Below are 72,089 nucleotides of genomic sequence, written 5' to 3'. Positions count from 1 at the left end.
GTCTTGCCGGTCGGCCAGGTCCGACTAGCTATCTCGTTGGGCGAGGAGCCGCTCAGAAGGACAAGGACCACCACCTTCATCGTGGTTGATGCTCCTTCTGTGTACAACGTTATCTTGGGACGATCGACGCTCAACGAGTTCCGGGCGGTCATCTCTACCTTCTGTCAGAAGATCAAGTTCCCGGTGGAAGATCAAGTAGGGGAGGTGCGGGGAGACCAATTGGCGGCTCGGAGATGCTATGTGGAGATGGTCCGAGCCAAATCCAAGTCCGCTCGGAAAATGCCGCGAGTCGAGGTAAATGCTATTACTGAAAAACCACCTTCTTTGGTTTATGAAGAAAATGAGGAGGTGCAGATTGACTCTTCCTGACCGGAGGCCACCACCTTCATAGCATCCGATCTGGAGGAAAAGCAGAAGGAGAAGTTGATCAAATGCCTATGGCGAAACTGCGACGTCTTCGCTTGGTCGACCCATAAGCTGCCAGGGGTCTCGCCAAGCGTAGCGCAGCATGAACTTCACGTCCGGCCGGACGCTCGACCGGTGAAGCAAAGGAAGAGGGACTGCAGCGCGGAGCAGAATGTAATCATCCGGGCAGAGGTAGAAAAGCTTCTAGAGGCCGGCCACATAAGGGAAGTGCAATTCCCGAGTTGGCTTGCGAATGTGGTTCTGGTCTCCAAGCCGGGCAACAAGTGGAGAGTCTGCATCAATTTTCGGGGCTTGAACAAGGCATGCTCGAAGGACTTCTACCCCCTGCCCCGGATCGATCAACTGGTGGATTCCACGATCGGGTGCGAGCTGATATGCATGCTGGATGCATACCAAGGCTACCATCAAGTGCCGCTCGCCCGAGAAGACCAAGAGAAGGTCAGCTTCGTCATGGCGGACGACACCTACTGCTACAATGTAATGCCATTCGGGCTAAAGAACGCAGGAGCCACCTACTAGCGTCTGATGAACAAGGTCTTCAGGGAGCAGGTCGGACGCAACTTGGAAGTGTACGTGGACGACATACTTATCAAGTCTTTCCGGGCGGCCGATCTCTACGTGGACATGGAGGAGACATTCCAAACATTGAGAAGATATGGCGTCAAACTTAACCCTCAGAAGTGCCTGTTCTGAGCAAAAGACGGGCGCTTCCTGGGTTACATTGTGACATGCCGCCTCCAAGAAATCTCCAAGAGGTACAGCGTCTCACTGGTCGGATAACGGCGCTGTCAAGGTTTATCTCTAAGACCGCCGACCGGAGCCTGCCATTTTTCAAGATTCTCCATAAAGCCACCAAGTTTCAATGGGACGAGGAGTGCGATCGGGCATTCGAGGAATTGAAGACTTACCTGAATTCGTTACCCGTGTTGGTGAAACCAACCGTAGGTGAGCCGCTCCGCATTTATTTATCTTCAACTGAGCATGCTGTGGGCTCAGCATTAGTAAGGCCGAGCGGCGAGGAACAGCCAGTGTACTTTTAAAGCCATATCTTAAAGGATGCTGAGTCTCGCTACACCGGTCTCGAGAAGTTGGCCTTTGCCTTGGTCCTGGACGCTCGGAGGTTGCGCCCTTACTTTTTGGCGCACACCATTATTGTGATGGCGAACAGCCCGTTGGCAAGGGTACTCCTGAACCTTGAAGCATTCGGACGGCTCATCAAGTGGACAACGGAACTTAGCGAATTCGACATCCAATATCAACCCCGCTTGGCGATCGAGGCACAGTCCTTGGTAGATTTTGTGACTGAGGTACAAAAGCCCGAGCCTGAAGCTACATGGAAAATATATGTGGACGGATCGTCCACTCAGCTCGGAAGCGAAATTGGAATCCTACTACTTTCGCCTCAGGGAGAGCGGATACATTTGTCCGTCCGGCTGGACTATCAGACAACAAATAATGAGGCAGAGTATAAAGCCCTCATAGCCGGACTGCAGGCTGCACGACATGTGGGAGCCAGCCGGGTGGTGATTCACTCAGATTCCCAACTAGCCGCTCAATAGCTCATGGGTGCCTTCGAGATAAACAATGCAAGACTTAGGTTGTACGCGGACGCCTTTAAAAAACTCAAGACTAGCTTCACCGAGGTGGTGGTCCAGAAGATACCCCGAGCGGAGAACCAGGCGGCAGATGAATTAGCCAAGCTCGCAAGCTCGATATCGCCGGTCGTCATCCAGCAACCAATCGAGCAAGTATTCTTGGTAGCACACATAGACCGGATGGAAGGCATCGCATTCCCGAGCGATTGGAGAACAACCATCATGGAGTTTCTGCGCTCAGGTGCCACGCCGTCCAATCGGGAAGAAGCTCAGCTACTGAGGAGGAGAGCAGACCGGTTCACGCTCATCGGAGATCAACTTTACAAAAAGGCGTTCTCCCGACCTCTGCTGAAGTGCGTCAGTTTGGAAGACGCCGAGTACATTCTCCAAGAGGTACACCAATGATCTTGCGGAGGTCATCCGGGCGGCCGGTCTTTGGCTAGGAGGATCCTGCTGGCTGGATACTTCTGGCCAACTCTGCATGAGGACGCCGCTCAGACTGTCGCCTCATGCCTTTCTTGTCAGAAGTACCATAGTAGTTCTCATAGGCCGACGGAAGAAATGAAAGCGTCCACAGTGTCCTGCCCATTCGACCAGTGGGGCATGGATATCGTAGGACCTTTCCCTATGGCGACCGGACAACAGAAGTTCCTGTTGGTGGCAGTTGATTACTTCTCCAAGTGGGTGGAGGCTGAGCCATTGACCAAGATAACCGAGCACATGGTCAAGAAATTCATCTGGCAAAACATCATCTGTCGGTTCGACATTCCGCTTCGGCTCGTGTCGGACAACGGACGACAGTTCGTCAGAAATCAGCTCGAGAAATGGTGCAAGGGATATGACATCGAGCAGCACTTCACGTCTGTGGCGTATCCCCAAAGCAATGGTCAAGCCGAAGTAGCCAACCGGGAGATACTCTGAATTCTTCGGGCTCGGCTCGACCACATGGGAGGAAGCTGGGTGGATGAGCTGCCGGGAGTCTTATGGGCCATCCGCACGACCCCTAAGGAGGGAACGGGAGTAACACCGTTCCACCTGGTGTATGGAGGCGAGGCGGTCGTCCCAGTCGAAGTCGGCGTAGAGTCCATCCGGATCCAGAATTACGACGAGGATAATTCCGAGCGAAGGCAACTAGAATTGGACTTGATCGACGAGGAGTGAGCCAAAGCATCCGTCCGGCTGATGACCTACAGGCAGAGAATGAAGCAGAACTACAACCGCCGCGTGATTACCCCGAGCATTCCAGGTGGGCGACTTGGTCTGGAAGAAAGTGAAGCCGATCGGGGACGTAGGCAAGCTGGAGGCTCCCTGGGCGGGACCCTTCAAGGTCGTCAAGAAGCTCCGATCTGGAGCCTACTACTTGGAGGATGAGGATGGACGACGGCTGGATAGGCCATGGAGCGCAAACCACCTCTAACCCTATCGGGCCGGATGAAAGGTGCGTCGATGTAACATATTTTCATGAATATTCTGTTCAGATGTATATTTTGGCTGCAGGAATGAAAGTTATAAGAACAAAGCAAAGGCATGAGCATTGTGCGCCCATCAGATAGCTGTATAAAGGCATGGTGAAGACCCCGTGTCGTTCGGCCGGGCGTATATTATCCGAGCCAAATGCTCGATGGTGAAGACCCCGTGTCGTTCGGCCGGGCGTATATTATCCGAGCCAAATGCTCGATGGTGAAGACCCCATGCCATTCGGCCGGGCGTATAATATTTGAGCCAAATGCTCGATGGTGAAGACCCCGTGTCGTTCGGCCGGACGTATATTATCCGAGCCAAATACTCGATGGTGAAGACCCCGTGCCGTTCGGCCGGGTGTATAATATCCTAGCCAAATGCTCGATGGTGAAGACCCCGTGCCGTTCAACCGGGCGTATATTATCCGAGCTATAAGCTCATTATTGAAGACCGTCGAGCTCCGACGTTAAACCCTAGAGTCGAACCGGCGACTATAAACCCCCCGTCCTGAAGATCGTCGAGCTCCGACGTTAAACCCTAGAGTCGAACCGACGACTATAAACCCCCCGGCCCGAAGACCGTCGAGCGGCGACGTTAAACTCTAGAGTCGAACCGGCGACTATAAACCTCCCGGCCTGAAGACCGTCAAGCGGCGACGTTAAACTCTAAAGTCGAACTGGCGACTATAAACCCCCTGGCCTGAAGACCGTCGAGCGGCGATGTTAAACTCTAGAGTCGGACCGGCGACTATAAACCCCCGGCTTGAAGACCGTCGAGCGGCGACGTTAAACTCTAGAGTCGGACCGACGACTATAAACCCCCGGCTTGAAGACCGTCGAGCGGTGACGTTAAACTCTAGAGTTGAACCGGCGACTATAAACCCCCTGGTCGGAAGACCGTCGAGCTCCGACGTTAAACCCTAGAGTCGAACCGGCGACTATAAACCCTCCAGCTTGAAGACCGTCGAGCAGCGACGTTAAATCTTAGAGTCGAACCAGCGACTATAAACCCTCCGGCTTGAAGACCGTCGAGCTCCGACGTTAAACCCTAGAGTCGAATCGACGACTATAACCCCCCCGGTCGGAAGACCATCGAGCTCCGACGTTAAACCCTAGAGTCGAACCGGTGACTATAAATCCTCTGGCTTGAAGACCATCGAGCTCCGACGTTAAACCCTAGAGTCGAACCGGCGACTATAAACCCTCTGGCTTGAAGACCGTCGAGCTCCGACGTTAAACCCTAGAGTCGAACCGGCGACTATAAACCCCCCGGTCGGAAGACCGTCGAGCTCCGACGTTAAACCCTAGAGTTGAACCGGCGACTATAAACCCTCCGGCTTAAAGACCGTCGAGCTCCGACGTTAAACCCTAGAGTCGAACCGGCGACTATAAACCCCCCGGTCAGAAGACCGTCGAGTATCGACGTTAAATCCTAAAGTCGATCCGGCCGGCGACTATAAACCCCGCAGTCGAGACAGCGCCTCGCAAGAGCACTTCAACGAGTTGCTAGCGGAAATTCCATGTAAAATGGAAAGTCGTTAGACCGGGCGACGAAGTTGAGAAGTTAAGAGAGACCAGGCATAGTAAGAAGTCGTTTGACCGATCGACCGAGGTAAGAAATGCCATACGGGAGAAAGGTTAACTGGATAACGCAGTCACAAGGAGCACCAAAAGAAGGACTAACAGAGCAAAAGTTGGCGTTCCAAGTTACATTCAATTGTTCGCCGACCGGGAGCACACTAATGAATGTTGCCCGGAAAGTATGGGCTCAAACAGTAGCAACAAAAATAAGTTTTTGATATTGATTAATTGTCTAGAAGTGCAAAAAACAAAACAGATAACAGTAACATGCCGAACGGTAGGCAGACAAAGAAGACGAAACAGACAAAGAACAAAGGCGCTCCTCACTCTATGGGCTCGAAGATGGACTCCGGAACAGCTTCCAGCAGGCCGGTCATGTCTTGAGGAGGGATAGAGGTATCCTCAGGGAGATGGCCCTTGGCCTTCAGGTAAACAGTTGTCGCCCGGATGGCCCCTTCGAAGGATAGAACTAGCCGATTGCTAAACTTGTCACCAAATGCGTCCGATCGAAGGTAGTTCTGTTTCATCACCTTGAAGCGGTCAGGTTCTCCGTCCTGGTATTCCTTTAGTGTCGCTCGGGAGGCGTCGAGAGCTCCTTGGAGATCTTTCTTATCTGCCTATAATTTAGCTTCAGTGGCAGATTAGCTCTCTTTCTCAGCAGATAGCAGGTCAGTCAATTCTGTAACGCGTTGCTCTAGTGCTCGGACCTGCACCTTCATCGCGTCCAGATCAACAACGCCCTATTTTTTCTGTTGGTGGCCACAGTGATCTGGTGGTCATGGGACTTGACTTGGACTTCGAGTCCAGCTACCCTGGTTTCCAGGCCGGAAGACTTGTGTCGCTCGGTCGCTAGCAGTTTTTCTATCTGGGTCAGCTCGGACCTAAGCGTAGTATACGAGGGCCCCTCAGTCGGCGCCCCTCCAGAAATTTAGAGTTTCTTCAACTCCTCCTCCAGTTCGGCTAGACGATTGCTGACCGCAATGTTCTCCACCCATTGCTGCGTTCGGATGGGATAATGTCAGGAACCTGGTGAAGTCGTCGTAATAGCGTGTTAAAAAACATACCCCGGTGGCTTGCTGCATATGGCTGTCCGCTAGCTGACCGGGAGTCATCAGGGCAACTCGAGCCCTCGCATCTTCCCACGTCTTGGCAAGCGGCCCTCGGATGGTAACTTGATGCTCGGGAGCAGTAGGTTGATCCGCCGCCAAAAGGAACTCCTCGGTGGGAAGACGGAGGACGAACTTGATCACTTGACGACCGCTCGGATCGGATTGGGAAGAAACGGCTCGGCTGGATGACTCACTGAGCGGCGCAGAAATAATGTCCGAGCGCTTGAGCCGAAGGCGAACCCAGGGCAAAGAACTAACGGGTTGCGCCCCAATTGAAACTGCTGGCTGGTCGAGCTGGGAGGGAGTCCGATTAGACGAGATGGCCTTATGTGCGGCGGGTATCAGGTTGATTGCCTCTAAGGGGGTGTCGACTGGCCCAATCATCGGCTCCACATGCGCAATGGCCGTCCGGCGTCGCTTGCGTATTATTAGTGGGGAATCGCCTGCCGACCGCTCCGCGTCCTCTGACGTAGGCTGTTGACCGGCCAAAGAGATAGCATCCCCAGCCGCTCCAGTTGCAGGGACCTGAGCGGCAGACTCTCGGGCCTCAGTTGGAGTTCCTCCGCTTTCGCCCTCATGCGAGCCGACCGGCTCGATGCCTCGATCGGTCATCTCCTTGGCTGCCACCGCCTCAATTTCGGCAGCCTTCAACTTCAGCCGATCAGCAACCTTGGCGTGCCACATGATGTCAGCTGCATAACAGAAGAAAAAAGGACAAGGAAAGTGCTTACCCATGTTGCTCGGAAGCTTCGTTCGGATCGGGCTCAAGCCGAATATGTATAACACCCCCTCGTGAAGTAGTTTATCGATACTGAACCTCTGGCCGGCCAGTAGATTGGCTGCATGAAGATAATTCGGCTGGCTCTTGTATTTACCGAGGTCAGGCGGGCTCGGCACGGTGGTCTGCCATTGGGTGCGAAAGGATGGCAGTTCGGGAAAGCGAAGGTAAAAATAATTTTCCTTCGAGTGCTTGTTCGAGGTAGGCATCTTATTGAAGAAGACGAGGCCGATCCGCGATTGGAAGAGGAAAGTACCCAACTCGGACTGTTTGGGATAGTAAAAGTAATGGAAAACTTTGGGGACAAAGGGAATGCCGTGCAGCTTGAAAAGGATTACTACGCCGCACAGCAACCTAAAAGAGTTGGGGATAAGTTGGCCGAGCGGGATGCAGAAATAATTACAAACCTCCCGGATAAAAGAATGTAGAGGGAAGCATAAACCGGCCACGAATTGGTCGCGGAAGAAGCAAACAGTGTCGATCGGCGGATTGTGGGGCCGATCGGAAGAGGTGGCTAAAACTAGTCTATGGTCAGGAGGGAGTTCAAATTCGTTAAGGAAGCGTCCCGCGTCAGTCTCGTCAAACCGGCTTACCATGGTCATATACCATAGGCCAGGAGGAGGATCAGAAGGTTGCGAGGTGCTAGTCATCGCCGGAACAGTAGCGAGGAAGGAAGGACCAAGGAAAGAAAAATGAAAGGGTTGACGGAGAGGATCGAAACTATATCGAATGGGTGTGAAGGCCACCAGAAGGGAGAAAACGGAAGAAAGCAAAGATAGGAGAAGGCTTACTGGGAGCGAAGCATGAAGGAGGGGGCGGAAGTTCGTCGGAGCACCGAGACAAGTGAATGTCAGGAAGCTGAACACGGGAGGAAGCACCAAAGGCATGAAGGCAGGAACGATGGAAGAGAAACCTGCGTCGGCGCTTCATAAACTCCGGGCTTGGTCCACCACAACCGTCCGATCCAGGTCATCGAGAGGAGCGATGACATCGGACCGTCGGATTTGAACCGACGCTTGTCCAATCGAAGCTGATGCCCTCGCCGTACGATGTCGGCGGACTTGCCAGGTGGTGATCAGCGATTGGGCGGCATTTAATGAGCGCCATTATTCGCGCGTGGGCAGCTTAATGAGGATTGGCACGAATTCTGAGGAGACCCGACGACTCCGACCGCCCCCAAAACAATAGCGCAACAAGCAGCGAATGGAAATCAAAACTACAAGGCATAGCCATCAACTCACCGATCGGCCGAAGGGGCCTCCTAGAGCCGATCGGAAATACACTTTCAGGAGCGGCAAAGTGAATGTCGCTCGACCAAACTCATAGTCCAGTCAGTCGGACTTAGAGCCTTCTTCGACTAGACTTGAAGGGGAGGCATGTGATCCGGTGATAAGGACGGGGGACCCTCGTGGGGGAAGGTCAACGACACGTGGAGGTCAAAGGTCAGGAGATTCAACCCTGAGACATAACCGACCGGACATTTCTGGCCGATCGATCGGAGGATCATATGGTGGAAGCTTCCACCGTCACATCTGGGATATGCTTGGACGATTGCGGAATGGCGCCAGAGGTACTTTTCTGTCACAGGCTCGTTAAGGTATGTTTGGGAAAGCGTGCACGCATCGAGAAGCGTGCCCGCGCTTCCCCGGGGTCCTATATAAGGACCCCAGACGTCGACGAAGGTATGCGCAAATCTTTACTGTATCCACATTATGCTACCTCTCTCGTTGCTTGACTTGAGCGTCGGAGGGTCGTCACCGGGAAACCCCTCCCGGCTCGGCTTCTTTGCAGGTTCGCCGGAGAAGCTACGCCACCAGTCGAAGACAGCGGAGCGTGCCACATCCCCAGCGTCCGTCGACTCAGCGCTCGGACAGGATCAAATTGGCGCCGTCTGGGGACCTCCTAGAGCCGATCGGAAATACACTTTCAGGAGCGGCAAAGTGAATGTCGCTCGACCAAACTCATAGTCCAGTCAGTCGGACTTCGAGCTTCCTTTGACTAGACTTGAAGGGGAGGCATGTGATCCAGTGATAAGGATGGGGGACCCTCGTGGGCGGAAGGTCAACGACATGTGGAGGTCAAAGGTCAGGAGATTCAACCCTGAGACATAACCGACCGGACATTTCTGGCCGACTGACCGGACGAAGTAGGCCGATCGGCCTGGAATCCCCCGTGGAATAAAAGACAACCCGACTAGGAGTCGGGTTTCCAATGCTCAAGGTAAAATGGTTTCAGGGCAGATCGGGCTGTTCGTTCGGCCGGGGCACAAGACAACAAAGTCAGGCAGGAGCAATCTCATCCGAGCATACAACCGAGGCAGAGTGATATGCCCGCCGAGCGGCTTAATTGCTCGGCCCGGAACAGACAAGAAGCGTAAGAGGACAAAGGAGGCAGGGGATAACATCATCCTCGAGACGTCTGTCGCCGACAAACAGCAGAGTTGTCGGCCGAGCCGTACACAGGATCATACGGTGGAAACTTCCACCGTCATATCCAGGATATGCTCGGACGATTGCGGAATGGCGCCAGAGGTACTTTTCTGTCACAAGCTCGTTAAGGTATGTTTGGAGAAGCATGCCCGCGCTTCCCCGGGGTCCTATATAAGGACCCCAGACGTTGACGAAGGTATGCACAAATCTTTACTGTAGCCATATTACGCTGCCTCTCTCGTTGCCTGACTTGAGCGTCGGAGGGCCGTTGCCGGGAAACCCCTCCCGGCTCGGCTTCTTTGCAGGTTCGCCGGAGAAGCTACGCCACCAGTCGGAGACAGCGGAGCGTGCCACGTCCCCAACGTCTGTCGACTCAGTGCTCGGACAGGATCAGCCACCCTATCCCTCAAACTGCTCTTCTTTTTTGTCAGAACTGCATCATTTTTCCAGATTTCCTTTCTTGTGGTGGATGGCTTGATAGTTGTATAGCTGAAGGCAATATGTTCTTTGGCAAATGTTGCTGTTTCATAGTCTTCAGATTTAGGTTTCTTCAGGAGAGGACCCAAAAGGAGATCCAACATATTCTGGGCAGAATCTCCTGTTTGGGGGACATTTGCTGCTGAAGTTTCAGATTCAGAACTCTTTGCCTCGAACAAATGGCAAGCGGAATGATTCGAAGTTGGCATTTCAGTGCATCTGGATAGGGTTTTGTTGGATTCAGAAACCAGGTGGGGACTGCATGCGCTGGAAACTGAAGAGATTGAAGGATGTGTCTGCAATTGTTCCTTTGAAGTTAAGCATTCAAGTTGTCTCTGCCTATCAGCATTTACATAACTGCAATGGATGGTGAAAGTAATTCAGTAATAAGCAGAAATGCAGTGGTAAAAGAGACTTATAAATGATGTCCTGTTAATTGAAAAAAGGGACCCTGAAAGCATTAGCCCTATAGAAGATAAGAGCAGCCCTGAAAGCATTAGACTATCTCAAGCTTCTGCTCGCCCCTTGAGCTACTGCCAATGCCTCTTTATATTTCTAATGATGGAGCAATCAACGGCCTGTGATGGTGGTGATTGATGGAACGCCAATTAGTAGGAGATCATTATGTTGATGATATTCACAACCAATGGGGATCGACTAAGGAGCGAGATCTCTCTGCCTATGACACTTTGTCATACAGATGCTATGGCTCATCTCACATTTAAAGTGATCCAAAGCATTACATAAAATGCACTGGTTGAACAAATAGGAGGAATATTCTTGTAGGGCAAAAATTAAAAGGACATTTTTAATTATATGAATATCTCCTTGCCTGTAAGAGTCGAAAGAGCAGCACATCATATTTATCCTACCGAAAATGCCCTTATTCTAGTGTTGTTATAGTAGGCATTGAGTGGCAACTACAACATGTAAAAATTAAATGGATTCAACTCAGACAAAAAATCTATATATAAATCATTTTTATATCAAAAATCTCTTTTACGAACTTGGTCAAAATCGCTTCAAGATAATCAAAATCGTAGTAAAATCTAATTAGAAAAGGTTGAAGGATTATTTGGCGAACAACAAAAACCTCATCTACCTTCCCGGTGCTTAACATTGATTCCCTCGCATGCTAGGTACCGGCAAAACCAACAAACAAAGTCACCTCCCTTGAGTGTGAAGTCTTACCACTCGTGCTAGATTCCTTTCCCATTGCACTTATGCATTTGAGACTAATGTGGAGACTCCTGACTTCAACATAAGATTACTTACTAATGATGACATTGCAAAATCACAAGGATAAAATTTATCCTTCACGACAATTTTAAGCGAAGATTTAAGCAATCTAAAGTCCTTTTATGATATAGAAGTTGCTAAAGACATTTATATCTCATAAAAAAAGTATGTGCTTAATATGCTTAAAGAAGTTTATATGCTAGTCAATTTGACGTTAAATGGGATACAAAATGGAAAAGTAGTTGGATCAAATGATATTCCTATGGAGGTATGAAAGTGCCTAGGGAAGTAGGATATTAAATAACTTGTGAAGTTGTTCAATCTAATATTGAAAACAAAAAAAAAAGCCAAATTAGTGGAGGGTAGTCCCTGTTGGTTAGTCCTAGGAAAACGTACTGGTTCCACTGTACAAAAATTTTGTACAAGTGTCGAACCTTTCCTTAAATAACCTATTGTGTTCTTTAGAAGTTAAATTAGGAATCGCAGATGGAACTTAACATCATTGATTCCAAATTTAACTTATTTGTTCTTAATAGTTTAGATTTAAATCGCAAGCGGAACTTAACACTATTGATTCAAATCCACCTATGTTATTAATTCCATTAAATATTAATTTCCAAAATTGGCTTCCAGGACTACATAGCGAGGCACATGACCTTCTTGGATATGGGAGCAACCACCACCGCCTAGACAAAACCTTTTAAGGAAAGCTAATATTTAATTTCCTTAAATAACTCTAGGTTAAACAAAAAGAATAATCGAATCACAAATTCGAAAAAGAAGAAAACACAAACTCGAAAAACTAATTCGAAAAACTAGATCTAATTGCCTCTTGTATTTAGAATTCTTACCAAGAAAATAACTAGTATGATGCGGAAGAAAATTACTAGTTATACCTTCTCTTTGTAAGCTAATAACCTCGAGATCTTCTGCCGTATTCCTCGTCTCGCCTTGGACGTCGTGTGGGCGACGATCCTCCAAGATGAACACCACCCAAAAGCTTCTTCCTCTTCTTCTAAAATCCGGCCACCACCACCACCAAAAAGAAGAGAGCAAAAGAGAAAAGAGAAGGGAGAGGGCGGGCCACACCAAGAGAGTCTCCAAGCAAGAGAATAAGAGATGTGTCTCATGAGGCCTCCTCACCCCCTCTTTTGTATTACTTGCCCAAGGCAAATAAGAAAAAACTTTTTACAAAAAATAAAATCATCCTCTAGTTTTTCCTTTTTATTTTTCCTTTTCTTTCCTCTTGATTGAATCAATCACCAACATTAATTTTGTGATGATTTTTTTATTTTAATTATGGCCGGCCCCTTGCTTGGGCACCAAGCAAGGTGGCCGACCACCTCATCAAGGGAAAAAGGAAAAATAAAATTTTTAATAAAATTTTATAAGCTGTTATAAAATTTTACAAACTCTCTCCTAATTTCCTAAAGTGGGAGTTAAAAAAGGAAAGTTTTAAAAATTAAAACCATGTTTTAAAATTTAAAACTTCTCTTATAAAATTTCCTTTTTTAACATGGTGATAGAAAATTTAAATTTTAAAACTTCTCTTCCTTTTTTCCTTCAACCATGAAGATGGTTAAAAAAGAAAAGTTTTAAAACTTTTAAATTCTCTTTTAAAACATATGACCTAATTAAAAAAAAAAGGAATGTTTTTAAATTTAAAATCTCTCTTTTAAAACTTGTAGTTTTCTACAAAGAGAAGATTTTAAAAAATTCAAAACGCCCCTCTTATTTGAATTAATCTTGGCCGGCCCCTACATGCTTGGTCACCAAGCAATAGGGCCGACCCCTATAGAAGTGGATGTGGCCGGCCCTTGCTCGGTCACCAAGCATTGGGCCGGCCCCCTTCTTGGACACTAAGATGGGCTTTTCTTTGGATGGACTTGAGGCTTTAATGAAGCTATGACAGGGACCTAGAGGAGAAATTGGTTTTGACCTTCCGATGAGCTTGAGTATCCCGTGTTCGCCCCGAACACACAACTCAAGTTCATCGATAATAACTCATTCCACTAGAGAGTTATTACCGCACTACCGCACCAATCCCAAATTACATTATGGGATCCTTCTTATTATGAGTGTGTTAGTCTCCCTGTGTTTAAGATAACGAATGTCCACTAATTAAGTAAGTTACTGACAACTCACTAAATTAATATCTATCTCCGTGAGTAGTACCACTCAACTTCATCGTCATGTCAGACTATGTCCACCTGCAGGGATTAACATGACAATCCTTATGAGCTCCTCTTGGGGACATTCTCAACCTAGATAACTAGGACACAGATTCCTTCTATAATCAACAACACACACTATAAGTAGTATCATTTCCCAACTTATCGGGCCTATTGATTTATCGAGATAAATCTCACCCTTTGATAAGTTAAAGAAATAAATACTAAATATATGTGCTTGTTATTATATTAGGATTAAGAGCACACACTTCCATAATAACCAAGGTCTAGTTCTTTTATAAAGTCGGTATAAAAAGAACTTACCTAAAATGGTCCTACTCAATACACTTAGAGTGTACTAGTGTAATTTATTAGTCAAGATAAACTAATACTTAATTACACTACGACTATTCCAATGGTTTGTTCCTTTCCATCTTAGTCGCGAGCAACTGTTTATAATTTATAAATAGCTGATAACATGATCTTCTGTGTGTGACATTACACACCATGTTATCTACAATATAAATTAATTGAACAAATTACATTTAGCAAATAAATGTAGACATTGACCATTGTGATTCCTTTATTTCAAAAATAAATGTTTACAAAAGCTAGACTTTTAGTATAATACACTCTAACAGTCCCCCTATATAAAAAAGGAAACACACAAAATTATACTAATTATAGAGGCATTAACCTAATGAGTCATATTATAAAACTTTGAGAAAGAGTGCTAGAAAACCGATTAAGGAGAACAAGATGACCAAAAGTCAATTTGGAATCATGCATGAAAGGTCAACAATAAAGTTATGGGAAAAGAGGCAAAGCTTACACATGGTGTTCATTGACCTAAAAAAACTTATGATAAGTCCTGAAGGAAATTATATGGAGAATTAAAAAAAATTATTAGCGTAGTGTATATTAAAATAATTAAGGATATATATGAGAATATAATAATAAAAGTGAAGACTCTTAAAGGATTAACTTAAACGTTTCCTATAAAGATAGGGTTACATCAAGCATCAATTGTAAGTTCATATTTTTTTACACTAGTCATGGATGAACTCACTAGATATATCCAAGGTGCGTTACTATGTTGCATGTTGTTTGCAAATAAGATTGTTTTGGTTAATGAGACATGTGAAAGTATAAATGTTAAGCTCAAATCTACATGTAGAAGTTTTGGTGACCTACTTGTAATCATGCAAGACCAAGGGATGCATATTCTAAATTATAATAGTAAGATTATAGAGGACTAACTAGGGATAACCAAATCTAGTAATTTTCCATAAATTAACATGCTTGATGAGATTAAATGGTTCAACAATATGACTACTATAAATTGCTTGAAAAAAACTTATGCAAATAATAGGATAGGCATGCACAACCAATCAATACCTACAAGAAAAAACATAAAGTCATAAATACCTCTTCTGCAATGCGCACCAAATCGTCAACTGTGATTCCTATTTCATTGTCATTCGCTGGAGGGCAAGCAACTTCATCACATTTTTGCCTTCTAGATTTTCTAACTTTAGTCTTTGCAGCAATCCCATAAGCCACTTTTGTTAGAGTTCCCATATCTTCCTCAGTATTTGTTTTAGTCGTTCCATATTTAGACAAGGAATTATCTTTGGCTACGTTTATTTTACTTGTTTTTGTCTTTCTTTGTGCAGCTTTGTTACTTTCAACAGTTTCAGGTTCACTTAAAGTACGAACGTCATCCGTTGGTTTATTTTTCTGGGTTTTGGCAATTGAGTTTCTTTGAAAACCACCATCCAGCATGTCAAGTTTCTTTGAAAACCCCGTGGGTCATTCGAGATGGCATGGGACGAAAGTTGCCGTAAAGAGGTCGCCGGATCGAAACTTAGTGGCAACGGAGGAATAAATCCCCTATCCCTGTATCCCACCCGGTCCGTCCCATGTTAGCTTGGGTGCTGCGATTTACCTTTCTCACAATGATCGTGGGTCCGATCGGTAGGGGCCCTGAGGGCGAGGATTTCGTCTTTTGCCGCAAAGTTTCTTTTGAACATCCATTTGTTTCACAATAGTTGCCTGTTTCATTCACAGAGTTTGACCTTTCCATCCATGAAGGCAAATGCCTCTTTTTTCCAGGATCAGTGTTGACAACTACTTCAGTCATCCTTTATTCTGTACAGATTTTAGTATTGTATCATAATTTATTTTTATAGTACATAAGAGACATAGAAAACCAGAAAAGGTATTATATGAAATCCACAAATAAAAAATACTGAGATTTCATAATATTATCAAACCCAACTGGGGATCTGTTGTATAATGTAAGCTTGCAGAGATTTTATATTTTCCCAAACCCATTAAAGCTGAATAGATATGCTAGCATATCCAAATTTTCAATGATATAAAGTTTGCAAAAGAAACACAATTCACATGCAGAACATACACTCTTGGTGATCCATGAAATAAAAGAACACTTCTCTATAGATGAGCAGAATAGAATATCACTTTAAATGCACGATGTAAATTGGTGTCAACTATTGTGCAGATAACTTTGAAGCCTGGAGAGAAAAACAAGTGACTATTATAGGTTCCATCACAATCCGCATGAACACCTCTCTCCTGTGTCAGGCCCTATTCCAAAGATTAGTAGTCATCCATGATTTACCTCCTCCATGTTGGTCCTGTGACGAATTGCTGAGGGCGCTGGGGGCGAGTGTAGTCACTTTTGCCATCACAATCCACATGAACAATTGTAAGTGTTGGGATAAATGTGTTGGAGGATGATTTGACTACCCTGTCTCTAACCTCCAATTGAGAATGAAACAGCAAACAAAAACCAAGAAGAGCATCAAGACTAGCACCAGGTAAAAAAAAAGAAATAAAGGTGTCTTTCCACAATTAATTCGTCATAAACTGATCTTAATGTCTTTGGAAATTTTGAGGAACCCCATCTCACAACGTTTTTTTTTCATCTCATTTTTCGAAAACAAAGTCTCTATTCTGTCATCTAATCACAATTCCATCTGGGAGCAGTCTCCGTTACGACTCACATATCCATAACAATAACGAAATTAAATAGAAAATTAACCCGTAGGTTGCCGTGGGTGCTGTCAGCGACTGAATAGGTCGGAACAACTCAAGAACACAAACCCTAATTCTGAAACAATCTCAAAACATGACGATGAATCTACCTGAGTTTGCGCGGCAAGACCTCAAATCGAATTCTCTCCGCAAGAACACAAAAGGCGAATGGGTGAGGAACGTGAGATGCAGATCCCTCGAGTCGAATAGAAGATATTAGAATCGATCCAACAGGATCGTGATAGGGTCGGCCCGATGAATGACTTTGTTGGGTCCGACCCATTTATAGTTTAACTAATGGGTTGTCTGAGTAACACAAGGAATCATGAATGACTGATTGGGTCAATTTTATGATTTTTAAACATATTTGATATGATAACGGATCCAAATAAATCCGATCCTAAAAATGGATTATGTTATTAAAATAATTATTTAAATGTTGAGCTTAATTTGAATTTGAATTCAACTTAATTTATTAAATTAAATGTTATTAAACTCTAATTCAAATTATTTGATTGTTTATAATTTTTATATTTTAAATTTATTTAATTAGTTATTGAATTTAATAATATAAATTTATTTATTATTTTAAAATTTTCTATATATATTTAGCATATTTAGCAAGTTGATATCACTCGGGTTCATATTACTAATAAATAATATATATTGAGATAGAGATAGCCAATAAACAATACATATTGAGATAGAGAGATTGAAAACAAATGTTGTATAGGTAGAGGTAGTTATGTAAATGAACCAAACGGTTCGCGAGTTATTCGGAGCTCAATTCGGTAAAAAGCTCGTTCGAGTTCGTTCGTTTATCTTATCGAGCCGAGCTCGAGCTTAAGGATATTCGGCTCGTGAGCTCGCGAACATGTTCGTTTATAGGCTCGCAAGCCAAAAAAACTAGCCTTAAACCGAGTCAAAAAATGAACTCTAAAACGAGCTCAAAAAACGAGCTCTAAAACGAGTCTTTAAATGAGCTTTAAAATGAGCCAAAAACGAGCTCTAAAACGAGCCAAAAACAAGCTCTAAACGAGCCCGAGCTCGCTTAACGAGTTAGACTCGTTAACTTTGATAATCGAGCTAATAACGAGCCGAGCTCGAGCCTTATGATAAAAGCTCGATTCGAGCTCGAGCCGAGCTCGAGCCCGAATATAACTTAAACGAGCTGAGCTCGAGCCTAATACTGTTCGGCTCAGTTCGACTCGTTTACATTCCTAGGTAGAGGACGAGGAGAGAAACCTCCACTTAAATACTTAAATCATTTCTTTGGATAGACCTCATCCTCTCAGGATGATCTAGTGGCTAGCATATGAGATGTTATCATTATGAGATCTAGGGTTCGAATCTCGACAAAATCGAGATAAATACCTTCCTTATGTGCTAATCACTATTTATCTCGACAAAATCGAGATAAATACCTCTCCGTATTATCCCTGAGATAAGTTAGCAGAGGTACTGGGGACAAGCGTATTCATCTTTTACCACCATAATCAATTTTTATCTCATCCTCACGATACTAGGATTGAGATATAAAATATTACCATATAAAATTTTATGATCAAAATTTAATGCGTCTAAGCATATCTTCTCATATTTTGATTATCCGTACTAATAGTTAATAACCACCCTCCTTATATTGACCTAAAAATAGATTGACAGAAATATTAAGAGCAAGCAAACTTTTACCTCATTCTTTAGCCTTTAATGATACAGAATGATTTTATCCACTGGATCAGTAGTAAAGCGATCTTAGAAGCCTGTATTTACTTTCGAAAGAAGTGCATAGAACATTGAAGCATCTTCTAGAGATACTGAGTGCACTAAATACATTTCAATAAAGAATAATCTTGAAATTTCGAAATAGTCAATAGAATAATCTAAAAACAGGATAAGATCAACAGGAATCCTACCATTCACAGTTAATACAAGGAAAAATATAAGAAAAACTGTAATTTTTTCAACCACATTGACGGCACTATCTAGCTAGATGACGATTAAGTCGACTAGTTGCTTTTTCTTCTGAACTGAATCAATGTTGTTTTATCGCGCTAAATTAAACAGCATCAAACGAGCAATTCCAGCAACGCGACACAGCAAATTTTACAATGCAACATCAATATCCTATGGATCCTGCAAAAATTAGGTCAACCATAAGTGAGTTAAATTTGAACATACCTAGCTCATAGCCAAAAAGATTCCAAACTAGTAACATGAAGAGGGGATAGTAGCAAATGAGCTTTTACTTCGATATGCCCAAAAAAAATTCAAGTAGCAGAATTGAAGCTTGTAGTGTTCGAGTATTTGTATGCTCTTGTCTGTCTTTACAACTATCTGGGGCTGGATACATAGATCTTAGATGTCTAATTGGTCTCTATTCAATATTATATCACTAGTACATTTAGATTAATGAAAGTACTTTTTATTAGACAAACTTGTAATTTCTTAGGTTTCAACTACCCTTCACACTTTCAACTCTAATTGATTCAACTCTCACCTAATTATAAAATTCATGTGTCTGTATCAACTTAACTAATTTTCTCTCATTTAACAGTTTTTATTTTAAAATGAGATTTCATCAAAAATGCTGTAATGGAAAGTGTTCGAGACAAATTTCTAGTGACATGTCTTCTTATTTTGGAGTCATACAGATATTTGCTGAGGCCATATTCATTTTAGAATACAGCACAAAGTAGTTAAAAAAAAAAGAGACTGCAAGCAAACTTAAATAATCCAAATAATGATGAAACGGGAAAAACTTAAAAAACAAAAAGAAAGAGAAAAAGCTACGGAAGCAAAAGACGACGCAAGAGAACAAGGAGAGTTAACCAGTTAGAAAACGAAATGCAACAGAGGTATCGTACAATAATAACTTGATATAATTCCTATAATTTGCAGCTGCCATTTCTGTACTTGCTTTTATTTAAAAATTGAGTTGAAGTTCATGCAAATACCTCATTGAACACCACTCCATCGAGCCCAGTCCACAAATTGCATGCCTCCGTAGATGTTGTTGGCAAATCGGACCCCAACAGTGAAAGCCATAGCCACAGGAGGCACACGTTTGGCAACTGGTGATGCCTCAACAACTCGCTCTAGTCCATTAATAATCTGATAACGAGTATTGGAAGATATTGCCAGAAAGACACCTAAATTGCAAAGAATTTGTCAGGTATAGGATTCCCACAGATTTATTTTCATAGACAGCATATCATAACAGCTGAAGAGGTCAATTTGAATATTTAACTACTGTTAACACAAATTAATTTATTTCAAGATAGAAGAAATAACTCGTACATATGAAATTTATAGATAAATAATGATCTTATTCACAAATTGAAGATCAGTCTAATAGTGTTTTTAGTATGATTATTACAAGGAATAGATAATGAATAGTTTGCATAATAAAAAATATACAAAGAATTTATCTTACTTATTTTACTTGTACAATCTACCTGACCAATCCATCAGACCTAACTGACCTGATTACCATAACCAGCCTAATGTCGTATCTGTCCTAATTGCCTCATTAAAGCTAACTGCTCCAATCTGCCAAACTGTTCCATCTAACTCCACTGTAGCCTAACTGCCTCGACTAGCTCCACTAATCCGTCCAGGCAAAGTAACATACACCACCCAACCCAACTAAACTAACCTGTCAGATTCGACCAGCCCAACTAACCTACCCACCTGATTTGATCACCAGACCTGCCATCCTGACTAATTTCCCAGTTGACTTGCCCAACCCAATCAATTTGTTCGGCCTGAACATCAAATCTGGTCAACACGATCAAAACCTGTTGATTGGAACCTTAAAGTCAAAGAAAAATCAATGTAAAACGTCTTCATCGTATCAACTTCAAGAAACAAATATATAGGAGAACTGACAGGGATTAGTAGTTGATCACATACCCCAAAGAACTGCACTTTTGACCAGAGGTGGAACTGGTATATCTTCATCTGATTTCTTTACACTCCTGGATATTGACAAAAATAGAAGTTAACAGAGAAGATGTAACATTGCCCAAGATTCACTGCATCACCATATCGTCAGTGTAAAAAAAAATTAGGAAACCATTACACACTATACTACATAAAAAATTAATTTGGAAGAGCAAAGAAAAAAGCAAACTCTTCAAAGCTTTACTTGCTGCATATAAAGTAAATAACCCAAAATTAGAAAGTAGAAACACATTAAGGAATTCATCTCAGAACTACGCTTGAGAACTCAGACATAACCTAAGAAATCACATGGAAAGTAAAATATATTCTTTTCAAGATTATATTGAGCAAACATTAGCTAAATTACATAAACTAAAAAATCATGAAGAAAATCTATCAGATCTGATAATAATTTGGAACATTGTGTGGCAGTTGATAAGGCTGAAGATGGCTCAAGAAAGGTAACACTATCGCTATATGTATAACACACCTCTTTCATTCATTTATAAACTATAAAGGTAAGTCTTGTAAACTTATTGTGGAAATTGCACGAATGCAATCCCTAGAATACAATTAACACCTAAGCCATGTCACTATAACTTTACCTCTTTATCAGTCATAGAACGATGTTCCATATTTCACCATATATGAGAATATAAGGATCAAATATGGTCTGTTATTCTTCCCATGATCGGTGTCGATATAATTCTTGATCAATCTTGGTTGCATGATCTCACCGCCAAATGATAGAAGGTTATCGAGTGAGAATATATGACATTTAAGCAAAAGAAAAAAATTATTAAGTTCAATCATACCAAACCTAGTCAAACTGAAAAAGATACCACAAACATTTACTCCTAAAGCAAGAATCTAATCTCATCACTTAGACTCAACTTAAAGAATAAAAAGCTCCATGAGTGATGATTGCCCTAGTGATGCTAGAGATAGCAGTCACAACCACCAACTCATTTAGTCATTTTCTCCTAAGATTAAAGAACATCTTGAATGAACCAAACTAAACTCCAAAAGAGTCATTTGATAACTTGCCTCAAAAGTGATTCAACAGTCAGACCAGCCTTAATACCATTACCTTAGGAGATAGTTGTCAAGATCCTACCTCATCTGATAACCAATCTCAAAATAATAAAAAAAAAAACTGTTAATGAGTCCCAATAGTTGGCTCTTCTATAATTTTCCATTTAAACAAATTTAAGCATCGTTTAACGTGCTATAGATCTTATACTAGCACTATAACTTGATGACTTATTCCATTAAGAAACACCAACATGCTACCGATTCTTAGCTCCAGATCAGTGTCGATTTTATATAAACACACACATACTTAAATACATATATGCAGAATCTAATCTAGGTAATAGAGAATTACGATGTCGATCTCACTTGGATGATGCAAGAACTAAGGTTCATCCCGTGCAAGATACATTCTAGAATTAGAAGAGACTCTTATTAAAAAGGCTAATCTTACTAAGTTACTAGTGCTGTATGCTATAAATGTCTTCTATATTTTTTGTGATGATTTCTACCAAATTTCAATTCAATTATGAATTTATTAAATTCTTGTTCATTGAAGTAAATGAAACAATTAAGAGAGACTCAAAAGGTAAAATCATGTGAACTGTTCCAATCACATCAATACAACATAACACAAAAATGGTACTATTCCAAGTTGATGTTGAAATCGATACCAATATCATAATTTTACACCTTTGTCTATTTTACTAAAGCATGTATATACAATGTTAATACAAAATAGAAAGTTGGGAAGATAAGTATTGAGAGAAGATAGAAAGTAGGTAAGATAGTTTAAATTGTATACAAGGAAGAAAGAAAGTTGTAAAAATAATTTCAATCCTCGTCTAATTGGGAAAAAATTAAAGAAATTAGATTCTTCAAAATGATTTAAAAGGCCATTTTGCCTGTGGTGTTAATCATGTAAAATATTATTTTAAATTTGAACCAAATTCAAACTCTCAAATTTTCACTCAAACTGTAGGTTATTTTTGGCAACTACTACAATTATGGGAAAAAAAGAAATTGGGATTTGATACTCTAGTAGTTCCCTCTATCTTATAGTACAAGATATTTGATTATTTACAAGTAGATCCCTAGTATTTACAATTTGATCCTTGACACACTTCCTTAAGTTGGATTGAAGGTATTATGAACCATGGTTAGCAAATCTACTAACCATGGTTTCTAAAGAGCCCATATGAGCTGCATAAGTAGCTACTTAAGAGAATTTTGAAGGGACAACATAATGTGACCGCATATTGGCATATGATTTCTATGGGCAACCTAGTCCTAAAAAGCCATGGGCCTAGACAATGTGGAAGACATATGTATAGCCGAGTCATGCAATTACCCTCTGGATGTTGGCATTGAGGAGGCTACCCACGAGAGATAGACAGTACCTTAATGATAACTTATGCAGTGGCTTTGCAAATGGTAAATGCTTTAAATATCAATACAAATATTTTTAAATATTTTAAAATTGATCGCATATGCTATTGCATACAAGCTAAACATGATGCAATATGTAGATTGCATATCACTTGCATCCACTTTTTGAAACCTTCTCTTGATGATAAAGAATATGACAATTTCATTGGATTACAATTAATCTCCATGTGTTTATCCTTTCGTGGAACACTATATTAAACTTATGGACATGGTAATTTCGGCGTCACAATACACTCTCATCGGCTTGTTAGGAGCATATCCCAACTCAATTATAATCATTTAAACCAAACAGGCTCATCCGTAGCTAGAATTATAGCATTACACTCCTTTGTATTTGACAACTTATGTCTTGCTCTTTAAAAAAATTAGATTACCACATGGGAGGGCATAGTAGCCCAATGTGGATCTTTTATACTACCTAGTCAACATCAACATAACCCATAATCTAAAGGTGGCATTAATCATAGTATAAAATGTATCTCCCTAAAGCATTTAACTGCCATATAACCACCGTAAAGTTTTTTTTGTTATATCTAAGTAATTTAGCTAAGTGATTATACTCTAAGTAATCATCATAAGGATCCTCAAGAAGCTGATCTTCCAGCACATTAGTCTATTCCAACATATCAAACAAGTATTACGCTAAAAGATATAAACATCTCCGCCTAAGCACCTCCATACCAACAAAATATTTCAGTTCACCTAAGCAGTCAGATCCCTAAACGAAGTGATGAAGTATTCAACCTTGGGATTCCTACAGTCATCACTAGTTACAAGGATATTATGCACATAGATGACAAGAAGCATACAATTCTCAAAAGGAGATATAAAGACAATATTAAGTGATTTTTACACACTTCCTGTTATATGTGAGAAATTCCAAGAAACTAAAATATCAGGAAATTAAATTTATATTTAAGGCGTATTAGAAAATAGTGAATGAGTTTGGGGATAATTTGAATAAATTAATTAGGAGTTGAGTTGTAATTGAACTCGAGTTAGAGATAAGTGTTGAACTAGTCTTAAACTAAATCAATTTTAGGATAAATTAGATTAGAAAGTAATCCATTTTTCTTCTAATAACAGATGGACCTTGTGATTAGAATTAATTAAGTTCAAACCAAGCCTAATTTGGAAGTGTTATGGTTGAACCAGATAACAATTTAGGTTTTATTGTATGCACAGGTTCACTTGGTCTAGGGTTTTATATATTATTTACATACACGAGGAGTTTACCTTTCTCTACTATTTTTCTCAATCATCAACATCTGCTAAGATTGAACCCTAAGCAACATCATCTCCTTTCTCATGTGATCATTGGTGAGCATGAACCCTCAAGTTTTCCTCTCCCGTTCAACCACTGAAATCCCTACCAAGTTCCCTTTTGTTTAGCCAAGGCCGAATTTGTCTCCATTCATATGTGGTGAATTTTCGTTCTTCTTCATCTCCTTTGCTCTTGAGTTCTTCATCGATCAGTCAATCCTATGGTTCCTCATCTATTTGATCACTTTGACATGAATCAAGGGTTGAAGTTGCAATAATAGGCTCTAATGCAGTAGGTAATGCTCCAACAATAACAACAAGAACTTTGCCATTTCAGGATTTTAGATCTTGTCTTTTGTAGGGACTATTTTATCCTATGACAATGATAATTGATGGTTAAGTTTAGTTTGTGTTCGAAAATATTGTCTCAATTCTTATAATTATAATTAAGAATTGGAACAATTATGAGTGTGTGGTAGATGCATTAAAGGAGTAAACATCAATTTAGAAGTTCTTCTTTAAGGTGAGTAAATCTTTGATTTCTTTCCATGCTCCTTTGTGTATGAATAAAAATACAAAATGATCATATATATGTGTGTCCTCGCATGCTTTTATAATTGTTTTCAAAAAAGGAGGTTAAAATAATAATTAAAATAGCAAAATTGAGTTTTAAAATGAAGTCAACTATTGGGGGTAAATAAATGATATTCTTTTCATGCTATACAAATATTGAGGGTGTTCATATGGGAATTAACATGGGAACGATTAATTTAAAATTAAAATGGATACTCTAATTTACTTTTGAATTGTTATGTACCTTTCATGCTACTTGTTGAATTAGATGCTAATACTTGTGTTTTATATTGTATATATCTCATACCTAGAGATGCTAGTACTTGTGTTTTTAATATACTCGTATTAAAAAGTTATTTAAGGTTAGTCATTTAGACTAACCAATAAGATGTGAATCCAAAATAAAACAAATATGATGTAAAGATTAGTGGAGCAATAATGATTTAAAATAAAGAAAAAAAATATTAAAAGTGAAAACTTTAAATGTAGCCTTATACTAGTAGTGACTAGTCGCTCGTGGTCAATATTTATTTGTGACGGTCCTATATTGTTATATATCACTTGTTAGAACTTTAGCTCATATAATACAACATTATTACACCAATAAATCAACTAAGAAGTGAATCACTTAAGCCAGCATCCACATCCTAACTAGTGATAGACAACAAGATAAGGCCCTCGTGCTAATAAATCCTACCCATGATGACTCCTCGTACTACAACCTCATGTGATTGGTTAGTTACTTTGGTATAAGGTTAGAGTTAAAGTTTTCACCTTTGAGTATTTCTTTTCTTCATTTAAAATTAGTATTGTACTGCTTAAAATCTTTACACCACATTTATTCTATTTTGGATTCACATCTTATCAGTTAGTCTAAACGACTAACCTTAAATAACTTTTTAGTATAAGTATATTAACATCTGGTCTCTATGTATAAGATATACAATATAAAACAGAAGTATTAGCATCTAAATCAACAACTAGCATGAAAGGTCTAATAATAGGTAATAATTGGGGAGTAAATCAATGTTCTATTTTAATTCTAAAACCAACCTTTCCCGTGTTAATACTTATAAGAACAACTACATGTGTATAGCATGAAAAGAATATCATTTATTCACCCCTAATGGTCTACTTTATTTTAAACGATATTTTACCAAAGGGCGTTCATAGGTTTCAAAAAGCGCACCACAGTTTGATATTTACCAAAGGGCACATTTCTTTGCCAAAATATCCCTTTCATTAAAAAATATATAAAAAATTGTCTCCTATGTCAGCTACTGCTGAGGCCAGTCACACGACCATGATGGGCAACGGCCTTTAGCTGCATGGCTAGGCTGGTCACGCGACCATGACAGCCTTTAGCGGTGCAGCCAGGCCAGCCAGGCCCACCATGCCAACGGGAGAGAATTTTTTTAAAAAAAATTAATGAAGGGGATATTTTGGGAAAGAAGTATGTCTTTTGATAAATACTATAGTGTGGTGGCTCTTTGGCAATTTTTGAAATCTATGTGCGCCCTTTGATAAAATGCCCTATTTTAAAACTTAATTTTGCTATTTTAAATATTATTTAAATCTTCTTTTTTGAATATAGCTTTATATATATATATATATATATCATATTTTTATTCATGCACAAAGGAACATATAAGAAGATAAAGGGTAGATTTACCCACCTCAAAGAAGAACTTCCAAATTGATGTTGACCACCCCTTTAAAGCATCTATAACACATTCATAATTCAATCTACAAGTATAGATATGTTCTAATTCTCAATATCTTAACAATCAAGAAAACATTTTCTAACACAAAGTTACGTCATCAAACATGAGTTCTCATAGGATAAAACAGTCCCTACACAAAGGTTCCATCAATCAAGAGACAAGATCCAAGATTCCTAAATGGTAAAGCTATTGTTGTTACTAGTGGAGCATCACCTACTGCATCAAGGCCTATTGGTGTTGAAGCTTCAGCGCTTGATTCATTCCTAAATAATCAAATAGATGAGAAACCTCATAATCAGTCGATTGAGGGATAGCTCAAGAGCAAAGGGGACGAAGAAGAAGGAAAACTCATAAAATATGAAAGGAGACAAATTCAGTTATATTATTTAAATTTAAGGGCCTAGTTATAATTATAACTTCAGGCAAAGTTTAGATTTTTTTTGAAGTGCAAAAATAAAATGAGATCCCTTTTTTTCTCCCACACATTCATCACTTCTCTTTCTTCTCACACTGCTAGCAATCTATTTACATCACCGTGGCCCGTGTAAAATCCTTCTCATTGTCACGGCCTTACCACTGTCATCGCCACCGTATCACTCCCTATCCTCACAAAGTTGCTGCCTGGCAACGTCCCTATCCTGCCACACTGCCATTTTGGAGCCATTGTTGTCGCCTTGTGCCACTATCGCCACCCTGCGATGCTACTACCGCCTCATGCCATCTTCTGTTGAAATTTTTCAACAAAAGGAGCCTCAGCCACCATTGTCATTGGTTATTGTCGATACTCTCTTCTTCGACAAATCCTAGGTCCTGAATCTTGTGTAAGCTACTGAATGGATTTCTATCAAATCATCTCAAGTAGGTTTTGCTGCTTGTAACCAAATACGAATTAGATTGGTATGAGGGTACTAGCATGTTAAAATTGATATAAATAGTGGGAAATTTGTGACACATGTTTGCTCTTAATGTCCTAGCAGTTGAAGGAGCCTAGAGTTATCTTGGGGCGAGTCAATGGTATTCAAGTTTTCGATCAAATGAGTTTTCTTGGTTGTTCATTTCATTTATATCTTGTGCATGATTAAATTTATGAAAGCAAACATAATTATAAAGTTGTTACAAATGATCTCATCTCTACTGTTGTTGCTTGAAAATTCTCTCTTATATTGTTTGACCTTTCATATTCATAGTTGTAACTTGAATATCTATTGTGTCAGTTCCCTTTTGAGAACCATAACAAATTAAATTACAAAATTAATTATGTCAACTAATAAAGTAATAGATAAATTATACCATAGAGTTTAGGTTTTGTACTCTAAAGGAGTTACGTGATTATTTAAACTAAAATTAACGACATAATGAATGTAACACTTATATTGTAGAGCTCCAACTCCGTGCTCTGAAAGGGATTGCATTATTACTGATATTAAATTGATGAGATAATAAATACAATACTTATATTATAGAGCTTTGGCTTTGCTCTCTAAAAAAGTTGCATGTTTACTCATAATATAGAATTTCAGTTTCATCCTCTAAAGAATTGTGTGACTACATATAGTATAATGCTTTAGCTTCACACTCTAACGAACTTGTGTGACGACTTATATTGACTTAATAAAATAAATGAATTACTTATAGCATAGAGCATTGGTTTTGTGCTAAAAAAGGGGCCCTCGAGCCTTTTTGTGCATGTGTGAGTGTTAGTCATTTTATATGAGATGATTTTCTCACTTGATGGATTGCAAGTTCCCTTTGTGAGGTGCATATCTGCATAAATTGCAGGTCTTTCACCCTTTCTATATATATTTATGATATATTTCATATAGGGTGGATTGTGAATCATTCACCCTATGCATATAGTTTACATCTTTACTGTATGGATTGCGGATTATTTACCCTGTGTTCATATATGTTTATAATGCACTTCATTCTAGATGAATTGCGAGTCGTTCATCCCTATATATGATGCATCTTTCATACATTTGCCATATATATATATATATATATATAATTCCTTGGGAAATTAAAAAGGAAATAGTTGTAAAGTACAAAAGAGGAAACATGAGAAATGATAAAACCGTCTAAGAGAAAAGATTTAAGAGGAATTTGTGATAAAATATTAACAAGGTTAAAATGGTGGAAAATGATAATCTTAATTATTTGTTATTTGTTGGATTCTTTTATGAAATATTTTACATCATCACTTCTTTCTTATATCCACTTTGCATTTTTATACTCACTTCTGAAGATTTACTGAGATTTGTGCATAGTATTGATGGAGTTTCTCCATAGATATGTATTTAGTTAGTTTTGTTAATTGTTGATACCATGTTGTCAAGCCTCACATGAGCTAGCCTTTAAAAAACTAACAAAGCATGTGTCGACATAATAAGACGAACAAAATACATACTTTTAAAGAAACTCCACCAATACAATGTATAAATATCAACAAATCAAATGGAGGTCAAACATGCAAGTGAGCATAAGAAAGAAGTGCATGATATAAAATATCTAATAAAAGAATCCAACAAATAACAAATAATCAAGATTATCAATTTCCACTAATTTAACCTCGTTAATCTCTTAGAACAAAATTTCTCTTAGATTTTTCTAGGCTCCCGTGATGGGTCCAGGCTCCCGTGATGGGTCCAGACTCATCGCAGGCCTCGCGTGACAGGTCCGAATCCATCGTAGGGCTCCGGGGACGTGTCGCGGCATGTTGATTGCCTTGGCGGCAGAAGCTATGGTGGTGCAGCGATTCGAGGCGGAAGGTGACTTTTTAACCTACTGGTGGGAAAACCTAGCGGTTAAACTAAAAATAATGTTAACATATGTGCTCTTCATATTATTTAATTGACCTAAATATTACTAATAATATAATCTTGTATAAATTTCAATGTAGCAGTAAGATTTAGCTTACCTCAAATAGATGAGACAAAGGTGGCTTGAGTATAATGCTGATGAAAAAAACATATGAATTGTCTAATGTAAGTTTGAAGGAAATGTTTAGAGGGTACATGCATCCATAAGTTTCAGAATCATTCATTGTGCATTCCCCGAAAAGTGAGCTAATGCATCTTTTTGTTGAAGGATCTGCAATGTCAACTGCAGGAGGAAGTCAAGCGAAGCAAATGATCAGAATCCCCTCAGTGTCCAACTAGGGCTCCTATATATGGTTGCTTCCTGCAGTCCTTTTGGTCCTAAGGTATGCTTTATAAGTTCTTGAGGCATCACCTCGCTGCATTGGATGCATTCATAGGAGCATCACCATAGAGCCAATCTGGTGGATGACTCCAATCCTTCTTGTAGGAAGCAGATTTGGAATGCCCTTGGCTCCATGTCAGGGCTAGGAATGGTCATTCAGCTAGAGCGATAAGTACGAAGCCAGTCTACATGTTCTTGAAGCACCACCTTACTGCATTGGATGCGATCTTGGGATTCTTACCATACTACATATCTGAAACTTGACAGGAATGTTTTATTGGTCTGTTCATGTAAGTGAAGAGTGGATTCTGAAAGCTTAGAGAGAAGATAGAGGAAAATATGTTCTTTTTGTAGAATTGAAGATGAGGGCTAGAGGGGAAGTGAATAATGCGTATCAAGAGAAGAAATAAAAACAGTGGAAAATATGTTTTTTTTTCACAGTTTTTCGAGAGATGACAGCGGAAATAAACCCGTGTTGCTGATGTGCTTCCTCGCCTCCTCTCTTAGTGTGTGCCGCATTATGGGATTCCCTAGCATGACCCTTTTCTCCCTTCATAATCTCTCTAGCAGTTTCAGCTCCGCCCATTCATACCTCTCCGTCGATCACCGGTCCTTAGTTCCCTTACCATGTTGTCGTTCCTCCTCGCCCCTTTTCTTACTAGTGTTCCCCTTTACCACCCTTGTTGGTCACTTCCCCGTTAGCTTCTTCTCATTTTTCTTTCCCTTTTTTTCTTCTTATTAATCTTCCCCTCAACCTCAACGTTCTCTCGCTTCCTTTTCTTCTCACTCTGCTCCTCTTCTATGTCCGCTCGAGCATCTACCTCAACTTCCTCTTGATGTTAAAATCCAAGAAAGAGATCAATCCAATCTAAAAGGCCAAACCACTCAGGTGGGAGATCTCTTATTATTTAAGTATATTTTAGGAACCCTTTTTGAGATGTGAGTCTAAAAGTGGAGTTTTATCTTCTCCTCTCACACCCTATTCCTTTTAACAGCAAGGAACTATTTTTTTAGAAAGGCTACTATCAAGAATCATTGTACAGATTACCTAAAAACAACCTAATCCCAAAAACCACAACAAAAAATAAGATGACTACATTTCAAGCCATAAAGGCATAAAGCTTGGAAACATATACTTGAAAGATATAAACGATATAATTTTACCTCTTAGCCGTCATTATTAAGTTGGCAATACCTTGGCCTATAATACCACAAACAAATCCAACTGACCCATACAGAACTCCCTGAAGAGAACATGTAAAATGAGCATATGTGTTAATCTTGTTGATACTATTGAGGATATGCACCCTAAGTGAAATGTAAAAATAAGTCTGCCAATTGCAAACGGTTATTACAGGACATCATACCTTATAAAAATATGTCCCTATGCGTTGTTGAATTGTAAATTTGCAGCCTGGCCTTTCAGCCTCAAAAACACTGCCAGTGGTAAAAGGGGGGGAGGCTATGTAAGCATTAGTCCAGAAAAAATAGTACAAAGTCCAAAGAACAAGATATTATCCACATCTGCAGAATGACAACAATTCCATACAAATTACTGAGTCTTAGATCTATAGGTCAGTCTATGTTACAGCAGCTACAAGAAATATTTCAACAAAACTTGTTTCAGCTTGAGTTTCCATAGCCCGAGACATCTAATCTCTGACATTGCACCAGTAAAGATACTTAAATTACAGAACATGGATCTCAACATTAGATAACAATGATAAAGATTTTTTGGGTTAGATCAGTATCAGCCTTAGCAAATAGATTTGCCTTCCTTGAAAAATTAAGCATCTCACAAAGCTTAGTAGAGTTAAAAACTAAAGATATGAAGAAATTAGCTTAAAATGAATTAGCTTTCACAAGATAATGGATAGAAACTGTAGGATTTAAATCACATCGAGCATGAAAATCATGGAGTCAGTTGAAATGAAACTTGGTTGATCTAGCCAACTTCTCACCAATCCAACTTGAATCCTAATGAAAAATTTTCCATCACTCTCTTGAATCGTGTAGTTTCAATGCAGCTAGAAAATTACCATGAACTTGTGTTGATCAACAAGTGCCTAAAAACTTGCCTTCATTAATAGTAAACAAATAAACTCTGATTCAGAGGTAATTGAGGACTCCACTAAACACATAGGATAAAATATTAAGAATAAGCACACATATGCACCCACCTACACACCTCTAAAGACTTATGTATGTATATTAAAGAATATTCTAATAGATATTGTACACAAACGCACATGCAAATAAAGTTGTATGTATATGTGTGTGTGTATATAAGAATGCTATCCTACTTACCTTATGGTGTGTGTGTGTATATATATAAATAGTCTCTTGCAAAAAGTAGGGTAAGGCTACATACAATGGATCCTTCCCCGGAACCCCGCATGGAGGGAGCTTCATGCACTGGACTGCCCTATATATGTGTTCAGAGGAGGTGACAAAGGTAACTTTTGAATTTCTAAAAATTCGAAGATTAACTGAGACGGCAAAAATTCCTGAACGACAAACTTGGGGAGCAACAGGAAATGATCTTTTTCTTGACGAAGCAATACAGATCTCAGCAAGAGATAGAAGGCTAGTAAAAACAGGAATAAGCCTAGAATTCTCTGAAGGACGTTATGCAAGGTTGGCAGCAAGATCCGGAGCATCAGTACGACTTAAGTTAGATGTGGGAGCAGGAGTAATTGATGCAAATTATCGAGGTGAAATTCAAATCTTACTTATAAATAATTCTGACGGTATGATTTCACTTAAAGCAGGTGATAGTGTGGCACAATTTATTCTGGAAAAAATTATTACTCCTCAAATTGAAGAAGTTGCGACTTTGGCTCCTACCCAAAGAAATACAGGGGCATTTGGCTCAACAAATGATAACAGTAATGAAAAAGAAGTAGCATTCTCTGCTCCAACAAAATCTTTACTCAACAGACTATATAATATGGAAATAATCTTCTATATTCCTGGTATTCCAGACACAAAAGTCCAAGCCATTCTAGACACAGGAGCAACAAAATGTTGTATTTGCAAGAATGCTCTTCCAAAGGAAGCCTTTGAAGAAATAAACTACAAGGTTGTTTTCTCGAGTATAAATTCTCAACAAGAAACAAGGATGAAAGTCAAGGATGGTATGATGATATAAGTACCCATAAATTCCGAATTCCTTTTACTTATCAACTGCACACGAATTTAAAGGATGGAATTCAAATGCTTTTGGGTTGTAATTTTATTAGAGCAGTAGCAGGGGGATTTCGAATTGAAGGATCAGAAATAACATTCTACAGAAGTATTACAATCATTAATACTACACCGGAATTCAACATTTCAACACATGCTATTCCAGAATTGGAGATGGATGAAGAAGAATTTATAACCTTGAATGATGAATTAGCATCTAAGGTATGCTGTGGTTATAATACCAATTTTAAACTACAATTTGCACCTCTCATGCAGAGATTAAAGGATGCTGGATACATTGGAGAAAATCATATTCTACATTGAACAAAAAACAAGGTTATATGTACTCTGGGCATAATTAATCCGGATCTAACTATCCAAGATAAACCCTTGAAGCATATTACCCCTGCAATGGAGTCCAGTTTCAAGGTGCATATTGATGCTTTATTATCACTTAAGGTTATCAGACCTAGCACCAACAGACACAAGACTATGGCTTTATTGTCCAATCTGGAACTACAATGGATCCGATCACTGGTCGAGAAAAGAAAGGCAAAAAAAGGTTAGTATTCAATTATAAGACCCTTAATGATAATACCTACAAAGATCAGTATTCTTTACCAGACATCAATCTAATTTTGAAGAAAATATGCAATAGTCGGATATTTTTTAAGTTTGACTTAAAGTCTGGCTTCCATCAAGTAATGATGAACCCTGATTCAATTCCATGGACAACTTTCTTAGTACCACAAGGCTTATATGAGTGGTTAGTAATGTCATTTGGCCTGAAAAATACACCAGCTATTTTTCAGCATAAAATGGATAATTGCTTCAAGGATTGTGAAGAATTTTTAGTAGTTTACATTGATGACATATTAGTATTCTCATCTTCAGAAGAAGCTCATGTCCAACATTTAATTAAGATGCTCGATATTTGTGCAAAAGAAGGACTGGTATTATCACCTTCTAAAATGAAGATTGCTCAACCAGAAATTGAGTTTCTCGAGCTACTGTAGGAAACAGAAAAATCAAGCTCCAGCAACATATTGTAAAAAAGATCATTGATTTTGATGAACAGAAGCTACAAACTCTAAAAGGTCTTAGATCTTGGCTAGGAATTCTCAATTATGCAAGGCCATATATTAAGAATCTAAGTACTCTTTTGGGACCTCTTTACTCCAAAACATCCCCAAATGGTGATCGAAAATTCAAAACTTCTGACCGGGAAATTGTTAAAAAAACTAAAAGAATTGTTCAGGCACTCCCAGATTTAGAACTTCCCCCTACAGATGCTTATATTATTATAGAAACAGATGGTTCTATGGAAGGATGGGAAGGTATTTGCAAATGGAAAAAATCAAAATTTGATTCAAGAAATACTGAACGAGTTTGTGCTTATGCAAGTGGAAAATTCCCTATAGTCAAAGCAACAATTGATGCAGAGATATATGCATGTATGGAGGCCTTAACTGCAATGAAGATACATTATCTGGATAAAAAGGAAATTATTCTCAGGACGTCTGTCATGCGATTATCAAGTTTTTCAATAAAACCGTGCAAAACAAGCCCTCAAGGATCAGATGGATCTCTTTCATTGATTATATTACAGGAACAGGAGTGGACATCAAATTTGAGCATATTGAAGGAAGCAATAATGAGTTAGCTGATGCTTTGTCCAGGTTAATTCATTATGTAACGTCTGTATCCTTTATTCCTAATGATCAATAGAATTATTTCAGATGATTGAAGATTCGATTGATGAGACTAAAGGGACTTCAATCCTCATCAAGAACCAGCTGGCAAGCACTATCTGCTCAATAATTCCAGCACTCACAAGCGGTCAGGATAGCTGTATAAACTTTAGGAACTGAGCCCCGGGGAGCCGTTCTTTTAGTTTAGGTGGTATTGTAAAAAAACTATGTGCGACCATGGTTTTGAATAAAAAGGAGTGAGGTAGCTGTAAAGAAGAGATATGATAAGATGCGATGAGGCCCCCTAATGTGTACCCAGTCTTATCTTGTCTCTTCCAAATAGCCTCTATATAAACTCCTTAATGATACTAAGCAAGGCAGACGGAAAAACCTGAAGTCTTACTTAGTCTTTAGCCACTCTTGAGTTCACGAACTAGCTTAGCCTATACTCAAGTTGATCCTCGCAAACACCTTGTAAGACAACGATGATGAAGATCATACTTCTGCTAAGGACTTTGTGCCATTTCTTCCAGGGAAAGAGGAGGTGACAAAGGTAACTTTTGAATTTCTAAAAATTCGAAGATTAACTGAGACAGGAAAAACCTGAAGTCTTACTTAATCTTTAGTCACTCTTGAGTTCACGAGCTACCTTAGCCTATACTCAAGTTGATCCTTGCAAACACCTTGTAAAAATCCTGGTATTGTACTGTATCAATCAAATTCAGCAACAAAACGAAACGAGGTTTTTATAGAATACTAGTGGGATACAATACAATACCAGGATTTTTACAAGGTGTTTGCAAGGATCAACTTGAGTATAGGCTAAGGTAGCTCGTGAACTCAAGAGTGGCTAAAGAGTAAGACTTCAGGTTTTTCCCGTCTGCCTTGCTTAGTATTAAGGAGTTTATATAGAGGCTATTTGGAAGAGACAAGATAAGACCAGGTACCAAGGTTGTCAAAATCGAGATTCTACGTTGAAACGGAAGGGAGTTGTAGAATCGTAAACTCGTAGTATCGTAACACGAATCGTAAGTTTCTACCAAAATGTAAATTATATATAAACATATATATACTCATAGAAAATAACATAGATAAGATTATTAACCTCAAAAACACATTAAACATTTGATTAAACTAAACATTTATAAGGTCTTCTACAATCCACACATAAAATAAGTCATAAGTCACAAATTTTAGATAACATATAAGTCTACAACATGAAAAATAATAGTCAAGTTCTAAGCTTCATAAATTCATGAATTCATAATCATCCTCCATGTGTTCTTCATCTCCAGCATCCTCCATGGCATCTCCACCTTCTTCAACTTCATCATCATCATAACTAGGCAGCTCCAAATCATCATGAGGTGCTCCACTACTAGGTCCTTCTTCAACTGGAACCAAATCTTCATTTGAAGCATCCAAATCTAAATTTTCACTATCATCCACAATCCAATCATCATCAGAAGCTAGGTCATCAATGCTATAGTCATTGACTTTCCTCAATTCCTTCTTCTTGGCTAATTTTGAATTAGCCATCACAAAGACTACGTCATTCATCGTTTTTGCCTTCAAACGATTTCTTCTCTTAGTGTGGACCTAAATAATAACAAAATCAATTAACACATACTCATATAATCACATACAACTAGGTAATTTCATTCAAGAATGAAATGCAATACCATCTCAAATGCACTCCAATTCCTCTCACAGCCAGATGAGCTGCATGTCAAGCTCAAAACACGAATAGCAAACTTTTGCAACTCAGGATGTTCATAACCATATGATTCCCACCATTGTGCTGGAGTTTTGGTTTCAATTCCACAAGTGGCTACTGCACTACCAAAGAATTTCTTTCGATATTTGAAGTCTTCCAGTTGAGCATCAATCTTCTTTACTTCTTCCATACTTTCAACCATCCTTTGTAGACAATCATATATTCCTCTTTTCACTTCAAAGTCAGCTTTAAAATTAGGATTGTAATGAAATTGAGGGTTAAGGTAATAGCCCGCAGCATGCAAAGGCCGATGTAGTTGATTATCCCATCTTGCATCTATAATTTCCCATAGAGGCAAGTAACTAAAGAGTGAGAAAAAATTTGAATTAGTTTCCAAGAAATTATAAATTTATACGAGTATTTAATAATTAGTAATAAATTAAGTTACCTTTTCTTAATACCATTAAAGGCAGCTTGTATCTTTTCTTTGGCCCTGTCCATTTCCTCATAAATGAACCCCATGGCAGGCTTCTCATCTGAGTCTACCAAACGAAGGACTTTGATCAAAGGATAAGCACTCCTCAAGCATGTAATAATGCTTTTCCAGAAGTCCTTATCCATTACCACATTTTCAATAACCTTTCCATCTTTAGTCTTTGCAAATTGACTAGATTTCCATTCTTTGGATGTAAACATTCTAATCAATGCTCCCTTATTGTCATTCAAGCAACCCAAAGTCAAGTAAGATGTGGCAAAACGGGTAGTGGCTGGTCTAATCAAATCCTTTTCTTTGGTAAAATGATGCAATAGAGAAATAAGCGCAGTCCTTGAATAGATGTAAGTTGTGATCTTTTTACCTCGTGCAATTGTCTCTTTATGTATTGGTATCTTTTTTTCAAAATCCTCCAACATTAAATCGATGCAATGAGTTGCATAAGGCGTCCAATATAGCCTCTTTCTCTTCCCCATCAACATCTCCCCGGCTGCTTTGTAGTTTGCTGCATTGTCTGTGACAATTTGCACTACATTCTCTTCACCAACTTCTTCAACAATTTCATCCATCAACTTGAAAATCTTGTCAGCTGTTTTAGATATATCAGATGCATCAATTGACTTCAAAAAAATGGTTCCCATAGGACTATTAACCAAGAAGTTTAATATAGTCCTCCTCCTCTTATCTGTCCACCCATCAGTCATAATTGTGCATCCCATTTTCTTCCAAAATGCTTTGTGCTGCTCTATAACTTCTTTGGTGCAATCAACTTGTTGTTTCAAATACTTGACTCTAATCTCATGGTAGGATGGAGGCTTAAAGCCAATACCATGTCTTGCAACCAAGTCTAGCATCTTCTTGAATTCATCACTTTTTGCCACATGAAAAGGTATAGCATTATTGTAGAAAAAAGAGGCAATCCCTTGGCAAGCTTCCTCCCTCAAATTCTTCTTGAAAATGCCATTGATGGTAGTTTGACTACTCACACCCCTTTTCTTGAATAGATCAGCAGGATTCTTTGCAATTTCTCGCCTTTGTCTTTTTGCACCCTCCACCTCCTCATCTTCATATTGGCCAAGAGGACTTGAATCACTTGATCTTCCTTCAATCTCCTTTGCCCTCTTTATTAAATTTTCTTGCAATGAGGATACAATTTTCCACATTTCCTTCCTTACATCATCACTAATAGCCTTGCATGCTCCAACATCCTTTTGTGTTCCTGCCAAATGATGCTTGAGTCTATAAATCCCTCCATTTATCACCTTTTGACAGTATTTGCATTGCACTTTCTTTGGATTTTCATCAACTGCAATTCCATGTTTCCAACCTGGATCAAATCTATTTCCAGGAGCATTCACTGCCAATCTTTTGGAATCTGAAGTTCCACTAGTTGTAGAAGCTACGCTTGGAGTGGCTGCACCACTATTGGAGCTTGCTTCACCAGACCCACCAACACTAGCTTCTCTACTCATTTTCGTGAAATTAAAGAAGAACAAGAACACCACCACGCAGCTTCAGCTTCACCAACAACACTGCAACTCTGCAACAGCAGCTCGCGAACCACAGACGTGGCCAACAGCCTTCAGAGATGCAGACGAGACAGAGACGGCCAAAGAAGTAAAGAACAGAGACCCACAGATGAGATAGATGGAGAAGAGACAGAGGCGGATGGTGGCGTACCTTTAATCGAAGTCAGTCACAGTGCCGGTCGACGCACACCGGACGCACAGGGAGGAGGAGACAGACGCGTACGTGAAGGAGACGATGGTTGCTGAAGAAGAACGAAGCACAGCAGTTGCGGTGACGATGGCTCGCGACGCGACTTAGGAAAGTTAGGGTTTCTTGGACCCGTGTTTGATCGATCGCTGCGATCGACCTTCCGGTTTTGGAAAACCAGCGGACATTTCGCGTAGAATCGCTGGACTCTTACGAGTCTACAATTTCCGCTACGCTTCCACGAGATTCTGCACGATTCCATCCGATTCCGCTTCCGCCTGGGCACGCAACGCGGAAGGCCACCAAAAACGCGTAGAATCGTGCGATTCTACGTTCCTACTCACGATTTTGACAACATTGTCAGGTACACATTAGGGGGCCCCATCGCATCTTATCATATCTCTTCTTTATAGCTGTCTCACTCCTTTTTATTCAAAATCATGGTCGCACATAGTTTTTTTACAATACCACCTAAACTAAAGGAACGGCTCCCCGAGGCTCAGTTCCTAAAGTTTATACAGCTGTCCTGACCGCTTGTGAGTGCTGGAATTATTGAGCAGATAGTGCTTGCTGTTGGTGCAGCGGAGGCCGGCAAGAGGGGGCTGAATTGCCTGAAAAATAAAAACTATACCCTCCTCGTGCTTTCAACTCAAAAATGCAATAGCAATAATAAAATAACTGAAATAAAGAAACAGAAATAAAGCAGAGACTCAGCAGTTAACCTGGTTACAACCAAGAAGGTTGTTAATCCAGGACGATGAAAAGCGCACTAGAAAAAGTCTCCTTTATTGAAGATGGAGAAGTCTTTTACACTCTAACAGCTCAGAACTATTGCTAGGAATGACTACAGAGTTGATTGAACAATTGATATCTAATTCCTAGGTCCAGGGGTCCTTTTATAGGCCCTGGAAACTTTATCTCGTAGGTCTAAGGCGCCTCCAACAAAGGTCCAAGGCGCCTCCAATGAGTTGTTCGGATAGAACTCTATCCGAACCTTAATGGTCATTTTGACCTAGCTCAAGGCGCCTTCAACAAGCAATGAAGGCACCTTCAATGTTGAAGGCGCCTTCAATGCATGTTTAAGGCGCCTTCAAGTTCCTGCTATAAATACCTTCCTGCTTGCATGGTATAAATAGTTTCCAGCCTCTTTTGATTCCTTTTCTTCATCGCTTTGACTTCTGAAGCTCCGTTTGCTTGGGTGATTTCGGTCAACCGAAATAGGGCTCACCCGAACCCAATTTCTAGCCTTCTCCTCGAGCAGCCTTCCTCCCCGGCTTAACGCCCATCGAACACCGTGCACGTTCTTCTCGCCCACCGGTGTACTCTTCCGCAGTTCTCTCGTCCTTCGAACGCACCGAGCCCGTTGGCTCCCTTCCCGTGCCGTTCTTCTCGCTAACTGCGTCTTCCGCTCGACTTCCTACGATCCTAAGCTCCTGCACACTCAGACACAGGGATCAAACACAAAGCAGGACTTAACCAACTTGGTTGATCACATCAAAACAACCACGGGGTCTAACAATCTCCCCCTTTTTGATGTGCATTAACCAAAGTTCAAGTTAGGGTAAAAATAGACAAACAGTAATTTTAAAGAAAATTACTAAACTAGCATGTTAAGCATAAATTTGCAATAAATAAAATTACAACTATTTAATTAAGAGTTAAACAGAATTTTTTAAAAATATTTTTAAAACTCAGAGTTAAAAAAAACTCTCTCCCCCTACACTTGTACCTATCTCTCCCCCTTTAATCACAGCAAAAACGGGGTAATAATAAGAGAATATGAATTTTTTTAAAAAAAATTCTAAGTAAAATGAGTTTTTAGAATTTTCCAAAAAAAAAAGTTCTAAGTAAATTGAATTTTTAGAATTTTCTAGAAAAAAAATTTCTAAGTAAACTGAATTTTTAAAATTTTCAAGAAAATATTTGAGAAACTTTCAAAGCATTATTTAATTCTAGTTTTAATGTTTTTTCATAAAGTTAATTAAACATTTTATTTCGATATTTCAATTTCCTGGTCGTGGCGAGACACTAGGCCTTCTTGGTTATTGGAGCAACAACCACTTCCTTAGACAAAGTCCCATAAAGAAATTTTAACGTTTAATTTTCTTGTTGGAAGCTTTAATAATAAAAGAAATTTATTCTAATAAGGCTTTTGGAACCGAATAGAGGTTCCTTCCTACTAGATTAATCAAAAACTTAGGGGGTATATAATTCTTGGGAATTTTCCTAAGTTGACCTTAATGATGTTTAACATACCAGTTTAATTTTCCATAAATCTTAAGTTTTGACTTTTGAAAAACATTTGTTTTAAAACATGCATCAATCTTCGATTTTTCAATTTCATCTTTCAATTTTGCATTCTCTAATTTCAAATGTTCATTTTCCTTTTATAATTTATCTAACTCTTTAGAAAGGGCTTTAATAAAGCGAAAGGACTGAGTAGGGGTAAGATTACGCACCTGACTTACCTGACTTGGTGATGCTCCCCCTTCACTGCAGCTTTCCTCTTCTAATGTTCCTCCCCCTTCATCTATGCTCATCTCTGAGCTTGACTCTTCTTCCAACTGATGGTTAGCCATTAGCACTAACCTCAAAAATTCTTCGACGTCTGATTCGGAGGATGAGTCTGACCATGTGGCCTTCAGGTTCTTCTGTTTGGAGGAAGATTGTTGCTTCTCCTTTACTTTTTCCTTTTTCTTCAATTTTGGGCAGTAATCTTTGATGTGCCCTTCTTCGTTGCAGTTGTAGCAATGAACCGTCCTTTTATTTCGTTGAAGCCTCTTTGTCTGCGATCTAAATTTATTAGTATTAAAAAAATTATTGAAACGTTTTACCAATAGAGTCGCTTTGGATTCGTCGATCAAGACTTCGGAATCAGAACTGTTTATTCTTGCCTTTAAGGCAATGTTCTGACTAGTCTTCTCTACTCCATTGAGCTCTGCAACTCGAGATTCGTGAAGTTCAAAAGTAGAAAACAAATTTTCTAAAGTACTTACCTCGAAGTCCTTAGAGATGTAGTACGCATCTACTAAGGACGCCCATTCTGGAGTTCTGGGGAAGGCGTTGAGCGCGTACCGGAGCGAGTCTCGGTTCGTTACTTCTTCTCCAAGGTTGCTCAGTTGCGTGATCAGCTCCTTGATCCTCGCTTGGAGTTGCGCTACCTTCACGCCTTGGTTCATCCGGAGGTTCGTAAGTTGAGTCCGGAGGATATCGCGTCTTGCAAGCTTCGCTTCGGATGTACCTTCGTGAAGCTCCAGGAATTTTTCCCAGAGGTCTTTCGCGGAGTCGTAGCTTCCGATCCAACTTACCTCTTGTGGTGGCAGTTACGCTAAACAGATGGAACTCTGCTTTTCCGTTGGTGACGAAATCGGCTTGCTCCTTTTTCGTCCAGGTGTACTCTTCCTTATCTTTTGGAACTGCATAGTCATATTTCATGATTAAACAAATATCAAATTCTGTCTTAAAAAATACCTCCATCCGGCGTTTCCACGTCGCGAAATCTCCGTCGAACTTTGGGGATGAATGCTTGTTCCGGCCATCGTCTTGATCTTTGTGCTTCAGTCGGCGGTTAGTCCTTCTGAGGCGGTTTGGCTCTGATACCAATTGTTGGTGCAGCGGAGGCCGACAAGAGGGGGGTGAATTGTCTGAAAAATAAAAACTATACCCTCCTCGTGCTTTCAACTCAAAAATGCAATAGCAATAATAAAATAACTAAAATAAAGAAACAGAAATAAAGCAGAGACTCAGCAATTAACCTGATTACAACCAAGAAGATTGTTAATCAAGGGCGATGAAAAGCGCACTAGAAAAAATCTCCTTTACTGAACGCGGAGAAGTCTTTTACACTCTAACAGCTCAGAACTATTCATGGTTTTAAATACCGAACCGTTCCGCCCGAAACTCACGGCTTTTACCGTTCCGACAGGGGACCGGCACCGGCACGCGACCGAGACAGCACGAGGGCGTGAAGTTCGGATCGTCATCGCATGCGTCTTCGCGTGCGTCCAGTTGCGGCACAGTGGGCGACAAAAGGAATCGATTGGATTCCTTCTGTCGATCACGAGATCACGGAAAAAACTTATATAAACGACGAAAACTTACCTAGAAGCATCAGCGACGGAGATTGGGTCGAGGCGGCGAGGCAGCGAGGCAGCGAGGCGACGAGGAGGCGAGGCGGCGACGCGGCGAGGCAGTGAGGCGGCGATCACATATCTTCGGCAGGTAACAAAGTAAATTGTCAATTTATAAGTAGAGAAGCTCTGAATCGCGAGCAGAGGAGGAGGAGGAGGAGGAGGAGGAGGAGGAGGATGGCGGTGGAATCGCGATGATCGCGACTTCGCGGAGGAGGAATAGGGTTTCGTTTAATAAAAATTTTAATATAACGGTTTTAATTAAAACCATTATATTAAAATAAAATATTTATTTATATGTTATAATTATTATAACAATGTTATAATAGTGTTATAAAGGAATAGAGTTTCGTTTATAACTTATAACTGTTATAATTATTATAACAGTGTTATATTAAATTTCAAAAAAAAATTATATATATATATATATATATATAATTTCTAATTTCTATTTTCAAATTAATTATGATATAAACGATAATTATATATATAAATTAATATTAATTAAATAAATTGTCAATTAACTAATATAATTATAAGATATAAATTTATTTTATTAATAATAAAAGTATTTAGATTTTAAATTCATATTTGTAATTGATTAAAAATCAAAATAAATTATATACATATGTAATAAATTATTTAAAATATGTATAATTTCTAATTAATTATTATATAAATTATAATTAATTAATATAATTATGACATATAAATTCATATTATTATTATTATTTATTATTAAAACTATAAACAATAAAAAAAAATTAATTAAAAACTTTGAATTTATAATTTATTAAAAAAATTAAATATTAAATTAATTTTATAAATAAAATAGTTTAAAATTTTAAAATAATTTAAAAATCTATAAATAGTTTAAAAATTTTATAAATGATTAAAAATTAAAATAAATTTGAATCTTTTAAATAAATTTAATTTTTCTGTAATATAAATTATAGTATTTAAATAATTTAATTATTTAATATAAAACTTATATAAAATCTATAAATAGTTTAAAAATTTTATAAATGATTAAAAATTAAAATAAATTTGAATCTGTTAAATAAATTTAATTTTTCTGTAATATAAATTATAGTATTTAAATCATTTAATTATTTAATATAAAACTTATATAGAATATTTATAAACAGAATTATATAAAGTAGATTATAACTTAAATAGATGACCAATTTCCTTGTTGGAGTTTTAAAAAATTAACTTAATTTTAGCTATTTTTCAGTATCGAAGTTTATATCCTTTTTATTAATTTTTAATTTTCTAATTAATTCCTTAATATTATCTTAAGTAAATTAACTTAAATTAATCAAATATTAATAATTTGATCATTAATGATCTAAAATTTATTTAGGCCTCACTTGCATTTTATTTTTACTTATTTTATACATATTTTTAGTCTTTTTTTTTTTTTTGTTAATTTTTCATATTTTTTTTATTAAACTGTAATGTATTTTTTCTAAATAAATGATCATGAATTAGTATATTTTTATAAATAAATAAATAATTAAGTGAACTAATAATTAATTTATATAATTATATCTAAATTAATATTTTAAAATTATTTTTTAAAAATACAAATAAAATCTATCAAAAAATCTATTAAAATTTATCTATTAATTATTTAATATCTACATAATTTATTACCTGTATACTTAAATAATTTAATTTGTGATATCCTAGAAAATTTTATGAGGAAAATAAATTGATTATGAATTGAATAAGTAATTTAAAATTTTTATTTATTAACTAATTTATAGTAAATTTTATCTATTAATTGTTCTCTATATATATCAAAATTAATTATTTCATGTTTACTTAAATAATTTAATTTGTGATATATTAAAAAAAATTTATAAGAAAAATTGTTAAATTGTTTATTAATTGATTAAATAATTTAAATTATTTATTTATTAATCATATTTTTAAAAATATATAATTTTAGATGTTTTGAATAAATTTAGTTTTAAAATAATATATAAATATATAAATAGTAATTTTTATTATATATGGTACAAAATATATAAACACTAACTATATAGATATATATTATATAAATTAATTGATAATTAATTAAATTGATAAATAATAATATAATTATCATATTTATTAATTAAAATTTTAATTTTATTAATTTTTATAGTTATGAATATTTACATTTTTATAACGCATAGGTAATGGCACCAAAACAACAATCTTATGATCCAGTTTGGAGACATGCACGTCGATTAGAAAATCGATTTCATTGGCAATGTCTGCATTGCGATATGATTGGACGTGGTGGTGGGATCACACGCCTAAAATAACATCTTGCTGGTGGATATCCAGAGGTCTCTAGATGCCCAAAAGTGCCTCAAGAAATTCGTCGTGCAATGAAAGATGAACTTGATGGCAAAAAAGAATTAAAGCATAAACAACAACAACAACGTGAAATGCTTGATAGGCGAAGCTCTCAAGCACCAGTCTATGATGAATTTGAAGGTCATGGTGAAGATCCAAATGATGAAGAATTTTTAGCAGCTCTTAGTGCCTCTCGAACTCAATATGAATATGAGCGACATATGCAACATAGTAGTATTGGTGCTAGTGGAAGTGGCTCAGCTGGTGCTAGTGGAAGTGGCTCAACTACTGCAGCAACATTGGGGAGGAGTGAAAGTGTTCGTGTTACTTCAACACAAGGTGGTATCGGTCGTTTCTTTCCTTCTATGGGACGAAGGCGTGCAGTTGATATTGCTGATATTGATCCACTAGCATTCCCGGACCAAGCTAGCAAACAGACTAGGATTGATGATGCTTATACAAGGGAGAAGAAGAAATCAATAGGTCAAAGTATTGCTAAATTTTTTCATTTTAATCGAATTCCTCCCAATGTAGCAAATAACACATACTACCGCAGCATGATATCCAACATTCAAAAATCTGGACCTGGTATTCAACCTCCGACTGCATATGAAATTGCTGGTCCGTATTTAGATGAACAAGTGGAGGAAATCAAAACTTGGATCCTATCATGCAAGAAGCAATGGAGCTTATATGGGGTTACATTAATGTGTGATGGTTGGACAGGACCTACACGGATGAGCATTATTAATTTTCTGCTATACTGCAATAGAAAGGTGATTTTTCATAAATCTGTTAATGCAACTGCAGATTATCATGATGCATCTTATATATATCATTTGATGGATAACGTAGTTCAAGAGATAGGTGCAGAACATATAGTGCAGGTAATTACAGACAATGGTGCCAACTTCAAGAGGGCTGGAGAATTACTGGAGCAAAAATATCAAACGTTATTTTGGACACCATGCGCTGCACACTGTGTTGATTTGATGATGGCAGATATTGGTAAACTCGATATAGTAAAGAAGGTAGTGAAAAAAGGTCAATCGTTAACAAAATTCCTTTATAATCATCATTGGGTTCACGGATTAATGAGGAAATTTATTAATGGGGAGATTCTACGACCAGGAGCAACTAGGTTTGCAACTCACTTTCTCCTATTAAAATCATTATTTCAGAAAAAAGTCGGATTGAAAGCCATGTTCACTTCTGAAGATTGGGAAACCTCTCGATACTCTAGTTCTACTGAAGGAAGGGAGGTACAAAAAATTATTATATCTGCTAGATTTTGGGACTATATTTCAGATATTCTTATAGCAGTGGAACCCTTGTACGTCGTTCTACGAAAAGTTGATATGGACAAGAAGCCACAAATGGGCAACGTCTACCGTCTAATTCACGAAGCAAAAGAGGAAATTAAGAGACGTCTACAATCTCCAACCAAGTATCAATATTATATTGATATAATCACTACAAGGTGGGACAACCAAATGGGAAAACATATTCATTTAGCAGGTGCGTATTTTTTATGATAAAGAATTAAGAATTTTTAATATTACTATTAATAATTATATATATGCTTAATTATTTTAGGTTATTATCTCAATCCGGCATATCAATATCGTTATAATCTTGCCACAAATGAAGATCTATTAGTAGCCCTCAGAAATGTAATATCAAGACTCCAAAAAAATAGAGAATTAGCTGCTGAGGCTATTAATGAAAGTCGATTATTTCGAGAAGCATATGGTTCTTTTAGCGATTCTTTTGCAGTGTCATGCAGATATAAAATGGATGCAGGTAAATATAGAAAAAATTATTACTAATTTTTGTCAATAAATATAAATACTATTTTAATTTTATTCTTATTTATCTTACAGCTGAGTGGTGGTTACAATATGGAGGATCAGCCCCAAATTTAAAAAAGATTGCAGTACAAATTCTCTCACAGACAACGTCTTCAAGTGGTTGCGAAAGAAATTGGTCAACTTTCTCCCTCATTCATACAAAAGTACGCAATCGTCTTTCTTATCGTCGCTTGGAGAAGATGGTCTACGTTCATTATAATATGCGTCTTCAACTAAGAGCGATTACAGAAGAACAAGAACTGGAAAAACAAGAATCTAGTGATGTAGACCCATTTGATATTGGATTTGTCCAAACTGAGGATGATCCAATGATGGATTGGTGGAGTGCCGTGGAGGCTGAGAATCCCTTACTTGATGAAACTGGAGATCCACCACGACCATCTCAATTTCTTACTCAAGAGATTGAAAAAATACAAGCTAGAGGAGATGTCAGCGAAGAATATAATGATGAGGCTTTTGACCAAGAATTTCGATTTTCTGGATCACGACCAAGACGTTCTCAATCATCTCAACCTCAAAGTCAACCAAAGTCCGCAGATAAAGACAAAGGTAAAACTCCTGCAATTTTTACTCAAGAAAAAAGAAAAGTCAAAACTCCTGCTTTTAAAGAAAGTGGCCCATTGAGAATTAGTGAAAATCCACTCAATGCAATTGATGAGCAAGAGCATGATGATAGTGATGAAACATCATCAACTTCTGACACTATAGTCCGACGAGAAGTTCGAAATGATGATAGTGATGTCAATAGCAGTGCAAGTACTAATGGAAGCGATGGCAGTGGTGATGCATCTAGTGGCTGTGGCACTTATGTTCCTCCTACTTCGGCACCGGAGCCTTGGACATGTGAAAAAGATTACACACATGCAACCCAAGATAAAGATCATAGAGGTAGAATTATTAAATCTTAGTATCAACGTCGATCTAAGGGTGACAAACAAAAGAAAGCTCATGATTATCATGATATGCGGGAGAGTTTAGCTGAGATTGATTCTGATCGAAGTTCATCGTACTCTCAACCTTCTTATTATAGTTCTGATGCATCATATGGTGATCCATCATATCAGAGCTCAGGGACGTATACTTATCCTTATCCTGTGCCTGTACCTGTACCAGTTCCAATTCCAGTGGTGCCAGTTCAAATTCAACTTTCAGTGGTCAATCGAGACATGCTGATGGACATGTGGAGAAATCAATATCAATATTGCATGTCATGGGATGATTATTTAATCTGGGCATTGGAAAACTATGGAGTTGATTTAACCAGAATGTTGCAAGAACCAATGCTTCAATCTGATTCACGTCATTCCTTTTGGTATTAGTAAGGTATTGTATTATGATGTATCAATTTTAATTTGAGTTGTTCATATATCAATTTTCTTAAAAGAAAAATATATTTATTTGTTTTGCCTTACATTTATATTTAAAATTAAAAACTACCGAAACGGTATCGGCACGGCACGATACGATACCGAAACTGTATCGTTCCGGTCTGGGACCGAAACTCCGGCACGGCTCGAAATTTTAAACCATGGAACTATTGCTAGGAATGACTACAGAGTTGATTGAACAATTGATACCTAATTCCTAGGTCCAGGAGTCCTTTTATAGACCCTAGAAACTCTATCTCGTAGGTCTAAGGCGCCTCCAACAGAGGTCCAAGGCGCCTCCAATGAGTTTTTCGGATAGAACTCTATCCGAACCTCAACGGTCATTTTGACCTAGCTCAAGGCGCCTTCAACAAGCAATGAAGGCGCCTTCAATGGTGAAGGCGCCTTCAATGCATGTTTAAGGCGCCTTCAAGGTTCCTGATATAAATACCTTCCTGCTTGCATGGTATAAATAGTTTTCAGCCTCTTTTAACTCCTTTTCTTCTTCGCTTTAACTTCCGAAACTCCGTTTGCTTGGGTGATTTCGGCCAACCGAAATAGGGCTCACCCGAACCCAATTTCCGGCCTTCTCCTCGAGTAGCCTTCCTCCCCGGCTTAACGTCCATCGAACGCCACGCACGTTCTTCTCGCCCACCGGTGTACTCTTCCGCAGCTCTCTCGTCCTTCGGACACACCGAGCCCGTCGGCTCCCTTCCCGTGTCGTCCTTCTCGCTAGCTGCGTCTTCCGCTCGACTTCCTGTGCTCCTAAGCTCTTACACACTCAGACACATGGATCAAACACAAAGCAGGACCTAACCAACTTGATTGATCAAATCAAAACAACCACGAGGTCTAACACTTGCCAACTGGTTCTTGATGAGGATTGAAGTCCCTTTAGTTTCATCAATCGAATCTTCAATCATCTAAAATAATTCTTCTTGATCGTCAGGAATAAAGCATACAGACGTTACATAATGAATTAACCTGGACAAAGCATCAGCTAACTCATTATTGCTTCCTTCAATATGCTCAAATTTGATGTCCACTCCTGTTCCTGTAATATAATCAATGAAAGAGATCCATCTGACCCTTGAGGGCTTGTTTTGCACGGTTTTGTTGAAAAACTTGATAATCGCATGACAGTCTGTCCTAAGAATAATTTCCTTTTTATCCAGATAATGTATCTTCATTGCAGTTAAGGCCTCCATATATGCATATATCTCTGCATCAATTGTTGCTTTGACTGTAGGGAATTTTCCACTTGTATAGGCACAAACTCGTTCAGTATTTCTTGAATCAAATTTTGATTTTTTCCATTTGCAAATATCTCCCCATCCTTCCATAGAACCATCTGTTTCTATAATAATATAAACATCTGTAGGGGGAAGTTCTAAATATAGGAGTGCCTGAACAATTCTTCTAATTTTTTTTACAATTTCCCAGTCAGAAGTTTTGAATTTTCGATCACCATTTAGGGATATTTTGGAGTAAAGAGGTCCCAAAAGAGTACTTAGATTCTCAATATATGACCTTGCATAATTGAGAATTCCTACCCAAAATCTAAGACCTTTTAGAGTTTATAGCTTCTGTTTGATTTTTCTGTTTCTTATAGTAGCTCCGAGAAGCTCAATTTCTGGTTGAGCAATCTTCATTTTAGAAGGTGATAATACCAGTCTTTCTTTTGCACAAATATCGAGCATCTTAGTTAAATGTTGGACATGAGCTTCTTCTGAAGATGAGAATACTAATATGTCATCAATGTAAACTACTAAAAATTCTTCACAATCCTTGAAGCAATTATCCATTTTACGCTGAAAAATAGCTGGTGCATTTTTCAGGCTAAATGACATTACTAACCACTCATATAAGCCTTGTGGTACTAAGAAAGTTGTCCATGGAATTGAATCAGGGTTCATCATTACTTGATGGAAGCCAGACTTTAAGTCAAACTTAGAAAATATCCGACTATTGCCTATTTTCTTCAAAATTAGATTGATGCCTGGTAAAGAATACTGATCTTTGTAGGTACTATCATTAAGGGTCTTATAATTGAATACTAACCTTTCTTTGCCTTTCTTTTCTTAACCAGTGATCGGATCCATTGTAGTTCCAGATTGGACAATAAAGCTATAGTCTTGTATCTATTGGTGCTAGGTCTAATAACCTTAAGTGATAATAAAGCATCAATATGCACCTTGAAACTGGACTCCATTGCAGTCCATTGCAGGGGTAATATGCTTCAAGGGTTTATCTTGGATAGTTAGATCTGGATTAATTATGTCCAGAGTACATATAACCTTGTTTTTTGTCCAATGTAGAATAGGATTTTCTCTAATGTATCTAGCATCCTTTAATCTCTGCATGAGAGGTGCAAATTGTAGTTTAAAATTGGTATTATAACCACAGCATACCTTAGATGCTAATTCATCATTCAAGGTTATAAATTCTTCTTCATCCATCTCCAATTTTGGAATAGCATGTGTTGAAATGTTGACTTCCGGTGTAGTATTAATGGTTGTAATACTTTTGTAGAATGTATTTCTGATCCTTTAATTCGAAATCCCCCTGCTATTGCTCTAATAAAATTACAACCCAAAAGCATTTGAATTCCATCCTTTAAATTCATGTGCAGTTGATAAGTAAAAGGAATTCAGAATTTATGGGTACTTATAGTAATCATACCATCCTTGACTTTCATCCTTGTTTCTTGTTAAAAATTTATACCCGAGAAAACAACCTTGTAGTTTATTTCTTCAAAGGCTTCCTTTGGAAGAGCATTCTTGCAAATACAACATTTTGTTGCTCCTGTGTCCAGACTGGCTTGAACTTTTGTGTCTGGAATACCACGAATATGGAAGATTATTTCCATATTATATAGTCTGTTGAGTAAAGATTTTGTTGGAGCAGAGAATGCTACTTCTTTTTCATTACTGTTATCATTTGTTGAGCCAAATGCCCCTGTATTTCTTTGGGTAGGAGTCAAAGTCGCAACTTCTTCAATTTGAGGAGTAATAATTTTTTCCAGAATAGATTGTGCCACACTATCACCTGCTTTAAGTGAAATCATACTGTCAGAATTATTTATAAGTAAGATTTGAATTTCACCTAGATAATCTGCATCAATTACTCCTACTCCCACATCTAACTTAAGTCGTACTGATGCTCCGGATCTTGCTGCCACCCTTGCATAATGTCCTTCAGAGAATTCCAGGCTTATTCCTGTTTTTACTAGCCTTCTATCTCTTGCAGGGATCTGTATTGCTTCGTCAAGAAAAAGATTATATCCTACTGCTCCCCAAGTTTGTCGTTCAGGAATTTTTGCCGTCTCAGTTAATCTTCGAATTTTTAGAAATTCAAAAGTTACCTTTGTCACCTCCTCTTTCCCCGGAAGAAATGGCACAAATTCCTTATCAGAAGTATGATCTTCATCATCGTTGTCTTCAATCATAATAGTCTTCCCCTTTTGTTTAATAATACTAGACTGCAAATGTTGTGTGTAGTCCAGTAATTCTCGAATTATTTTTTCCTGCTTTTGATAAGGCGGTATGAGTTGTGTTTCCTTGTAAGGGATTGCTTTCCCTAAGTAATATTTAGGGCATGATGGACAAGCAGTCATTCTGCATTGTAAACAGTGAATATGCATAGTGTCAGTTGTAATTATTTTGCAGAAAGTACAGTAGAGGTACTTGGTTTCAGAAACGGTTTTATTTTCCTCCCATTTATGTGGGCAATTCTTCATAGTATCGCCAACATAGACTTGAGAACGCCATCCACATTCTTTGTCACCTATCATAAAGACATCTTCCCATTGTAAATCTTCTAAGGCATATTTTGCATAATTGATAGGTCCAGCTTCTCCCTCAGAAAGACTACAAATTGTATCTAAATCTGGCTCATTTAAATCGACTGATAATATATCATAATCTGAAGGTAAATCGAGTTGATCCATAACAGTTGCTCTAGCAATATTTCCAGTTTTTCTTTTGCATTCTCTGGCAAAGTGTCCTGGTTCTCCACAAATAAAGCATTTGTGCTCTTGTTCAGCCTTCTTCTTTTTTAAAACACGTACATATGTATCATGTGGTTTTCCTTTGTATGTTTTTGACTTTCTTAGACCATATTTCTTTTGTTTTCCTTCATAGTATCCGGGAATAGGTATTTTGCTACAGAAAGCCAAATCTTTAACACTTCGTTAAATTGCTGCTCTTTTGCATATTTCTGCCAAATATTGATAAATAAAATGTATTCTAGGCATTACACCAATTTGGTTACCTGCATGACGTACCTTAAAAGCAGCTTCCACATCATTTGCGATTAGTGGTGGAAGTTTTCGGAATAATTTATCCGATAATTCTGGACTGATAAACATCCTTCCTGATTTTGCTGCTAAGACTCTATAATCATTCAGAAAATTGAATATGTCCTTCATATTTGAGCAGGTAAGTCTTTCAAGGTCAATATATGCTTGATCTTGTTCAACTGTTGTTCCTTGATAAGGATCTTCTAATAGAATAAATCTCCGAATAGCTGATAACACATTTTGGGTTTCTCCTGCCATCTGAATAAGCTCCTCATATTCTCGTGCATAAATCATTCGCCATTGAATCCACATCTTTTTTTCATTTTCTCCAAGAAGATTTTCAATAAATTGTACCTTTTGCATATTATCAATCTAGGTACGCTCATTAACTAAATTATTAGTAATTGATTCCCAATGAGAAATAACATCATGATACTGACCAATATCTTCAGGGAGTACTAGCATGGCTCCAGTAGTTTGTTGTGCTGAAGGGAGTGTCCATGCTTGGTGGTCTAGTGCCTTCCCTTTGAATTTACCCTTATAAGGCCCATTATCTATAAATTGAGGAGTTGTACCTTGAGCTGGAGGGTAATTAATTTGCCCCATTAATGGCTCATTTGGTTGTCGATAATTAGAGATTGCTGAATCTGATGTGGAGGTAAAGGCCTTTTCTTTTGATAAACTTTGGACTAGCTTCCGAAATATTGGGTATTCTAGCTGTTCCACTATTTGTTCAGTGTGAACATGTGCTGCTTCCTGTCCTTCCGCTGCTTCTGTATTTTGCTGAATATTTAAATTTGCAATATCAGTAGTTAATTGAGAAGTTTCACTTACCCAATTAGTGTCAGAATTTTGTTGATCATCATTTTGTTCTGAGCCTGTTCTATAAAATTCATACCACGTTCCTCCTGGTAGTCCTTGTGGTATCCTGTCAAGAAATTTTTCAATAATCATATTTTCTTGTATAGGATCATACCAGTCATTAGTGTGTGGTGGTTGTAGTTGTGCTTCTATTTGTTCAACATGTTGTACTACTTGTTGCCAATATACTTCTGATTCTGCATCTGAGCTTTCCCAGTACATGGGTTGTTGTGTCAGATCAGATATTTAAGCTGGATAATCTGTTTCCAAATTTTGAAGATCTAGGAAATATGTTTCAGGATCTTCTTCTTCTTCTTCATATTCTTGAATTTCCGATTCAGGGGGTGGTTCTGGAAGTTCATCAATATCCCATTCAGGATCATCTTCCCAGGGAGTGCTATCCCAAATACTTAGAAACGTATATTCCTTTAGTTGTTCCTCTGTTAATATTTCTTCATTAATAGTTGGGGTTGGTGTATATTTGACCATAAAATCATACCTTCCACTAGGCTCTCCTAGTGTATCCCATATTTCAGGATAATCAAAGAAGCAAGGTGCCACAAATTCTTCTTCATTTATGTCTTCAATATCTTTTTTATTAACTCTACTGAGCCTAGGATTTTCGGTGGATTGATATCCTGTAAAAGCTAGTGAGATTGATCCATCCAACAGGGTAGTTGTGCGTACAACCTGTGGATTTCTGATTTGTGATACTAGGGGTGGTTGCAATATCCACCTCATTCCTTGTAATTCTACTGTAGTTCTTGGAGTTGCTGGAACTGCATTCATTCCTGTACTAACCAAGTAATCTGCAACATTTTGAATATTATAACGAAATCCTGCATGACTTGTATTGGTCAGTCTGCCTATTAGTCCTCTTGTAATTAATAGATTGCTTTCCGCAGAATTCCAGTTTTCATAACCATGTATTTGAATGGCAAGCTCAATATGATGAAAGAAATCTTCGATGTTGATTAATAAGTTTGGTGCAATATAAACTAATTGACTACCTTCAAAGAGGTCAGGTTCCATTGTGTTGATAATTGATCTATCATCACTCCATCTCGTATCTCGCAGGACTATTAAAGCATTAGTGCTTGCATTCCTGCGATGAAGGGCATGTATGCGAATCATAACTAATCCTAAATGGATTAGTTGCATACCTTCTTGTCTGAGTATTGCATAACTTTCTGGGTTGATTAAAGATAAGTTTTGTTGCCCTTCAGTCACTAAAATTCTTGTTTCAGAGTAATGCTGATAAACTCTATGTCTTGGTTCTGACCAATGAGTACTGTAAAGTGTTTTTGCAGGTACTAGTGATGTCCTTCTTTGTTGGGATAATTCTAGTTCCACCTCAAGATTGAGCTAGCTTTCCAGAGTTCTGGTATTATTTCTTCTTCCTGAACCGAAATCCTAGGCTCAGTAGAGTTAATAAAAAAGATATTGAAGACATAAATGAAGAAGAATTTGTGGCACCTTGCTTCTCTGATTATCCTGAAATATGGGATACACTAGGAGAGCCTATTGGAATGTATGATTTTATGGTCAAATATACACCAACCCCAACTATTAATGAAGGAATATTAACAGAGGAACAACTAAAGGAATATACGTTTCCAAGTATTTGGGATAGCACTCCCTGGAAAGATGATCCTGAATGGGATATTGATGAACTTCCAGAACCACCCCCTGAATCGGAAATTCAAGAATATGAAGAAGAAGAAGATCCTGAAACATATTTCCTAGGTCTTCAAAATTTGGAAACATATTATCCAGCTCAAATATCTGATCTGACACAACAACCAATGTACTGGAAAGCTCAGATGCAGAATCAGAAGCATATTGGCAACAAGTAGTACAGCATGTTGAACAAATAGAAGCACAACTACAACCACCACACACTAATGGTTGGTATGATCCTATACAAGAAAATATGATTATTTAAGAATTTCTTGACAGGATACCACAAGGACTACCAGGAGGAACGTGGTATGAATTTTATGGAATGGGCTCAGAACAAAACGATGATCAACAAAATTATGACACTAATTGGGTAAGTGAAACTTCTCAATTAACTACTGATATTGCAAATTTAAATATTCAGCAAAATACAGAAGCAGCGGAAGGACAGGAAGCAGCACATGTTCACACTGAACAAATAGTGGAACAGCTAGAATACCCAATATTTCGGAAGCTAGTCCAAAGTTCATCAAAAGAAAAGGTCTTTACCTCCACATCAGATTCAGCAATCTCTAATTATCGACAACCAAATGAGCCATTAATGAGGCAAATTAATTACCCTCCAGCTCAAGGTACAACTCCTCAATTTACAGATAATGGGCCTTATAAGGGTAAATTCAAAGGGAAGGCACTAGACCACCAAGCATGGACACTCCCTTCAGCACAACAAACTACTGGAGCCATGCTAGTACTCCCTGAAGATATTGGTCAGTATCATGATGTTATTTCTCATTGGGAATCAATTACTAATAATTTAGTTAATGAGCGTACCTAGATTGATAATATGCAAAAGGTACAATTTATTGAAAATCTTCTTGGAGAAAATGAAAAAAAAAGATGTGGATTCAATGGCGAATGATTTATGCACGAGAATATGAGGAGCTTATTCAGATGGCAGGAGAAACCCAAAATGTGTTATCAGCTATTCGGAGATTTATTCTATTAGAAGATCCTTATCAAGGAACAACAGTTGAACAAGATCAAGCATATATTGACCTTGAAAGACTTACCTGCTCAAATATGAAGGACATATTCAATTTTCTGAATGATTATAAAGTCTTAGCAGCAAAATCAGGAAGGATGTTTATCAATCCAGAATTATCAGATAAATTATTCCGAAAACTTCCACCACTAATCGCAAATGATGTGGAAGTTGCTTTTAAGGTACGTCATGCAGGTAACCAAATTGGTGTAATGCCTAGAATACATTTTATTTATCAATATTTAGCAGAAATATGCAAAAGAGCAGCAATTCAACGAAGTGTTAAAGATTTGATTTTCTGTAGCAAAATACCTATTCCCGGATACTATGAAGGAAAACAAAAGAAATATGGCCTAAGAAAGTCAAAAACATACAAAGGAAAACCACATGATACACAAAAAGAAGATGGTTGAACAACAACACAAATGCAAATGCTTCATTTGTGGAGAACCAGGACACTTTGCCAGAGAATGCAAAAGAAAAACTGGAAATATTGCTAGAGCAACTGTTATGGATCAACTCGATTTACCTTCAGATTATGATATATTATCAGTCGATTTAAATGAGCCAGATTTAGATACAATTTGTAGTCTTTCTGAGGGAGAAGCTGGACCTATCAATTATGCAAAATATGCCTTAGAAGATTTACAATGGGAAGATGTCTTTATGATAGGTGACAAAGAATGTGGATGGCGTTCTCAAGTCTATGTTGGCGATACTATGAAGAATTGCCCACATAAATGGGAGGAAAATAAAACCGTTTCTGAAACCAAGTACCTCTACTGTACTTTCTGCAAAATAATTACAACTGACACTATGCATATTCACTGTTTACAATGCAGAATGACTGCTTGTCCATCATGCCCTAAATATTACTTAGGGAAAGCAATCCCTTACAAGGAAACACAACTCATACCGCCTTATCAAAAGCAGGAAAAAATAATTCGAGAATTACTGGACTACACACAACATTTGCAGTCTAGTATTATTAAACAAAAGGGGAAGACTATTATGATTGAAGACAACGATGATGAAGATCATACTTCTGATAAGGAATTTGTGCCATTTCTTCCGGGGAAAGAGGAGGTGACAAAGGTAACTTTTGAATTTCTAAAAATTCGAAGATTAACTGAGACGGCAAAAATTCCTGAACGACAAACTTGGGGAGCAGTAGGATATAATCTTTTTCTTGACGAAGCAATACAGATCCCTGCAAGAGATAGAAGGCTAGTAAAAACAGGAATAAGCCTGGAATTCTCTGAAGGACATTATGCAAGGGTGGCAGCAAGATCCGGAGCATCAGTACGACATTGTAATGTTAATTAACATTACAATATGGCATTATTTATTAAGAATATTCTAAGAGATATTGTACACACAGATAAAGATTTATATATATATGAGTATGTGTTAATTAACATTACAATGTAGAATTATTTAGTAAGAATATTATAATAGATATTGCATACACTCACGAAAAATGTGATAATGCTTACGCCAAACGCCCCTCATCGTCGGCCTTGTGATGAGATGAAGGGAGGTAAATTAGGTACTGAGCGGCCCCCTAAGTGGAAGGGTTATTTGCCGCAGCCGTGACTTGAACCTTTACCCATTGATGCAAATCTACCGCTTAGGTACCAACTCAGCTACACCCTGGGGCAATAGATATTGCATATGCATATGTGTCTTTGTTAATTGTTATAATATAGCGTTATTTGTTAAGAATATCCTAATAGATAATGTATGTAAAATGGCAATATAATTCTTTTAGATAAATCTAATATTATGTTATCAATTGGAATGCTAATATAATTTTATTATTTCAAATTTTTATATTATAATTTGGAATTTATCTATTGATAATATGCATCATGTTAAGATTTTTTTAACATCTTTTATAATCTCACATAAATAATTCTAAGTTATTTTCTTTCTTTTATTTCCTATCCATCCCAATTTCACCATTCCAACCGATCCAAAACAACTGCTACAGACTTTTAATTATCCAATCTTGATAATGATGATTTTATACCAATTTTAACAATCATGCTATAGAAGATTCAAGTTATAAGCTACCATGACTGATACATAATAGGAAACGTGCCAATAGGATTTATCCAAATTATCAAAAGTTACAGATTGAGCAACTAGTGTAGTTCTTGAATGACTAGGGAAGGTAGCAATAAATTAAACAACATTATAGTGTAATAAACAGATTCCGCTCTTTTTCGGTAGATTGTATTGACCTCTATCACATTGTCTCAATCAATATTCAGATAAGTATGCTCTTGTGCATAGCAAGAAAACAGAGAAGCAATATGCATAAGTCAAACTAACGTCATTTAATAAGTGAAAGCCATGACATTGATGTGGCGTGCGGAGAGCAGAAAGGTTAGCATGAAGTAGGGAAAATATAAATTCAAGAATCTGGATAAAACAGAAGGAGTGTAACGGATGGAAAGAATGAAGTATGAGCAGACAATTGGATACTTACCTGCTAGGCAATGCTTCAGAGGCACGCATAAGGTTTCCCCAAAAACCCACTGCTGCCACAGATGGCCGTCCAATCCTTACATAGGGTGCCAATAATCCCACTAGAGCAATGTCAACGACTATCCCAACCAAGAGGTCCGCAGCATACAACTCAAACTCGGCCCAAAAATCTTTCCCCCTCTTTTGAACTTCCGCAAAAGTTGCACAACAAGAATCAATAATTACCTGCAGTGATTCAGTGATAAGAAACTGACATTCTAAAAGAAACTTCTCAAACTGATCCTCCATTCTAACATAGAAAAGGTCGAAATTATAGAACTCAACAGACCTCGGTTGCCACTTTAAAAAGAAATGATGGGTCAGCAAGCATCCGATAACGAAGCAAGGAGCAACTCCTAATGGAAGCACCAAGCGGCCACCACGCAGCCTTCATTAACAAAAGAAAGAAGCAAAGATGAGATCTTTGATCCGAAGCAACTATCTTTAGCTGAAATCCACACTAGAATACCTCCAATTCAAAGTATCTGAAGAGAAGAACCCTCCGTATTCCTGTAAGCTTCGCCGCCTCCAACATATCAGGAGGTAGGCTGACGCCACGAGCCTCTGTTTCCCTAATTACCTCATCAAACTTCATAATTGGTCCAAATTCCTTCTCTTCACTATCATCAGCATCCCCTTCTTCGCCGCCACCTCCTCCGCTAGTTCGTCGTCCATCGTCGCCGCCGGCTCCATTACCATGATCAAGGGCCGAAAAGAAACTCCACTCCCTCATCTGATGGAAAAGACTACGTCCAGGAGCCATGAAAGGGGACACAAAGAGGGATTTTGGGATGGAAGAACTAAGACCGAGTGGACTGGGATTGGTGTTGGATTGGATCCTCATACCCTTGATCTCGAACGAACCGGAACGGGCAGCATTGAGGGAAGAAGATTCGTGGTAGAAAGCTCTCGAGCAGGTGGAGGAGGAGGAGAACGCCATTGCCAGCTCCTTCCAGCCGCTCGCGGCTCGCTTGCCTACGTCAAGTTAACAGCGAAGTAAAACCCTTGCGGAGTCGAGCGGTTTACTTGGACATGCGACCGCCACCAAAGAGTATGTTAATACATCGTCGTAACGTCACTCACGTGCGACGCACGCCTCTCATGAAACGCAATTACTTAGGAGTGTAATTAATGGTGTGATAAATGATCAATATCATTAATCTCTACACCATTCATTCTTTCCATCCTAAATGATTTTATTTCTTTTTTTTAAATATCTAATATTATGTTACTATATTTAAGATTTCTTTTGATTGATTGTTTTAAGACAAAAATCATTTTTTAAAATACATCAATTACCTATATTGAAATTTCATCATATTTTATTAAAAAAATTATAATTTATTATATTCATATAAATTATCCTTTTCTATTTTTAATAATTACATAAAAGTCTTATCATAGTCTAACATTTTGTTGCTATAATTAGATTTTGCCAATTTACTGGCAAGAAGATGAATATGGATTTTTCTCTAATAAGTATGTGGTTTTAGAAATATTCAAACAATATAGTTTCTCTTATTTTTTACTTGTCTATCTTTTTATTCATTAAAAAAAATCTGAATCATTTTGGACTGTATTGTTAATTTTTAAAAATCAATAATATTGTAAAAAGTGATTTGAAATTTATATTCCATAATATTGTTAATTTTTAATTTTAAACATCAACAATATTGCTTATTTTAAACAACACAGTAAAACACTGATTTGAAGTTATTAATTTTTTAAAATTAGTAACATATTCAAAGTTTATACTCCATAATATTACTGATTTTTAAAAATTAATAACATACGATGATTCTGAATTTATACTCCATAATATTGCTCCTGTTTAAAAAATCAACAACACGGTGTTAAGTAAAAGAGATACTGTAGTTTTTTACATTTCCAACATTACAAACATTATAAGGCAAAATACATACCTTTGTTTGGTAACGAATAGATTTCAATTGGTTGATTATTTGAAGGAAAAAAATTCGTGTTTAAAGACATCAATTTCCTATATTGAAATTTCATAATTTATTTCCATAAAAATATTATAATTTATTCTATTCATAAAAAATCATTCATTTCTAATTTTTTACTAATCACATGAAACTGTAATTTAATATTGTGTTTGTTATATTAATTTATTTTTATTCAATTGTTTTATTTTTCTTTACTCGCTCTCTTTGTCCTCCCCTTCAAGAGGGATGTAAATAAGCCGAATCAAGTCGAACAGTATTAGGCTTGAATTCGACTTATTTAAGTTATATTCGGGCTTTAGCTCAACTCGAGCTCAAATCGAACTTTTATCACAAGGTTCGAGCTTGGCTCGTTTTGGAATTACCAAGCTCACGAATAGTTAGAGTTCGACTCGTTATTAACTCGTTTATCATAATTAACGAATCTACATCGTTAAGTGAGCTTGGATTCATTTTAGAACTTATTTTTTAGTTCATTTTAAAACTCGTTTTATAGGCTTCTTAAACGAGTTCGAAAACTCATTTGAACAAATATTCAACAAACCTAACAACTAAAATAATATAAACTCAACACATCATTGAACATCCCAAACTACAACATTAAACTTCCAAACTCAACATATCATTGAACATGTTCGCGAGCCCTTAATCAAGTCGAACTCGAGCCCGAATTCACGAGCCTATAAACAAATATGTTCTTGAGCCCTTTAAACGAGCCGAGATCAAGCCTCAGCTCGAACTCACAAACCTATAAACAAAAATGTTCGCGAACTCACGAGCTGAATATCCTTAAGCTCGAACTTGGCTCGATAAAACTATCGAGCTAGAAATCGAGCTCAAGCTCGATAAGATAAACAAACAAACTCCAACAAGCTTTTTATCAAATCGAGTTCCGAATAGCTCGCAAATCATTTGATTCATTTACATCTCTACCCTTCATAATGTTCTCTTAAAAACACCCTAATTGCAACCCTTTCTCCGAAGCATCAAAATTGTTCTTCCCTATCACATGCCTTCCAGAGCCATACGATTGAAATCCTATATAGTCTTCGAGCTTCTGAGCATCGAAGCCCTTGAACGTTTGACACTTTCTAACTTCTCATAAATTCCTTTCTCATGTAAACACCACTACATAAATCTGTACGTTTGCACCCAACACACACAAGATAAATTTGTGCTCATCAGTTGAAAAAAAAAAACAAGCTTGAACTCATCATGATCTCGTTGAGACTTGACCTAAATATTTTTAAAATAGAAAATAGAAGAAATATATATATATTTTGATCCTAGATTGATTTATTTTAAAACGATATATTCTATTTTCATCAGTCTTCACAAGTAAGGATGGTCCATGCGCATGATCCCTCCCCTTTCTCCTTGCTTCTCCATCTCATAAATTAAGCTGCAGAAACTACAGTCAGTTTTATACTGCCAAACACGATCTCTTATTCAATCATTGAAAAACAAAATATCATAACATCCTCTATCTCCATGACCGTATCAAGGCATTTTCGGCCTATATCATTTCTAACACTCAGTTTAGTTACAACTGATCATGATTTCATTTCACCAATTTAATTATAAAAATCCAAGAAACAATTATATAACCGCAATTTTCCAAGCCCAAACTATTCCAACACAATACACTATAGAGGGGGTATACTAAAGAGAAACTAATAGGTTCGTATCAGATATTCAGATTGCTATACTAGTCCACAAATTGACTTCTCAGGAGGTTTTTTAAAGATGATCGAGGTATTGTTGGGTTAACTAGCATAAAAGCATCAATATTTCAAGTTAATTACTGACGATATTAGACCACAATAACACAAGCATGTCTGGTATACCAATAAATACACGCATCATAAAATAAAATATACCGATCCCCCACCTACCTTCGTCAAGTGCAAACCCTAATTTGCCTCATACCCTTCCTTGGCGGCGGAGGAGACTGAATCAGTAGCCGGGATCTTGACGTAGCCTGCCTTCTTAGGGTTCTCGTCCACATCGTCCTCGTCGATGTAGGCGTCCGAGCCGGAGATCTCGTGCCGGTGGGCAACGAGTGACCAGACCAGGTACATGGTGGACGCGGTGAGGGCGCCGCAGCCGACTCCAAAGATGAGCCCGATGACGACCACGAGGATGTCCTTGGCCCGCTCTTGCAGGGAACTGAACCCAACGGACGCCGGTTCGGCAGGGGCGACCTCGCGATGCGGAAGGAGGAACCCCGCCCGCGGGATCATCGTGGGACGGGGATCGGCGTCGGAGGTGGGGGCGGAGGTGATGATGCGGTAAATGGAGAGGGATCCGGAGACGCGATGGTCGCCAGGGAGGGCGGCGTCGGTGGCGGAGAACGTGTAGGTGATGAAGAGAGTGTTGCAGGGGTGGAAGGGGACGCCGGGGCGAGCTGCGGCGGAAGCGGCCAGGAGGCAGATCACGGTGAGGAGGAGAGATGTGGAGCCGCCGGAAACCAAGGAAGAAGCCATCATGGACAGAGGAAGGAGAACAAACGCCGGTGTGGTTGGGGAAGGAGAAGGACTTGCTACTTGCCGAAAGGCGACTCCTTCTGACTTTTTGGTTCATTTATTGTTTCTAGAAGCAGATTAAATTGGGCCTGCCCACTTTATTAAATGAGCCGAACAATTAGTACTTCTTATGTCACCTTTTCTAATCTTAATTTTAAAGTGTAATTAAAATTTATCCCTGAACTTATCTTATATCTAAAGGTACACTGATTGATAAAGAATAAAATAAAATAAGAGAATTCTAAAAAATATATTTTTAAAAAATAATATGTTTACAAGTTTGATACAATATTAATTTATCATTTCATAAAATAATTATTAGTATGAGTAAAAATATTTAATGATCCACTTAGTTCTATAGCTATCTTATTATGTGAATTGGTAGAGATGAAGTTTGATGGTCCTAAACTTAGCTCAATTCGTCCTCGAAACTATGGTGTCATAATAGAACATCTAACTTATCTCTCAAAGTTATAGCGTACTTTTAGGAATATTTCTTTTAAATGAGGGGCGCAACCAAAATATATTGAGCTTCTGGGCTGCCCGCTACGCACGCTTCCTGATTTATCTTAGTGGGCGGTGAAAAAATTTCGTAGAGTTGAATCGATCATCCATAGGGATAGTCAATGAAATCAATTGAGATTTTTTTTTTTTTAACTTAGCCCTATATATATATATATATATATATATATAAAAGGTTTTTGACTTAACTAAAATTCATCCCTACGAGTTCGTAATATTGGGGGAACCTTTGATTCTTGGTCAGAGGTGCAAAGGCATCGATCAGCTACTCCCACCTAGACCTGACCCCGTGCCGAGTCTGGCCCGGACCCGGCCCGTTGACCGGCACGGGCCCGTAACTGGGTCAACGGGCCGGTTGCCCCTTGACCGCGTTCGCTGGGTCGAATCGAAACCGGCCCGGCAAGTTGCCGGGCCGGTTCCGGTTCAATTGCTGCAAAAACGACGAATCGGCGGTTAACCGACGGTTCAGCCCGCCGGTTTATCCACAATTTTTTTTTTTATAACGGTTTGAACCGTCGATTAACCGGCGGTTCATAGCTGTTGGGGGTGTTTTTTGGGTTATTTTTTTCAACGGTTAGGATCATTTGACCATTTTTTGATCAATGACTATGATTTAGTGTCCATTACTATCAAAACTCTATAAATAGAGACCTCATTTCATTATTTTTACACACATCTTCTCTACTCTTACTCTTAATCTCAATTTCGTATTCTCTACACGCTTTCGTTTCCAATTTTCAATTACAATGGAAGGAGGTCGCGGAGGTGCATCATCTCGAGCTCGGAAGGGAAAGCAAATAATGAATCCGTGGGAGGAGGACCCCAACATTCAATCCACCGATAATGAGATCGAGCATTTTCCGAATCCGACACCTGAAACACAAGGAAGTACCGATGCAATTACTTCTAAGGTTCGAGAACTTCCTCCTCTAAAGTCTTCTATTTTCACTAAACATTTTGAGAAGATCACTCTTCCGTCGAGAGAAATGCGTGCAAAATGTAAAGCATTGCAATGCTTCCTACAAATTCCAAGCTGGCGGTGGCTATGGGTCGTTGAAACGACATGTAGAAACGAAGCACCCGACGAAATATGGACTCGACCGTTCTCAAACACAATTATCAAGATTTTCTTCAATTAGCGATAGTACCGATTCTAGTTTATTTTTATATTTGAATAATAAATTAAGAGAATCATTAGCTAAATTTGTTTCCGTAGAACATCTTTCTTTTAGTTTTGGATCTAAAAGCACATTTGAAGATTTTTGTAAAGAAACTCTTAATCCATATGCTAAACGTGTTCCTAGGACTACACTTACTCGTACAATTAAAAAATTATTAAAATAAGGAAAAAAAATAATTGATGAATTTAGTAAATTAGATAATAAAGTTTCTTTATGTTTCGATATTTGGAGTGATCGTTGGCAAACACATTTGTATATGAGTGTGACTTGCCATTGGATTGATAACTCTTGGAACCTCCAAAAAAAGATTGTTAGCTTATAGAGCTTTTGATGAATCACATAATGCTCATAACATCGCACAATTATTATGTTTAATTTTAGAAGAATATGACTTAACTCATAAAATATTTTCAATATCATTAGATAATGCTAGCTCCAATACCAATTGTATAGATTATCTAAAATTTGTTTGTCAACCTATTATTGGCGGTTTATTTTTTTTATATTCGTTGTGTATGCCATGTTTTAAATTTATGTGTTCAAGATGGTTTAAAAATTTTAGAAAGTTATATCAAACCAATTAGAATTACAATTTCTTATTTATGGTCTCATCCATCTATAATGAAACAATAGGGTAGGTTTTGTAAAATTAATGGAATGAGACCTAAACAATTTTCACATGATGTACCAACATGTTGAAATTCAACATACCAATTATTACAAGATTCATTTCAATATAAAGAATTATTATGTTCATTTTTTGTATAAAATACAAATACTAATATATATTTATTTTCACAACAATGGAATATTTGTAGCAGTATTTGTGAAATTTTAAAAGTATTTAATGATGCAACCGAACAATTTTTCGGTGTTTATTACCCCACTACTCAATTAGTTTTAGAAAATTTTTCTAATATAGTATTAGTTTAAAATGAACATAGTAATAATGAATCTTAATCTCCTTGCATCTTAGCTATGAAAACTAAATGGAAAAAATATTTTTATTTAATTCCTGAAATTTATTTAATTGCATTCACTTTAGATCCTAGATTTAAATTAGAAGTTTTATAAGAAATGTTAACTTTATATTATGACGCTTTAATTCCAATTAAACATTCTTCTTCCCCTGATCTAGTTAATATTATATATAATATAAGAATTTATTTATATGATATTTATAATCAATATTATGCAAAATATGGAACACAAATTAATATTTCTGAAATACAACAAACTACTAGTAGTAATTTAAAACTTACAAAAGCACAACTCTTATTAAAAGAATGGACAAAACGTCCACGAGGATCCTCAAGTTCCACACAGAAACTTGAGAATTATTTTATAACTTCTTTTGATTTTAATGAAGCAGATAGTGAAAATTTCGATATCTTAAAGTGGTGGTCACAGAAGGCTCAAAGCTTTTCCGTTTTCTCCGTGATTGCCAAAGAAATATTAGCTTGTCCAGTGTCAATTGTTGATGTGGAGCAGATGTTTAGTGCTAGAGGCAACATATTAGATGAACGACGATCAACTTTATCTCCCGACTCATTGGAAGCTCAAGCATTACTGGACGATTGGACCAGAGCGGAGAAAAGAATCCAAGGAATGCAACTTTCAGATGATGAAGTTGAAGATTTTAATACTGAAGGAACAAATACAACAGGAACAGGAAATGGAAGTGAGTGAAAATGTAAAAGGATAAAAATGTAAAAAAACTACGTGGGCTTTGATTCCCCTAAAGGGATACGTAGACAACTTAAATAATTACAAGCACTTTTTTCAATAAATTTTAATTTCTAATTTGTAATTTGTAATTTGTAATTTGTAATGTTTAATTTATAATTTTTTAACATAATAATATTGAACCATGGCGAACCGTGACGAACTGTGAACCGAACCGTGAACCGACGGTTCCGAACCGTGAACCGTAACCGTCTTGAGCAATTAAGGTTAAGGGTCGACCTGTCTGAAACCGTCGAACCATCAGTTCTGAACCGTGGTCAGGTCTGCCCCCACCCAACAAATCTCTTTTCAGCCACAGCGTCCCTTGTCTGAGCGGGGGGAGAGCTCTTCCTCCCTTTCTTAGACACTTAGAGCTGATCTTCCCACTCTAGCTTCGTCTGAGTGGGCGCCATCTATCCTTGAGTTGCCAATCGGAGTGATTCTAATGTGGCATGTCTCCTTTTTGTCGCCACCTCTAACTGAACCCCCATAACCCCAATCCAAGATATATTATGCTCCCAAGACAAAGTCTAAATCCAAATCTAAGTCCAACTCGCAAGAGCCAAGCCGACAAAGTAAGCCCAGGAGGATTAGCGCTACACTTAGGCTACCCTCTCATGAATGGATCTGTATGCATGCAACCGAGTCACTCTCCCTAGAGAACATGATAAAAATATAGGACCTGGTAGCTCAAACCTAGGCAGATGCTCAGGCTGTTGGTTGGTCATAGGAATATCGTACCGGTTCCACCGTACAAAAATTTTGTACAAGTGTCGAACCTTTTCTAAACAACATATTGTGTTCTTTAGAAGTTAAATTAAGAATCACAGAAGGAACTTAACATCATTGATTCCAAATTTAACTTATCTGTTCTTGATGGTTTAGATTTGGATCGCAAGCAGAACTTAACACTATTGATCCAAATCCACCTATGTTATTAATTCCATTAAATATTAATTTCCAAAATTGGCTTCCAGGACTGCATGGCGAGGCACATGGCCTTCTTGGATATGGGAGCAACCACCACCGCCTAGACAAAGCCTTTTAAGGAAAGCTAATATTTAATTTCCTTAAATAACTCTAGGTTTAACTAAAAAGAACAATCGAATCACAAATTCGAAAAACAAAGAAAACACAAACTCGAAAACAAATTCGAAAACTAGATCTAATGTCTCTTGTGTTTGGAATTCATACAAAAGAAAAACAACTAGTATGATGCAGAAATAATTACTAATTATACCTTCCTTTGTATACAACGACCTCTTGATCTTCTACCGTATTTCTCTTCTTATCTCAGACATTGTGTGGGCAACGATCTACCGAGATGAGAACCACTAAGCTCCTTCTTCTCCAAGCTAGATTCGGCCACCATCAATTCTCCAAGAGAAGTAGAGGTCCGGCCACCACCACCAAGCTCCAAGGGATGCTAGAAACAAAGCCTCCTTTTCCTTCTTCTTCTCCAAGCAAAATCCGGCCACCTTCCAAGCTTCAAAGGTTGAAGAGATTCGGCCACCAAGGAGAAGAAAGAAAAAGGAGAGGGAAGAACTTGAAGGGCCGACCACACCAAAGAAGAGAGGGAGAAAAATAATAGAGTTGTTCTAGCCATGAAGGCACCTCTACCCCCTCTTTTATAATCCTTGGTCTTGGTAAATAAGGAAATTTAAATAAAATCTTCCTTAATTGTTTTGCCATGAAAAAGGAAAATTTATTTAATTAAAAAACAATTTTCTTTTCTCACATAACATGGCCGACCACTTTTAAATCCCAAACAAGGAGAGTTTTAATCAACACAAGAATTAAAACTTCCTAATTTATTTCTGAAAATTTATAAAAAATTTCTTTTAAACATGTGGATAATTTTCAAAAAGAAAGTTATCTCTGAAAATTAAAATCTCCTTTCAATCTACAAATAAGGAAAGATATTAAATCTTTTCTTAATCTCTTGTAGAAACTTATAAAAGAAATATTTAATTTTTAAACTCTCTTTTAAATCATAAACATGGTTAAAAAGGAAAAGTTTTCTTAAAATTAAAATCCTCCTTTCAATCTACAAATAAGGAAAGATTTCAAATCTTTTCTTAATCTTTTGTAGAACGCTATAAAAGGAAAGATTTAAATTTTAACCTTTCTTTTAAATCATGAACATGGTTAAAAAAGGAAAGTTTTCTTAAAATTAAAATCCTCCTTTCAATTTACAAATAAGGAAAGATTTTAAATCTTTTCTTAATCTTTTTGTAGAATGCTATAAAAGGAAAGATTTAAATTTAAACTCTCTTTTAAAACCATGTTATCCACATAAGAAAATATTTAAATAAAATCCCTTTTATATTATATGTGGCCGGCCACACCTAGCTTGGACTCCAAGCTAGGGCTGGTCACTAATTTTGGCTCAATCTTTGGGTCTTGGCTGGCTCTAGCTTGGGTTCCAAGCTAGCTTGGCCTACCACCAAAGAGTGGGTAAGAATGTGAGTATGTGGTGGGTATAAATCTCTATATACAAGAGGCTACGATAGGGACCAAGAGGAGGAATTGGCTTTGGTCTCCCGATGAAATTAAGCTTCTCGTGTTCGCCCCGAACAATCAACTTAATTTCATCAATAATAATTCATACTACTAAAGAACTATTATTGAACTACCGCACCAATCCCAAATTACGTTTTGGGCTCCTTCTGTTGGAGTGTATACTAAAAGCCTAGCTTTTGTATAAATATTTATAAGAATCACATTGGTCAAGTGTCTACATTTATATATACCAAATGTAGATGTTCAATTAATTTATATTATAGATAACATAGTGTGTGGTGTCACACAAAGAAGATCGTGTTATCGGTTCTTTATAAATTATAAACAGTAGCTCACGACCAAGACAGAAAGGAACAAACCATTGGAAGGTCGTAGTGTAATTAGGTATTAGTTTATCTTAACTATATAATTACACTAGTACACTTAGAGTGTATTGAGTAGGACCATTAGAGGTCGTTTTTTTTTATACTGACTTTATAAAGGAACAAAGACCTCAGTTATTATGGAAGTGTGTACTCTTAATCCTAATATAATAACAAGCACATATATTTGATATTTATTTTTTTAATTTATCAATGGGTGAGATTTAGTTTGATAAATCAATAAGCCCGATAAGTTGGGAAATGATATCACTTATAGTGTGTATTGTTGATTATAAAAGGAAACTTTGTCCTAGTGATCTAGGTTGATAATGTCCCCAAGAGGAGCTCATAAGGATTGTCATGTTAAACCCTGCAGGTGGACTTAGTCCGACATGACAATAAGGTTGAGTGGTACTACTCTTGGACTAAGATATTAATTAAATGAGTTGTCAGTAACTCACTTAATTAGTGAACATCCGACATCTTAAACACAGGGAGATTAACACACTCATAATAAGAAGGAGCCCAAAAATGTAATTTGGGATTGGTGCGGTAGTTCAATAATAGTTCTTTAGTGGAATGAATTATTATTAATGAAATTAAGTTATGTGTTCGGGGCGAACATGGGATGCTTAATTTCATCGGGAGATCAAAACCAATTCCTCCTCTCGGTCCCTATCGTAGCCTCTTGTATATAGAGATTTATACCTACCACATACCCACCTTGTTACCCAACCAATAGGGGTCGGCCAAGCTAAGCTTGAAGCTCAAGCTTAGGGCCGGCAAAGCCTAAAGGTTGAGCCTTAAGGTGGTCGGCCAATAGCTTGGAGCCCAAGCTTAGGTGGCCGACCACATCATATTAAAAAGGGATTTTTTATTAAAATTATTTCTTATGTGGATATCATGTTTTTAAAAGAGAGTTTGAAATTTAAATATTTCCTTTTATAGCTTTCTACAAAAGATTAAGAAAAGATTTGAAATCTTTCCTTATTTGTAGATTGAAAGGTAGATTTTAATTTTGAGAAAACTTTCCTTTTTTAAACCGTGTTCATGATTTAAAAGAGAGTTTAAAAATTAAATATCTCTTTTATAAGTTTCTACAAAAGATTAAGAAAAGATTTGATGTCTTTCCTTATTTGTAGATTGAAAGGAGATTTTAATTTTTAGAGATAACTTTCCTTTTGAAAAATTATCCACATGTTTAAAAGAAAGATTCTAATTTATAAAATTTCCTTTTTATAATCCACCATGAAGGGAAAAATTATTGGAAAAATTTTTATAAATTTCCGGAAGCAAATAAGGAAGTTTTAATTTGTGTTTAAAATTTTATTTGCTTGGAGATTTTTAGTGTGGTCGACCATTGAAATTAAAAAAAAGGAATTGATTTTAAATCAATTAAAAAAATTTTTCATGGCAAAGGAATTAAGGAAGTTTTTATTAAAATTTCCTTATTTGCCAAAACCAAGGAATATAAAAGAGGGGGTAGAGGTGCCTTCATGACTAACAACTCTATTCTTTTCTTCCTCTCTTTTCTCCTTGGTGTGGCCGGCCCTTAGAGGTTCTCCCTCTCCTCTTGTCTTCTTCTCTAGTGGTCGGTTTTATCCCCTCTTGGAGCTCTTGATGGTGGCCGGTTCAAGCTAGGAGAAGAAGGAGAGAAAGGAGGTTTTTGTTTCTTACATCCCTTGGAGCTTGGTGGTGGTGGCCGGACCTCTACTTCTCATGGAGAATTCTTGGTGGCCGAATCTAGCTTGAAGAAGAAGGAGCTTGGTGGTTCTCGTCTCGGAAGATCGCTGCCCACACAACGTCCAAGATAAGAAGAGGAATATGGTAGAAGATCAAGAGGTTATTTTGCTTACAAAGAAAGGTATAACTAGTAATTGTTTTCCGCATCATACTAGTTTTCTTTGTATAGTTATTTATGGAAATACCAAACACAAGAGGCATATGATTCTAGAGTTTTCGAAATAGTTTTTTTTTCGAGTTTGTGTTTTCTTCTTTTTCGAATTTGTGATTCGATTGTTCTTTTTGGTTAACCTAGAGTTATTTAAAGAAATAAATATTAGCTTTCCTTAAAAGGCTTTGCCTAGGCGGTGGTAGTTGCTCCCATATCCAAGAAGGCCATGTGCCTCGCCATGCAGTCCTGGAAGCCAATTTTGGAAATTAATATTTATGGAATTAATAACTTAGGTAGATTTGAATCAATAGTGTTAAGTTCCGCTTGCGATTCAAATCTAAACCATTAAGAACAGATAAGTTAAATTTGGAATCAATGATGTTAAGTTCTGTCTGCGATTCCTAATTTAACTTCTAAAGAACACAATAGGTTATTTAAGAAAATGTTCGACACTTGTACAAAAATTTTTCTAGAGTGGCACCGGTATGATTTTCTTAGGACTAACCAACAATTGGTATCAGAGCTAGGGTTTGCCTCTGTGTGTTTGGTTTTCAAATTAGGTTATGCACATGTCATACATAATTTAGGCAGGATAATAGTAGGATTTGTTAACTTTGTGGTTGCAGGCTCCAACTATTATGGCATATTTTTATTGTGTGTGATTGGACCCTTGGACATGTCAAGGGCATTTAATTGTGTGTGCATGATTGTAAAATTAAATACAGCAGGAGCTGTATTAGTTATTAGGATTTTACATTTTTTGTTCGATCTAGAATATATGTACATTCCTTTATGGAATATAGGATCGATGTATGTAAAATTCTATATTTGTCGTGGACCGTATCCTTGTGAGGCATGGTGCTATCGGAGGACCAAAGGCGCAGCGGAATAAGACACAAGATAGATGCGACAACTCGACCCGATGGCAGTGGCTAAAGATGGC

At 37.9% G+C, this 72,089-nt stretch overlaps 4 protein-coding genes across 4 annotated transcripts; 1 reads left to right on the top strand and 3 right to left on the bottom strand.

Annotated features, from left to right (window-relative positions):
• Window positions 1-18,143: 18,143 nt before the first annotated feature.
• Window positions 18,144-59,488, bottom strand: LOC121969701 (protein RETICULATA-RELATED 1, chloroplastic-like). Its single transcript, XM_042519930.1, has 8 exons — window positions 58,920-59,488; window positions 58,740-58,838; window positions 58,413-58,636; window positions 30,880-30,949; window positions 30,677-30,756; window positions 20,241-20,305; window positions 19,283-19,477; window positions 18,144-18,461 (listed from the first exon to the last, which is right to left on the bottom strand). Exons 1-7 carry the CDS (start codon window positions 59,388-59,390, stop codon window positions 19,284-19,286), a joined length of 1,203 nt encoding a protein of 400 aa, XP_042375864.1. The 5' UTR covers window positions 59,391-59,488; the 3' UTR covers window positions 18,144-18,461; window position 19,283.
• LOC121969700 lies at window positions 35,488-38,211 on the bottom strand. Its single transcript, XM_042519928.1, has 3 exons — window positions 36,555-38,211; window positions 36,072-36,468; window positions 35,488-35,988 (listed from the first exon to the last, which is right to left on the bottom strand). Exons 1-3 carry the CDS (start codon window positions 38,069-38,071, stop codon window positions 35,635-35,637), a joined length of 2,268 nt encoding a protein of 755 aa, XP_042375862.1. The 5' UTR covers window positions 38,072-38,211; the 3' UTR covers window positions 35,488-35,634.
• On the top strand, window positions 44,633-48,223 carry LOC121969699. Its single transcript, XM_042519927.1, has 3 exons — window positions 44,633-46,315; window positions 46,394-46,600; window positions 46,681-48,223. Exons 1-3 carry the CDS (start codon window positions 44,830-44,832, stop codon window positions 47,574-47,576), a joined length of 2,589 nt encoding a protein of 862 aa, XP_042375861.1. The 5' UTR covers window positions 44,633-44,829; the 3' UTR covers window positions 47,577-48,223.
• Window positions 59,489-62,192: 2,704 nt separating the features above from the next.
• Window positions 62,193-63,005, bottom strand: LOC121969698. The gene has a single exon (XM_042519926.1). The coding sequence runs from the start codon at window positions 62,901-62,903 to the stop codon at window positions 62,328-62,330; it is 576 nt and encodes a 191-aa protein (XP_042375860.1). The 5' UTR covers window positions 62,904-63,005; the 3' UTR covers window positions 62,193-62,327.
• Window positions 63,006-72,089: the final 9,084 nt, after the last annotated feature.

Source organism: Zingiber officinale, chromosome 4A (assembly GCF_018446385.1).
Source record: "Zingiber officinale cultivar Zhangliang chromosome 4A, Zo_v1.1, whole genome shotgun sequence".
NCBI lineage: Eukaryota > Viridiplantae > Streptophyta > Magnoliopsida > Zingiberales > Zingiberaceae > Zingiber > Zingiber officinale.
This window is presented reverse-complemented; position numbering and strand designations above follow the sequence as displayed.

What these genes read in the sequence shown, in the direction of transcription:
- LOC121969698 (XM_042519926.1), bottom strand. Translation starts at nt 62,903, where the DNA reads ATGATGGCTTCTTCCTTGGTTTCCGGCGGCTCCACATCTCTCCTCCTC.
- LOC121969700 (XM_042519928.1), bottom strand. Translation starts at nt 38,071, where the DNA reads ATGAGTAGAGAAGCTAGTGTTGGTGGGTCTGGTGAAGCAAGCTCCAAT. An exon ending in TTTAATGGTATTAAGAAAAG is followed by an intron (nt 36,469 to 36,554) that starts GTAACTTAATTT and finishes CTCACTCTTTAG; the next exon opens with TTACTTGCCTCTATGGGAAA. An exon ending in ATTGGAGTGCATTTGAGATG is followed by an intron (nt 35,989 to 36,071) that starts GTATTGCATTTC and finishes GTTATTATTTAG; the next exon opens with GTCCACACTAAGAGAAGAAA.
- LOC121969699 (XM_042519927.1), top strand. Translation starts at nt 44,830, where the DNA reads ATGAAAGATGAACTTGATGGCAAAAAAGAATTAAAGCATAAACAACAA. An exon ending in AAAACATATTCATTTAGCAG is followed by an intron (nt 46,316 to 46,393) that starts GTGCGTATTTTT and finishes TAATTATTTTAG; the next exon opens with GTTATTATCTCAATCCGGCA. An exon ending in CAGATATAAAATGGATGCAG is followed by an intron (nt 46,601 to 46,680) that starts GTAAATATAGAA and finishes TTTATCTTACAG; the next exon opens with CTGAGTGGTGGTTACAATAT.
- LOC121969701 (XM_042519930.1), bottom strand. Translation starts at nt 59,390, where the DNA reads ATGGCGTTCTCCTCCTCCTCCACCTGCTCGAGAGCTTTCTACCACGAA. An exon ending in TTTTTAAAGTGGCAACCGAG is followed by an intron (nt 58,637 to 58,739) that starts GTCTGTTGAGTT and finishes GAATCACTGCAG; the next exon opens with GTAATTATTGATTCTTGTTG. An exon ending in CAAAAGTGCAGTTCTTTGGG is followed by an intron (nt 19,478 to 20,240) that starts GTATGTGATCAA and finishes TTTGCAATTTAG; the next exon opens with GTGTCTTTCTGGCAATATCT.